This window comes from Pinus tabuliformis, chromosome 3_1 (genome assembly GCF_031772625.1).
Source record: "Pinus tabuliformis cultivar Carrire ecotype Pingquan chromosome 3_1, CPIR1, whole genome shotgun sequence".
In the NCBI taxonomy this organism is placed as follows: domain Eukaryota; kingdom Viridiplantae; phylum Streptophyta; class Pinopsida; order Pinales; family Pinaceae; genus Pinus; species Pinus tabuliformis.
The window spans coordinates 78,248,648-78,320,736 of record NC_142301.1 but is presented as its reverse complement, the minus strand read 5'-3'; positions in this window follow the sequence as shown (position 1 = coordinate 78,320,736).

The window sequence follows — 72,089 nt, the reverse complement described above, 5'->3', positions numbered from 1 at the left end:
ATAGTTTTACAATATTTTCATCCTAACTTATAGGCTCTCAGCCCCAAAAATGTTATGCAGGACCTCTGCTACCTAACAATCCCAGAATAATCTCACAGGGAAATTTTCATTTTCTATAGGACACCTCTCTACAAAACTCTACACCTTAGACTTGAGTTTCAATGAATGAGCAGGAGGAATACCTCCACAAATTGGAAACCTAACTAGTTTAACATTCTTCAGTTTAGAAAGTAATTCTTTTATAGGGTCAATCCGTTCTTCAATTAATGTGCTGCAAAAACTGGAGAGGTTACATATGGATTTCAATAATTTACAAGGAAACATCCCTATGGAAATTGAGCAACTAAAAATCTTAGGGCTCTTATCTCTCTCTAGAAATAATCTCTCCGGAAGAATCCCTGATTTTATGGCCAACCTCTAGCAGCTAAGATATTTATATCTTAACCATAACATGTTATCAAGAAATATACCTACAAATTTAGTGAAATGTGTGAACTTACTACTGCTAGATCTATCATACAACAAACTTACTGGGCACATACCTCCACAAGTTACAGGCCTTGCAAATTTAGCCTTCTATTTCAACTTGTCAAACAATTTATTACATGGTCATGTACCTTTAGAACTATGAAACTTCAATAAGCTTCAAGCTATAGATATTTTTGAAAATCAATTAACTGGCTACATTCCAAATGCACTTGGAAGTTGCCAAGAAGTAGAATATTTGAATCTTTCTTGCAACACACTTGAAGGTCCAATTCCACTATCCCTCAGTGAACTTCTAAGCCTTGAAGACCTAGATCTCTCTTCCAACAATTTTCCGGGTGGAATACCCATATTACTAGAAAATCTCACAATTCTCCATCACTTGAATTTTTCATTTAACAAGTTGTCAGGTGATGTCCCTAAAGAGGGAGTTTTCAAAAAGATTGGTGCCACGACATTTATGGGAAATATCGGTCTATGTGTGATGAGCCTCATAAATGGGTAATTATATGGGCTTATTTTACCTCCTAACCTAGTTAAATCAACCATTCTCTTAGCTTATTGTATGATTTTCTGATTATATTCATGCTTATAGAGTGAGTCGAGTTAGTTATGATGCCATGTGGTATAACATGTGTTTAATGCAGATTATTGATGAGTTTTGAGGTCAAAGTCAAGGATCCAGTGGACAAATGGCAGCAATAAATTGAAGTGGACAAAGGAGAGGACTTATAGGAGGGAATACCCCTCATTTATTACTCGTCACTTTGAATTCCCCTTCATTCATCTCGGAGTACAAGCAGCCAAATCATGCACTTGAAGGCAACCAAGCAAGTGAAGGATGACTGATGATTATCTCGAGTTTTGGAAGCCAAGCCTCCCTGATTTTAAGGACGTTGTTGGTAGCTTCATTTGTATAAGTAGAGAGGCCTAGGGCCTCACTACGGTCAGACTTTTGTGGGATTTTTGTTGCATTTTGGCTTATGTAAAATCTGCTCCAACTTTGAGCTTATTATTTTGACAGCTCCATGTAATCTTGTTATTGTGTTGGAAATAAAGATGGAATCCTTTTTGAGCTAGCACTGAGTTACCTCAGAGGGCTAAAGCTCTTAGGTTAGGGCCCAATCCAAGCAACCAAGCTCCTCTTTACTTGATCCAGGTGGATATTGGTCACCACCTGCCAAGTCCACCTGGACCCCCACCATTGTTTCTCTCAGCATTTTCAGTTTCCTTAATTGTAGCACAACTTACTAGTTTTAGCAGTTTTTCGGGTCCTGAACTTCTGGAGCCATTTTGAGGCCCTAAACGACATTTTTTGGGAAATCTAGGGGCAACATGGGTCCATGGACCGATGTTTCCCTTCCCAAAGTGGTAGTGCGCGGGTAGATCTTTCTAACGAGCTATTGTACGCGTCAAACAAAGATCATATGCCTAAGTTACGACCCCGGGAAGTTGATGTACCAATTTACCCAAACAGGGCCGACAGTTTGGCGTTTCATCTCCTAGGGTTAGGTTTTGGAATGTGAAGGGTTTTCCATTGTTTCTCAACAATAAATAGGCCTTCGAGCCTCATTGTAACTCAGTTCAGAGGCATGTAGCCACCACATCTCTTCTCAGAGATAAGCTACCATCGCCCTAGCTGGTTTATTTCCATTTCTGGTTGTAAGCATATTTCAGTATTTTCCGTTAATGAAATGAAGTATTATTTCCACTGCATCTTTGTGTATATGGTTATCTCTGTAATTTGTTGCGTTCCTGTTTAAATCCAGATAAGTGGTATCAAAGCGGTCTGCTTTTTCTCTGTTTTTCTTTGCATGTCCCCAACAACGTCGGGATATAAGGAGTTAGGGCTTGAACTGGTCGAACCTTTGCAAGACCAGCCTCACAAATCCTGACGGCCTCCCATGGCGGATGAGAAGAAAGACGAGGGGGTAGGAGATCCCATCAAAATCTTGCTCGAAGAAGCCCTCAAGCGACAACGAAATGCGACGATGGACAGCTTTGCCTAGATCCTTCAGCGGCTACCCAGAAGCGACGCATTGGCTTCCAGCAGCTACTCTGGAAATGCCACGCCCTTTAAGGTACAAGTTAATTTTGAAATACCCATATTTGAGGGTCAGATAGACGCAGATGTCGTAGATAAATGGTTAAATCTGCTAGAGGGTTATTTTTCTGTTCATGAATTTTCGAGTCGGGAAAAGATTGTTTTCGCTCTTCTCAAAGCAGTCCCCCACGTCAAGGACTGGTAGGAAACCTACTGCGAGCAGAAGGATGAAAGTACTGGCTCACTATTTTCAGCCGCACCCACCTAGAATTCATTCCGGGATGCCATCAAGGAGCAGTACTACCCTGTCGGAAGCTATGAGGATGAATACATAAAGTGGACCACGCTGCGGCAGGGAAGGGACCAAGACGTGCCGGAGTTCACCAATCTTTTCCATACCCTTCGCACAAAGTTGGGTATCAAGGATTCGGAGCAACATTTGATACTCAAATACCGTGGCTGCCTGCACAAGTACATCCTGGAAGAAATACAATTCCTGAACATCTCCTCGCTCGGCGCAGCATACCAATATGCCGTCAAGGTCGAGCAAAAGTTTAAACAAAAGAAGCGAGACTTTGGATCTACGAATCCAAAGAAGGGGAAAGGTGCCCCTAAACCACAGAACAAAGGACAAAGCCAAGGCGGGACAACCCAAGACAACCCGCCGAAGCTGCAAGCAAAGAACAACGCCGCGAAGCCGAAAAAGGACACTGGAAAATGGTGTGAGTTCCATAAGAGCTCCACTCAGAACACAAGTTAGTGTTGGGCCAAGCAGTCACTGGTGGTTGAGCTAAAGGTTTTAGAATCAGATGCATGTTCCGACTCTGAGTCAGAACCTGATAAGGGGAATGAAAAAGGGAAGCAGATCATTGATGTGGATCCCAACGCAACTGTTGCTACCGCCAAGATCCAGAAAAATGAACCCGAAGATCCAGAGGAGGAGGAGCGTCTCTTCCACTCCTAGATGTGGGTAAAGGGCTCCCCGATACAGTTCATTGTTGATAGCGGGAGTCAAAATAACCTCATTTCGGCAGAGGTCGTGAAGCGGTTGGGCTTACCGACCACAGCACATCCACAACCATACACCATTGGGTGGCTTCACCAAGGACGAGATCTTCGCGTGAGCCAGCAGTGTCGCCTTCCATACAACATCAAGCCCTTCACGGATGAGGTATTGTGTGACATTGCTCCCCTTGAAGTTTGTGATGTATTATTAGGACAGCCATACTTGTGGAAGCGACATGCTGTGTATGAATCAAGGCCCCATGATGTTATTATTACATTGGGAAATAAGTTGTACAGGATACTAGAGGTAGCACCACCTACCGCCATCTCTTTGATTACTGCAAAACAATGCAGTAAGATCATTTCCAAAACTAGGAAATTTGTTTTCCTGATGATACGCCCTCAAGGAAAGAAGAAGACGGTGGCCGCGGCCTCCAGACGGGGTCCCTCTGCACGACAACTACAGATGGACAAGGTTGTGGAGGAGTACGAGGACATCTTCACCTCCCCTGCAGGGGTTCCTCTGCACTGTCAGGTCAAGCACTCCATCGATCTGACCCCAGGTGCGCCGCTACCCAATGGACCAATTTATCGGCGCTCCGTTCTGGAGAACAATGAAATCAAGGGGAAGATTCAGGAGCTCCTATAGAAAGGTCACATCCGTCTGAGTTCATCACCTTGTGGGAGCCCGATCGTGTTGGTACAGAAGAAGGATGGGACGTGGAGACTCTGTATTGACTATCGGGCGCTGAACAAGATCACTGTCCGTAATAGGTACCCGATCCCACGGATTGATGACCTCCTGGACCAACTAAAGGGGGAAAAATATTTCAGCAAGATCGATCTGAAGTCAAGATATCACCAGGTACCAATCTAACCCTCTGATGTGTGGAAGACTGCCTTCAAATCCAAGGAGGGCCTTTTCGAATGGTTGGTTATGCCTTTCGGATTGATGAATGCTCCTGCAACCTTCATGAGGATAATGGATGACATCTTGCGGCCATTCACCAACTCCTTTGTAGTAGTATACTTGGATGACATTCTAATCTTCAGCCAGAGTTGGGAAGAGCACCTCTACCACATCCGACAGGTTCTCCAAACACTGCGGCAACACAAGCTATGTGCCAATTTGGAGAAATGCACTTTTGGCATGACCCAGGTTCAGTATCTGGGATACATCATTGATGAACAGGGGGTGCATGTCGATCCAGCCAAGATCCAAGTCATTCGGGATTGGCCATCTCCAACCACTCTAACAGAGCTCCAGAGCTTTCTAGGTCTTGCCAACTTCTACTGCAGGTTCGTGTTGGGGTTTTCTCATATTACTTGGTCCTTGATTCAAGTCACCAAGGGAGGGGCAAAAGCAAAATTCTTTTGGTCTGAATCTCAACAAAAGGCATTCATGGAGTTGAAGGATCGCCTCTGCACGGCACCAGTGCTCGCGTTACCAGATTTACAACAACCATTTGAGGTCGAGACAGATGCCTCTGACTATGCTATTGAGGCAGTCCTTACTCAACATGGACATCCAGTGGCATATCACAGTGAAACACTTTCAGACACAGTCCGGAAGTACCCCACTTATGATAAAGAGGTGTATTCCATTGTACAGGCCTGCTGACAATGGAAGCATTACATTTTTGGGAAGGAAACGTTCATCCACACAGACCACCGATCCCTCTAGTTCATACAAACCCAAGGGAAATTGCAGAATGATCGCCATCAGAAGTGGTCTACATACCTACAACAATTCCACTGGAATATCAAGTATAAGAAGGGCAACACCAATAATGTTGCAGATTGCCTCAGTCGACCACCGATCATGGCGTTAACCACAGTGCTCAACTCGTGTGGGCACGAGACTTCTGATTGGCCACTTCTCTACAAAAGCGACCCAGAATTCGGCCACACATACCAGACACTCTTGGAGGGTCGGCATGTTCCAGATTTTCACCTCCAGGATGCCCTGTTATGCCACCTGGGTCACCTTTGTGTTCCTTCAAGCAAGCATGCCAAGATGATTTGGGAAGCACACTACAGTCGGGCTGCTGGGCATTTCAGGGTCGAGAAAATAGTGGCAGTACTGCAAAATTATTTCTATTGGCCGAATCTTCGACAGGATGTTGGGAAGTACATCAGATCATGTACTGCCTGTGCCATTGCCAAACCGACCATTAAGAAGCACGGCCTCTATACCCCGTTGCCTACCCCTAGTCGACCTTGGGAATCCATCTCCATGGATTACATGTCAGGCCTTCCTTCCACTAAGCATGGAAATGACTGTGTTTTTGTGGTCATCGACAGGTTCTCGAAGATGGCCATTATGGCAGCCTGCAAGAAGAATATCACAGCAGAAGCCATTGCTAAACTCTTCTTTGAACGAGTGTGGGTGCACTTTGGGATCCCACAGTCTATCATCTCAGATCGGGACAGTTGGTTTCTCATCACATTTTGGTCCAGTCTCTGGTCAATGTTGGACACCAAACTCACGAAGTCCACAGCCTTCCATCCTCAAACTAATGGCCAGACAGAGGTTGTCAATAGGATGATTGCGCACATTCTGCACATGTATAACTCAAAGCATCCACGCACATGGGACGAGAGCCTCCCCTATGTTTAGCACAGCTACAACCGAGCTCTTCACAGCTCCACTGGCCATAGCCCTTTTCAAGTGGGTTTGGGATTCCAGCCACTATGCCCCATTGATGTGCCCATGCCACTTGCAGCTACTCACATAAATTCAGCTCATGTCCAGTCCGAAACAGATAAGGCCACCAGCTTCATTGAGCGCATCCAACATATTCGTCAGCAGGTCCATGACATTCTTGAGAAATCAAATGCCAAGTACAAGCAACGACATGATCAACATCGGGTGCCACACAAGTTTCAGGTGGGCAACAAAGTCTAGTTGCATTTTTGAAAGGAATGCCTTACTGGAGCCTATTGGAAATTGAGACCACTTCGATATGGTCCTTACACCATTACTAAGGCTATGGGAGACAATGCATTTGAGCTTAGCATTCCCCCATTCCTTGGCCTGCACCCAATGTTCAATGTGGACCGCCTTCGGCCATACTTTCCACCATTGCTAGACACATCTGACATTGCAGAACAACTCAAACCCACAGAATTAAATCTAGATTGCATGGAACAAGCTGCAAATGATCGGATCATGGACACACAGATCAAGAACACTCGCCAACAAAATATCCAACTGTATCGAGTTGTCAAAGCAGGCCAACTCCTTCAGCAGGGCAAGTGGCTCACAAGGGAACAAATTCAGCAAAAGTTTCCTCATCTCATGGAGGAACTCAACGCAATGGGGACCATTGCTTCCTAAGGGGGGAGGAATGATCCAGGTGGATATTGGTGGCCACCTGCCAAGTCCACCTGGACCCCCACCATTGTTTCTCTCAGCATTTTCAGTTTCCTTAATTGTAGCACAACTTACTATTTTTAGCAGTTTTTCGGGTCCTGAACTTCTGGAGCCGTTTTGAGGCCCTAAACGACATTTTTTGGGAAATCTGGGGGCAACATGGGTCCATGGATTGATTTTTCCCTTCCCAAAGTGGTAGTTCTTGGATAGATCTTTCTAACGAGCTATTGTACGCGTCAAACGGAGATCGTATGCCAAAGTTACGACCCCGAGAAGTTGATGTACCAATTTACCCAAACGGGGCCCACAGTTTGGTGTTTCATCTCCTAGGGTTAGGTTTTGGAATGTTAAGGGTTTTCCATTGTTTCTCAACAATAAATAGGCCTTCGATCCTCATTGTAAATCAGTTCAAAGGCATGTAGCCACCACATCTCTTCTCAGAGATAAGCTACCATCGCCCTAGCTAGTTTATTTCCATTTCTGGTTGTAAGCATATTTCAGTATTTTCCATTAATGAAATGAAGTATTATTTCCGCTGCATCTTTGTGTATATGGTTATCTCTGTAATTTGTTGTGTTCCTATTTAAATCCGGATCATTACTTGTATTTGTATGTTTTATTTCAGTTTGTAGATTAGGTTGTTGTTAGATGCATTTCTTTTATGGTTAAGAATAGGTTGCTTGTGATGATTCAATAGTTTGCTTCCATTTGTGCTTTCTATAGCAGGTTAACCAGTGATAAAGGAAAGATTCAGAAGGATGGCAATAGAGCCTTGGCCTCTCTTCCTCCTTTTGGGACTATGATTTGAGGCAAAGACCCTCTTGCTACCCCAAAAACACAGATTTTCCTCATTCATAGAACTTCTAGTGTCTCCAGCTTCTTAGTTGGTTAATAATCTAGTTTTGCTTTGCTTCAGAACTTCTTCATCACGCTCATTTCTTTATTTACAATAGACTTCTTTCATGTTTTCCTTTCTTGCAGCAGTTCTCAGCATTTCCTTTCATAGATCATAGTTTATTTTGATGCAAAATTCTGTTTTCCTAGATGCACTTATTCCATTGCTTGCTTAATCTCATTGGTTGACTGTTAGTTATTTATGGAGCAGATATCTTCTAGCAGCATATCGGCATATCAGCCATCCCATCCTCCATTTGATCCATTCCCTATAGGTCGCCCAAGTCTCCCTTTAATTCTACCTTAGTTTTCTGCATTTTCCATAGAACTTTTTCCTCTCTTCTTGAACCAACCCCGTCATCTTTCTCTCTCCTAATGATTATTGGTAGACCCTAGGTGACCTAACACCTCATTCCAACCTTCATCCACCTTTTCCACTCACTCTCACACCCTCAAAATAGTGAAAACTACTCTCGGCCTCCTGCTGTAGGCCTCTTGTAGAATGTTGTTTTTCCTCCTGTAGATTTCCTGTGTCCTCCTGTAGATTTTCCTGTAGACTTCCTTTTGAAGGCCAAGTGTGGGAAAAGCCTCCAGAAGGCCACCTGAGACCTCCTAGGACCCATCCACACCATTCTACATCCTCTCAAGTCCCAAAACCACCCTCCATTTCCACCTATTCCCTGCCACATTCACAAACAATAAATTACATACATGTCAAATTCACATAAAAATACATAAAAATCCAAAAATATGTTTTTTTCTTATTTACTTCCGGCAATAGCTTGGTTATATGTTGTTTACTTCCTTGAGTATGTAATGGCATTCTTTTCATGTTTTTCATAGTGCTTTCTACGAAAGTAGGATTAGTTGGTTAATTAGGATTTACTTGGTTTGCATTGCATTTCAGTGTTCCTTTCTACAAGTAGAATACCATCTGTACAGTAATCTCTCTTTTTCCTTTCATCACATATAGAGCTTCTTCTGGAATCCATAGAAGTTGCCTTGAGCTCCTAGTGATCTTTTGTTGGCTAACCAAGTGACAACCTGCAGTAAGAAATCGTATTCGTGCATACAGCATTGTCGCTTCCAAGTTTGTTACGAACTACCAGGTTGATAAGAGTAAAGTAGGCAGCCCAGTAGTTGTATCATTATTGCTGCAATACTGGTGCTCACTAATTTTTAGTGCCATTTCCGAGGAAGCGTCAGAGTATTTTGTGATTACTTCTTTCTTCTATTTCCTAATGCAACATTCTGCTAATAATTTATTTCAGCAAAAGTAGACTAGTCCTTTCTTTTCCTTCAGTTCTGCATTTCTTTGCTTTCGTCTTCAATTCTGCAAATTTCATTTCAGCAATTTCATTTCAGTTAGTTGCAAATTTTTTTTTCAATCAATTTCAGTTTTGTAGGTACTATCTCTGTGTTAATAATATAGAGTTCAGCCTAGAAAGAACCTTGAAAATCAACCCATCCCTATCCACTTCCTAGGAGAAGGAACTGTGTAGCTTGCTGAGAAAGCACTTAGATTCCTTCACCTGGAGTTATAAGGAGATGAAGGGAGTGCACCCGTCAGTATGTACTCATCATATATACGTCAAGGAGGGTTGCAAGCTAGTCAAGCAGCCTCAAAGGAGGATGAACCCCGCACTTAAAGATATTGTTAAGGAAGAACTACAGAAATTGCTTGATGCAAGATTCATCTATCCCATCTCTAACAGTGAATGGGTCTCTCCTTTGGTGCTAGTTCCAAAGAAAAATTGTAAGTGGAGAATCTGTGTTGACTATCGGGAATTGAGCAAAGCCACTAAAAAGGACCATTTCCCTTTACCTTTCATAGATCAAGTGTTAGGCGGTCTGGAAGGGAAAAAGTTTTTCTCTTTCCTAGATGGGTTTAGCGGTTACAATGAGATTCAAATTAGCCTGGAAGACCAAGATAAGACCACTTTCACTTGTTCTTGGGGTAACTTGCATACCGAGTCCTTCCTTTTGGTTCATGTAATGCTTCAGCCACTTTCCAAAGAGTAGTACTAAGTATATTTCTTTGCTTTCCTCTTCAATTCTGCAAATTTCATTTCAGCAAGTTCATTTCAGTTAGTTGCAATTTGTTTTTTTCAATCACTTTCAGTTTTGTAGGTACTATCTCTGTGTTAAGAATATAGAGTTCAACCCAGAAAGAACCTTGAAAATCAATCCATCCCTATCCACTTCCCAGGAGAAGGAACTGTGTAGCCTGCTGAGAAAGCACTTAGATGCCTTCACCTAGAGTTATAAGGAGATGAAGGGAGTGCACCCTTCAGTATGTACTCATCATATATACGTCAAGGAGGGTTGCAAGCTAGTCAAGCAGCCTCAAAGGAGGATGAACCCTGCACTTAAAGATATTGTTAAGGAAGAACTACAGAAATTGCTTGATGCAAGATTCATCTTTCCCATCTCTAACAGTGAATGGGTCTCTCCTTTGGTGATAGTTCCAAAGAAAAATGGTAAGTGGAAAATTTGTGTTGACTATCGGGAATTGAACAAAGCCACTAAAGAGGACCATTTCCCTTTACCTTTCATAGATCAAGTGTTAGGCGGTTTGGAAGGGAAAAAGTTTTTCTCTTTCCTAGATGGGTTTAGCGGTTACAATGAGATTCAAATTAGCCTGGAAGACCAAGATAAGACCACTTTCACTTGTCCTTGGGGTACCTTTGCATACTGAGTCCTTCCTTTTGGTTCATGTAATGCTTCAGCCACTTTCCAAAGAGTAGTACTGAGTATATTTTCTGAATTAGTTCATGATATAGGAGAGATATACATGGATGACTTTACTTCTTATGGCTCTGACTTTCAGGAAGCTTTATCTAACCTAGGAAAAGTTTTAGACAAGTGTATTGATATGAACCTGTCCCTCAGTCCGGAAAAATATGAATTTTTTATGACCAAAGGGACCATGCTAGGTCATGAAATATCTCAACAAGTACTACAGGTGGACCCCAACAAAATTACCATCATCCAAAGGGTCCCACCTCCTCAAAAAGTAAGAGATGTCAGAAGTTTCCTAGGCTTAGCTGGGTATTACCGGAGATTCATTAAATATTTCATCAAGCTAGCCTCTCCTTTGTTTAGTCTTTTAGGTAAATATGTCGAGTTCGTATGGTCGGAAAACTATCAAGAAGCTCTAGATACCTTGAAGAGCAAGCTCATGATTGCCCCAATTCTGAGAGGCCCAAACTAGGCCCTACCATTCGACATTCACACAGATGCCTCGAACAAAGAAATAGGAGCAGCCTTGGGACAAATTGATGAAACGTTACCTTATGCCATATACTTTATAAGCAAAAAATTGTCAAAGGAAAAGTTAAACTATACAGTTACCGAGAAGGAACTCCCAGCTGTCGTGCATTCGTTAAAAAAATTCAGACATTATATCATAGGCTATCAAACCTTTGTGCACATTGATCACGCTACAATTAGATATTTAATGAACAAACCGGATGTAAATGCTTGTATTATTAGATGGTTGCTTTTACTGCAGTAGTTTTATTTGACCATTCTTGATAAGACTAGTAAAGAAAATGTTGTTGCTGACTTTTTGTCTAGAGTAAATTTGCCTATAGGTGAAGAAGGAATGGTGGATGACCAAATGCTAGATGAACACCTATTTTCTATTTCATTACTCTCTCCATGGTTTGCGGATATAAAAAACTACTTGGTTTCAGCACAGTTCCCACCACACCTGTCCTCAAAAGAGAAGATCCAGATATTAAGGAAAAGCACCCCTTTCACCTAGATTGGGGGCAATCTCTTCAAACTTGGCCTAGATCAGATCTTGAGAAGATGTGTCAAGGAGGAGGAAGTCTTTGACATCCTCCTAACCTGTCATGACGGGCCTTGTGGAGGTCATTTTGTAGCAAAAATAACTTCCTTCAAGATACTGCAAGCAGGCTACTACTGGCCCACTCTTCATCAGGATGTGAGGAGATATACCAGCTAGTGTGATCGATGTCAGAGGATGGGGAAACCTACTCCAAAGGATGAGATTCCCATGCAACCTCAAGTGACCGTTGAGCCATTTGAGAAGTGGGGCATGGACTTGTGGGTCCTATTAGCCCTCCTTCAAAGCCAAAACAATACATCATTGTGTGCATTGATTACCTGACAAAGTGGGCAGAGACAAAAGCAATCAAAGCAGTGACAAAGGAAAAAGTAGCTGAATTTTTGAGAGAGAACATATTCTACAAGTTCAGGTATCGAAGAGAGTTGGTCACAAATCAAGGTAGTTAGTTTACTTCCAATTTTATTTAAGAACTGCTCACACATCATAGAATCAATCACAGGACTTCAACCCCTTACCATCCACAAGCCAATGGGTAGGTGGAGGTTACTAATAGAGCATTGGAAGGGAACCTAACAAAGGTAGTGAGCAGCAGCAGAAAAGACTAGGCGGATAGACTAGTTGAGGCCACTTGGGCCTACAACACAACATGGAAGACCACTACAGGGTTCACACCCTATGAGCTGGTCTATGGGAAGAAGGCTTTGCTGTCAATAGAATTTGAATTCAATACCTTGAGGATGGCAGCTCAGCTGGACCTAGACCTTAGCCATGCACAAAAAGAAAGATTACTTCAGCTCAATGGATTGGATGAACACAGAATGCAGGCCCTTCTCCATACAGAGGTAGTTCAGCTTCAGAGAAAGATATGGCATGAAAAAAATATCAAGGAGAAGCAATTCCAAGAGTGATATTGGCCACTACTCTATGATTCAAGATACAAAGATTTCAAGGGCAAGCTAAGGACAAGATGGCTGGGACCCTACATGGTGGAGAAACACAATGACAATGGTTCAGTTCTGATCAGAACCATTGATGATGAAGCCATCCCCATGCTTGTCAATGGACACTAGTTGAAAGTCTATAAGAATCCCCTCTCCAAGCGAGAGTTCATTGAAGATTTGAATAAGATAGTGATGGTAGTGGAGCATGTATTAGCCTCCACTTCACACACTCACTGAAGAAAAAGAAAAAATAAAAATATAAGGACTCAAGTGAAAACCTCCATGAGGCGTTTGAGTCCCATCATTGGGTTGAAAACCTCTTCTCAAGCGGCCCAGTGATGTCAAAAAAAAGAGAGAAAAATAATATCCTTGGGTGAAAACCTCCCTTCGAGGTTCCTAGGGTAGGGAATTAAGGTGAAAACCTCCCTGAGGCACCCTAGTTGTTTTCAAAAAAAAAAAGAGAGAGAAAAAGAGAAATGGATTTTCAATTGCATTGCAGGGTTGCAGGAGGATACAGAGAGTAGCAGAAGGTGCCAAGGGAGCCCTGAATACAACAACATCACATATCCTACCTTCCCACACCTTTCTCCATCATTTTTGGCATTTCTTTCACCTCACTGTACTTCTTTTTAAAAAACTGTGTTTTCTACAGGAGGCTCCTGTAGGAATTACAGAGAGCCAGAAATGAATATAAAAATCAGTTTGAGGGACAGGGAAGCTTCGTAAAAAAATTCTGTAAATCTCCCTGTGGTCTTCAAGCCTCCTTGCCATCAATTCCAGGCCTACATCACACCCCAAGCATCATTCTTCTTCCTGTCCAAGAAAAACACAGAAAAATAGTTCTTCAGGAAAAAAAGAAAAAAACAAGAAAATAAGAAAGGTAACAGCACCATCCACTTCACCTGAAGCCTTCCTATTACCTCCCCATCTCTATATACCTCTTTGGAATCATCCTCCCAGCTCCAAGCATAGAAATAAGCTGAAGTTTCAAGGGAGAAGCAGCTATAGGAACTCCTGTGGGAATTCCTGTAGCAGCTGATCCCATTAAAATCCAACATCATCAGCAAAAGGATGAAAACATGAAGGTTGAAGAAGACACCTGAAGATCAGATCCAACCAGAGAAGAACCTACAAAAGGCACAACCACACATCAGTAAGCAGACAGCATGCATCAGAAGAAACAAAGGCATGCAGCAGAGAGAGAGCCACAACAGCTCACAAAAAATGCATTCAGATCTTAGGTAAGTAACTAACCCGCTCCTCTATTTTTATTTGTGTAATTAGCAGGCATACAAAAGTGACATGATGGGTGAGGTTCAATGAGGGAAAGGTGGCCAGTTAACTTGGCCACCTTCATCTAGTTGACTCCACTCATCTGAAGATCTCACCCACATGTGCGCACTGTCAACTCAAGAAAGATGTCAAGGACAGGTAGTGGAGGAAGTGTGAACTCCGATGAAATCATGAGGGATGATTACGAGCAAAGGGCCATGATGAAAAGGTAGGTGGTGACAAACAGTCTGAATATGGCCAACTTACACTTGGCCAACTCACCCTCCATCACCAAAAAAATCCATAAAGGGTAATAAGTACTCCTCCCCGAGCACTCTCACCACCTTTTCCTTCATTCTCTCCTCGAAACTCCACTCCTGCAATCTCCTCGTGCCCCCATAGCCTTGTAACCATCGTTCTCCATTGATCTCTCCCATATTCCTTGTCTCGGCGTTTTCTACAGAACCACTTATAGGTTCTACAGGAACACCTATAGGAATTCTACAGGAGGGACAATAGTCTTCTACAGGAGGGCCAGTGAGTTGTTTTGAGGGGAGAAAACACAGGTTTTAGCAAAATTCTCAGACTGAGGAGGTAGGTTCTATGCATACCCCCACAGTGGTTTAAATTTGAGGAGGAAATAAAGCCTTTAGGTTGAGGAAATACATAAAAAAAATTCTGCTTATTTCTTAAAAAAAAAAAAGTCTCTTTGTTTCTCTATTTTTCTTCAAAAATTGTTGTCTCCATCTCCACATTTGATTTCCCAAAGAAGAATAAACAAAATGATAGGAGGTTTTATGAGGAAGGAGCCCACCAACTCCTCCAGGCTCCATGCACATCCGTAAGTAGTGGACATTTCCACAAGAGAAAATTGGATGAAATTTTTTGAGAAATTCCGAGGGTTTGATGAGGAAATTGCTCAAGAATTTGCCCACTCTTTGGTCCCTCACACCAAAACACATGCCACTGTCACCTTTAGAGGTCTTTCCATGGATATAACTCCTGAATTTATCAGTAGGTTCACTACCCTTCCTCTTGGGTTTCCCTGGAGTAAGGATGAGAAACCAATTGGCGAGGCTGCCAAGAAAAACTTCTTCCAAAACAATGAAACCACTGTAGAAGATAAAAATGGCATCAGAAGGTCTAGCATACCATATCCTTGGGATGAGGTTAGCTACCAAATAATCAAGTATATTTCCTGTGAGGGGAGGTACAACATTGTCTATGGTTACCACTTTAGAATCCTTCATGAATTAAGGTATGGGATGGACACTCCAGCAACTCAGAAGCTCAACATCCTCTAGTTTCTCCTACAGTCCCTCATTGACTCCAATACTAAAGTAAAAACAGGAAATCCAGAGCAGCTAGCTCACCATTGGTTAATAAAAATTTTAGTGGAAGAGGCCCTCCATACATTTATACTCCCTATAGCATGGGAAATCTTCCGAAACATGAAAGCTGAAGATGACATAAAGACCTTGACCTATGATATCAATCCTACTGGCACTGAGGAGGAAGAGAAGCAAGGGGGAGAAGGTGAAGCATCTGGTGATTTAGAAGAACAAGAAGGGAATAAGGAAGAAACACAGATAGAGGAGGAGAAAGTTGAAGAAACGGAGCAAATAGAGATAGAGAAAGAGACAGAAGGAGGAGAAAAATGGGCAGAAAAGACAGAAGTGTCCCTTGAGACTCTATAAAGAGAGGCAGCAACTGTTCTCACTACCCTCGGCACACCAATTAAGCTAAAACAGAAGAGGAAAAGGCAGACCTCAATGTATTTCAGGCTAGGAAGAGCACAAGGATCAAAACAGGGAATCCTCAGCCTTCTTCAAAAGTGCCAATTATAATTGAAGATTCACCCTCTGCCCAAGGAAAATAATCCCCTTCAAAGGGGAACTCCTAGATCTCCCACATGGAAAGAAAAGGTATAACTACAAGACCCAAAAATATTCCTACAAGAGGCACAAATAGTTCTATAGGAGACACTGTAAAAACTACAGGAGACCCAAAAGCTTGAGAAAAGTGTAGAAGGACAGCCAAAGGGAAAGGAGGAAGAAACAGAGCTACAAGAACTTGATCCCCAACCCAGTCTGGTCTCCTACTACAATCTTCTTGAGGAGGGAAGAATAATTCCACAAAAATTTGAAATTCCACTATTCTTTGAATTAGAGAAAGGGAGAATAAGAACACATATGTGGATGCAAATAGCCAAATCCAAGGGAGTTGAGGATATTGGCCATATGGAGAGAAAACTCAAAGAAATGGGCAGAGAGTTGAGTGCTATCAGACACAGAGAAGCAATTATAAGAAACCACCTTGAAACTGAAAATGAATTGCTAAGGAGGCAGCTGTAAGAGAAAGAAACCCAACTGGCATGCATGGCCAGTTGGTCCATGGAGGCATTGCAATGTAGGATACCAAGAAAATCATATGGCCTATATCTCAAGGACCAATGGTTGCAATTTCAAATAAATAATTTGGCACAAAGAGGCACAATGCCTTTCCAAGATTACAGGCAGCTTATGGACCTGTGTGACAAAAGCACATCAGAAGATAAGGCAAAGATGGCAGAATTCTACCTACATAATATGGCCCTCACAGACATGAACGTGTGGGACCCCAATGCCAGGTTAGGGGACCTGCAACTAATGGCCATGGCCTCATGGATGAACCATGAAGAGTTAAGGGCAATATAAATAAGAAGGTTGATGATAAAGGAGCATAATGAGCCATTAATGATCAAAGCTGAGCCATTAGACCCCATGGCACTCATCAACACACATAACCTACTTGCCAATAATCCTCGAATTGCCCCTAGATACATAAGTGATCAAGCACAAGCCATTGCACATTTTGAGGATATGGAAAGGTTACTTGGGGATGACTGTGTGCATGCATGTATGAGGAGATGGAACACCTTATCACACAGTCTGCTAATTAGGGAATATCATTCCCCAATGAGGATGAAGGAGGCATTAAGGAGAGTGCCAATGTACAAGCGCTCCATGAAGAGGCTAAAGGTCAATTGGATTGGCCTCAAATTAGGTCCCCCACTGTTGCTAGGCATGCTGGAAGGCAGAAGAGAAGAAGAGAAAGAGCAGTGGGAAGAAATAGAAAGGAAGGCAGGATTCTATGACAAGGAAGAGGAGACCACATCAGAGGCATGGGATGCTAGGGAGGCCACTAGGGCGATAAAAGTTGAGGAGATGGACTAAGTTTCTTAGAGGATGAGAAACACTTTCAATAAGGGGGTGATGATGAGCCTCATAAATGGGTAATTATATGGGCTTGTTTTACCTACTAACATAGTCAAACCAACCATTCTCTTAGCTTATTGTATGATTTTCTGATTATATTCATGCTTATAGAGTGAGTTGAGTTAGTTATGATGCCATGAGGTCTAACATGTGTTTAATGTAGATTATTGATGAGTTTTGAGGTCAAAGTCAAGGATCCAATGGACAAATGGCAGCAATAACTCAAAGTGGAAAAAGGAGAGGACTTATAGGAGGGAATCCCCCTCATTTATTACTCCTCACTTCGAATTCCCCTTAATTCAGCTCGGAGTGCAAGCAGCCAAGTCATACACTAGAAGGCAACCAAGCAAGTGAAGGATGACTAATGATTATCTCAAGTTTTGAGAGCTAAGCCTCCCTAATTTTAAGGAAGCTATTGGTAGCTTCATTTTTATAAGTAGAGAGACCTAGGGCCTCACTAGGGTTGGATTTTTGTTGTATTTTGGCTTATGTAAACTCTGCTCCAACTTCGAGCTTATTATTTTGACAGTTCCATGTAATCTTGTTATTGTGTTGGAAATAAAGATGGAATCCTTTTTGAGCTAGCACTGAGTTACATTAGAGGGCTAAAGCTCTTGGGTTAGGGCCCAATCCAAGCAGCCAAGCTCCTCTTTACTTGTATTTGTATGTTTTATTTTAGTTTGTAGATTAGGTTGCTGTTAGATGAATTTCTTTTATGGTTAAGAATAGGTTGCTTGTGATGATTCAGTAGTTTGGTTCCATTTGTGCTTTCTATAGCAGGTTAAGAAGTGATAATGGAAAGATTAAAAAGGCTAGAAACAGATCCTTGGCCTCTCTTCCTCCCTTTAGGACTATGATTTGAGGCAAAGACCCTCTTGCTGCCCCAAAAACATAGATTTTCCTCATTCATAGGACTTCTAGTGTTTGCAGCTTCTTAGTTGGTTAATAGTCTAGTTTTGCTTTGTTTCAGAACTTCTTCATCATGCTCATTTCTTTATTTACAACAATATTCTTTCATGCTTTCCTTTCTTGCAGCAGTTCTCAGCATTTCCTTTCATTGATCATAGTTTATTTTGATGCAAAACCCTGTTTTCCTAGCTGCACTTATTCCATTGCTTGCTTAATCTCATTGGTTGACAGTCAGTTATTTACGCAATAGATATCTTCTATTAGCATATCGACTTATCAACCATCCCAGCCTCCATCTTATCCATGCCATACAGGTTTCCCAAGTCTCCCTTCAATTCTTCCTTAGTTTTCTGCATTTTCCATAGAACTTCTTCCTCTCTTCTTGAGAAAACCCCATCATATTTCTCTCTCCTAATGATTCTTGGTAGACCCTAGGTGCCCTAACACCTCATTCCAACCTTCATCCACCTTTTCCACTCACTCTCACACCTTCAAAATAGTGAAAACTACTCTCGGCCTCCTCCTGTAGGCCTCTTGTAGAATGCTGTTTTTCCTCCTGTAGATTTCCTGTGTCCTCTTGTAGATTTTCCTGCAGGCTTCCTTTTGAGGGCTGAGTGTGGGAAAAGCATCCAGAAGTCCACTTGAGACCTCGTAGGACCCATCCACACCATCCCACATCCTCTCAAGTCCAAAAACCACCCTCCATCGCCACCTATTCGCTGCCACATTCACAAAAAATAAATTACATACATGTCAAATTCACATAAAAATACATAAAATTCCAAAAAGATGTTTTTTTTGCTCATTTACTTTTGGCAATAGCTTAGTTAGATGTTGTTTACTTCCTTGAGTATGTAATGGCATTCTTTTCATGTTTTTCATAGTGCTTTCTACAAAAGTAGGATTAATTGGTTAATTAGGATTTACTTGGTTTGCTTTGCATTTCAGTCTTCCTTTCTGCAAGTAGAATAGCATCTGTAGAGTAATATCTATTTTTCCTTTTATCACATATAGATATTCTTCTGGAATCCATAGAAGTTGGCTTGACCTCCTAGTGATCTTGCATCGACTGACCAAGTGACAACCGGCAGTAAGAACTTGTACTTGTGCATACAACACCGTCTGTTATAGACATTTTTGTGCCTTACAAATCCAAGCATGAAATGTCCATAAACCAAGGGCTCCTAAGTCCCTAAAAGTGTTTTTCTAACCCCTAAAGGAACAAGGTCAACAAATTACAGCTTCTCCCAGAAGTTCTCCACTAGAAACTACTCAGAATAAGTCAAAACAGGATCATTTCAGCTGCTCCACTAGCTAAGTGCGTTGCATAGCACCTAAATCCACTGGCTAGGTGCGTTGCAATGCACCTAAATGCACTATGAGGGTGTGTTGCGTGAGAAATGAAAAATGGCAGTGTCATTCCGCGAGGTGGAGATACAATGGAAGCTTCCAGAATCTTCTCCTATGACACTTGCCTCACTGAATTTGACCAAGGATGAGTAAGAGGTCTTCAGTCTCCAAGTGGAAGCAAGAACTGATAGAGAGAAGACACTAATCAAATCACAAGCTGACTCATCCTCCTTACACACATCTATATATGGATCCCTCATCCCAGAGATCCAGAGGCTGGAATTTTGCACATTGTAAGGAATTGTTGTTGGTTTTGAGACAAACATCAGAGAATTCGGTGATCTATGCTTTGTTAGAGGTGAAGAGGGGCTTCTTTGCTCGGAGGTTGATGCTGGGTCAGGAATCATCGGTTGTAACTCCTCATGGATCTTCTTGTTTATCAATAAAAACTATTTGAGTTTCTGCGGCATGCTTTTGTATCATTGATGCTTGTTACATTTGTATGGTTAACTTAAATCTGATCCTAAGTTGTTTATGAATATAGATCCATGTCTTTGTATAGTTTTCTTCTTCTGTGATCTTACAGGTACTTGGTGAAGCTGGGCAAGTAAGGGAGAAGGTAGCTGGAAGCTGTCAAAGAAGAGAGGGATTGAATCAAAGGATTAGCGCAAGACACAGGTTGGTTCTTTCTATTCCTCTCTATTTATAGTTCATAAAGGAAATACAAAAGTAGTTTTTCTCTGTTTGTTTCTAAGGCAGCTGTCACACCTTAGTGGGATAGAGCAGTTCTAAATAGACTCTTTTCTCGGTAACAAAATGGTGACTCCGCTGGGGATAATGTCTAATTAGTTTTTTTGTGTATCTCTTGTTGTTTGTTTCATAAACTTATAAGTAGCATTCGAACTGCATTTGCCATAACAAATGCAAAGTAGACATCTGCTGCTTCAATCCATTCACTGGATTTGTTTATGATTTGAACAGCTGATTCATAGACTATCTGATTGCCCTTGTGATAGCTCTTAGACCCTCCTTAGATCTACCCCTGATTGTGCATTACTAATTGCTTTTACTCGGCCGAAAACCAAAGACTAAACTGCAAACTGTGACCCAGAACCCGGATAGAATTCTCGTTTCTGGCCCAGCACAGGTACTGTGAAGAGATCCTGCATTTCAATGCACTTCCCGAAAGGGCAACCTGCGCTGCAATGCAGTTTCTCTGTGTTACAGGTGCGCTGATCAGCCTAGCCCTGTGCAGCTGAGGTTCTTGTGCTTCATACTTTCCAGTTTTGTCTCTGAGTTTTGTAGCCTGTGATCAGTATATGTCTGTTTAAAACCCCTTTTCCTTACTGATATTCCACCTCCTTTGTACAAAAGAACTGTAGATGTTTTTGTGCGTTTGTTGAGTCGTTTACAGTTTTCCATTGCAAAAGTAGAATAGTCGTACTGTCGTCCTTTGATTTAGATCTGTCGTAAGTGTCGATTTCGATCATAGGAGAAAGTTTGATTTCTGTTGATGGTAGATTATACTTTTACTATTGCCTTTGGTCTGAATTTGTGATTTTCTAGTGTCAAAAATGAGTATTCATTTCAAAATCGTAAAGTGTCGTAATCGTCTTTATCTTTTGATTTCGAAAAGAAGCTTGTTTGTGTTTGTCGCTTGAAAGCAAATTCAGATTTGTACATCAACTTTCTTTTTAGCATCAATACTAAGAAAGTGAAAAACAAATACATGCATGTGCATTTGCATATAGACAGTCTATTTGGCTTGATTTAGGAAAGTGCATTTACAGTGTGCTCTTTGCTCTTTGTGAAAAGATTGTGTCTTTCTTTTCCCCTAGTAGCTAGGATTTTCATTGCAGAGAAGAGATAAAAGTTTGTTTATCATCTTTAGATTGCATTTTAGGAATTACATCTACATCTCGTGGTGAACCCAAAAGGCAAACTTCATAAGCAAGATCAACTTAAAATAAATTCAATGAATCTAACAACGCTTTGGAACTTAACGCACAACATTTAGAGGTCTAGGCTAGAGACGTACTCCGACGTCGTAAAGCCTGGTAACTGTTGTCCTCACTGATGGTTGGGTGATTCCTCCACTTTGAGACAATAAGTTCCAGTACAGACTTGTGCTCCCACGTACTGTCGAGTATATTTTGGGAGACCCCTATAGGCTTAAATCCTTTATCCATAGGAAGTCGTGTCTGCCGCCCTATCGATCGCAATGCACTGAACACAACATTCGGGAAGATTGACTGCCATACCGTAAAAAGTATTCTGCAGTTTTGTGATTGATTTGGTACTCCCTCTACCTAGACCTCCAGAGCAGTCCCTTTCGTTCCTTTTCAGACTCCTTAACGGAAAAGGTCCATCTGAGCACTTGTCACTTCAAGCTCATTAAAAATCGAAGGAGACTAGAGTCATCTTTTTTTTTTTTCTCGACTCTTAAAAACTGAAAAAACAAGTTGTGTCAAAGCGCATAAAAATTTATTTTAAACAGAATATTCATTACCCCTTTCCTACGTTGATCTTGGGTTGAGAAAATGGAGTCTACCAACCAAGGAATTCCCCTTGGAGGAAATCCTAGTCCTTTCTCCTCTTGGGGAGATGTTGGTGTGCCCCATATGGCCACATTGTCGCTTCTGGGGCTGACGATTGGTTTGCCTGTATGGCTCTTCTCAACCTCTATCGTTCAGAACACCACTATTCCTGAACAATCGAATCAGCAATTAGACGAGTCCAGAGTTGCCCACCAACCTTCTACTTCCTCTAACTCTTCCTCTCCTCCTTCCTCTTCGCTTGATGGGGCTGGTAAAGCCAAAGGTCAAGTTCCTAAGGAGAAGAAGGAAAAGAAGAATAAAGAGAAGAAGAAGAAGGAGCCAAAGGCAAATGGGGGAAAACGAGTGTCGTCTAACGAAAATCCACACACTGCACCGACCAGGCCTAAATCGCCATGTGTCATTTGCAAAGGAGACCACTTTCACAGAGATTGTCCTTGCATCCCTCGGATATTAAGGGACTGGTCTCCTCGTTTGCACAATCCGGTGTCGTCAACCTCTGATGATCATGTTGAAAGCACACCATCAACTAGTGAAAGTGAAGCCCCAGGATAAAAAGGGAAATGTAGATTTCCTTGTAAACTGTGCGAAGGTGATCATGCCATCCACCGTTGTCCCTTCTTAGATGAAGCTAAAAGAGTTTTGGATGATCGTCCGGTTTCACCATTACGACTTCCTCCTGGATATAAAAAAATCTTGCCGAGTCCGTCATTAGTTGAAAATCCGGCTGGCCTGCTCAGGTGGTCGGTTGAAGCACCTATCATTGAAGATAAACCATCTGGATCCATACCAGACGAAAGTCGAAAGGTCGAGGCAGTAGTTGACCCGGTCTTGCCTTCAGAGGTTTTATCTTCAGATGATACAGTCACTGAAGAGAACAAGGATGACACCATCCAAATTCTCTTCATAAACACAGACTCTGACGAACATGGGGGCAATTTACCCGTTCCTTTACCGCAGGAAGGAAGTTCGTCAGAGCCGTACCCGGCCATCTATTCGGTCCCACCTCCAAGTAACCTAGTTGTCTCCTTCGACTGGAATCAACTAGGCAGACGCCGTTTACTAGCAAGCGTACCATTTCGAATTATTGTTCAAATATATAGAATGGTTATGGCTGGTACCATCATAGATGAGGGGGATTCTGTGAGTATCCTTTCCTCAACTGCTTGGAAAGTGCTTGGTTTGCCATCGCTTTTGCTTGAGATGAGAAATCTGATGGGCTTTGATAAAGGAACCAGTCGACCTTTAGGGATCCTTCTCGATGTGCCCATAACATTGAGAAGGAAAATAGTTCGCATGAACGTAATGGTAGTTCAAGGACCCCTGGATTACAATCTATTCCTTGGACGAGACTATATTTATTGCATGGGGGCAATTGTCTCCTCACTCTTTAGAGTAATATGTTTTCCGCACAAAGGAAGAGTGGTCAAGCTCGTGGACCAGCTTTCATTCCCCGGATCATACAGAGCAAATAGTCATATACCATCCCTGAATGGTCTTTTCATGCAAGAAATGTCTCAATCTCCAGTCCGTCCTCCCGATGAGAGCGAGTAATTTGAAGGGATATGACTGAAACCTAGGGGGCATGCATCCTGGTCTGCTTCGATAGGAAAACTTCAGGTATAGGGTAGGTTTCCGCGGGAGAATATGACTAGTCTGTACCCCCGTCCGTGGTTGGAAGAGGGGGTTATTCTAGAACAAGATTCTCTTGTCAAAGTTATGTCAGGGATGGTCTCACTATATCATCCGTTCACCTTTGTTTACTTCGGTAGAAATTGCCAAAGAAGTGTTTTGTTTGTGCCGCGAATAGAACAATCTTTGGGTAACCTGTAAGAGGTAGGCCTCTCTCGGTAAAACAAATGTTTTGGCGGATAGAAGTAGAGGTAACCTTGAAACTATGTTTTATACCTGGGGGCATGCAAACCTTTTGGAGTGCAAGCAAAGAGCGACTATTTATTTTTTAAATTTTTAGGACCTCTAACCCTTTAAACCCGTAGGATTGGTCGTTTCCTAGCTTGCATAAAGAAAGGATGTGGGGCAAAACTCTAAAAGTTGTCATTTTTATATGAGACATTCTTATCATATGACTGGATTAATCGAGCAGTGTTACCGCAAGGTTCAAGCTCGTTAAAAAATAAACCCGCACCGAGCAAATGTTTCCACCCGCGTTTAAGCTCGTTAAAAAATGAACTATTCCCCGGTAAATAACCACCGTGAATGTAGTACTTCAGCCATTAAAGCCTTGGTCGTGTTTGCACCGTCACCTCCACATTTTCATTGGCCGATCATTCACCTCCACTTGATTGTTTACCCATTTTGAGGAACAGCTGGGAAGAGTGATTTCACTAGCCATCCTTATGACACTGCCATGATTGAAAAATTCCAAACCTTACCTGGAATCAGCTGCTACCCATTTTATCACTCGTTCCTCAAAAGACGAGTCTTCTTTAAGCTCTTTTCAACTGACTCGTAAAAAATGAAAAGATTGCCGAGTCCTTGGCCTTCCAGCTCGTTAAAGGGACAGGAAGTGCTATCCCTCATCTATATTTTAATCTTTTTTGGACTTGAGGGATTATTGCACAAAAAGATCGAGCGCTTGTTTTGTTCGGCTCGTTAAAACTATCAAAAATTCATCCCTTCTGTATTGTTTTATACTTTTTCGGACTTAAGGGATTAGATGACGAAAAAGGAATTTTAGAGTTACCTTTACATACCTTTTCAGACTCTCTAAAAATGAAAAGGACCGAGTTATCTTTGTTGTTAAACTCGTTAAAAATATTAATAGTGACAAACTTGTCTTTAGACGAGAACGAGTTTCACTATCGCTAAGCTCATTAAAACATAGCGATGGGTTTGCCCGAAGGGAAAATTATAGAACAAGCATATGTTATCCTCCTCAAGCTTGACAAAATAAAGAGGTACTGGTCAGCAATGACTGGGGAAAAATTGGGAAGAAAACTCAAAGAATATTTATTGGTAGCAAGTCGCTCTTGAACATGACACTTCCACTCCGTGTCCGAGTTGGGTTGGGTTGTTTCATTCACCGGTCACATCGCCATGGTCACACCATACCATCCACATTTGGGGTTAATGCTACCAATCCATCACATCAGTGTCGTCGACATGTTCAAGAGAAGTCATCCAGAAAGGCCACCTGTGTCCCACCCACTACCATACATTATACTCCATTCTTTCATGACCGCCACCCTGAACTGTATATCATCAGATCGTTTTCACCTCCATCAAAATCATTTGCTCCATTCCATGTCATTGATTTGGGATTCATTAAGGCCCTCCTATGACAGATCACTTCTTGTCGACATCAGCTCATTATCCAAGAAGTTGGTCTAGGAACACCCCATTCAGTACTTTGAAGCTTGCATGCCTCAATGCCAAGTTTCTCACTTCCGGCGATAGGTTCACATCAATGACCTTCGACCGAAAGATTTTGCGTGGTGTTCGACACCAAGTCCTTTATTCACACCACGTGAATTGTACTGCAGTACCTTGAGGATCATTATCATTATCGGTGATTCCTCTCGCGCTTGTTAACAGTTTACATCATTGACTGGTAATCAAGCGATGTCTTTCCATGTTCGACTTCAAAACATTTCTCACATGGATCGACTTGTACTTCGAGTGAAGATCGGACGAGATTGAAGACCCCAGATCTAGTTTCATCCATCCGGGATGCGATATATATTCAGGGAAATAAAGACATTAAAATGTAGAGCATTGCAGCACATATAATCATCCTACCAAAAGGATGATGGCTCTATCAGAATCATCAGTCTACAATGAGACGATTGTCTGTCCTATGTACATGAAAATGAATTTATAAAGCTGAGCATGGGAATGCCCGCCTCAGCTAGATCATGAAAACAGTATGAAGATAACGTATTGTATTGTATCTTATTACAGGTCTCCTCCCAGCATTGAAAGAACTTCGGATCCTCATAATAAAGCATTTCACCTGATTAACGGCCTCATACTTTAGGGGGCAACTGTTATAGACATTTTTGTGCCTTACAACTCCAAGCATGAAATGTCCATAAACCAAGGGCTCCTAAGTCCCTAAAAGTGTTGTTCTAACCCCTAAAGGAACAAGGTCAACAAATTACAGCTTCTCCCAGAAGTTCACCAGAAACTGCTCAGAATAAGTCAAAACAGGATCATTTCAGCTGCTCCACTAGCTAAGTGCGTTGCACAGCACCTAAATCCACTAGCTAGGTGCGTTGCAACGCACCTAAATGCACTATGAGGGTGCGTTTGGCGAGAAATGACAAATGGCAGTGTCATTCCGCGAGGTGGAGAGACAATGGAAGCTTCCAGAATCTTCTCATATGACACTTGCCTCACTGAATTCGACCAAGGATGAGTAAGAGGCCTTCAGTCTCCAAGTGGAAGCAAGAACTGACAGAGAGAAGACACTAATCAAATCACAAGCTGACTCATCCTCACACACATCTATATATGGATCCCTCATCCCAGAGATCCAGAGGCTGGAATTTTGCACATTGTAAGGAATTGCTATTGGTTTTGAGACAAACATCAGAGAATTGGGTGATCTATGCTTTGTTGGAGGTGAAGAGGGGCTTCTTTGCTGGGAGGTTGATGTTGGGTCAGGAATCATCAGTTGTAACTCCTCCTGGATCTTATTGTTTATCAATAAAAACTATTTGAGTTTCTCCTCCATGCTTTTGTATCATTGATGCTTGTTACATTTGTATGGTTAACTTAAATATGATCCTAAGTTGTTTATGAATATAGATCCATGTCTTTGTATAGTTTTCTTCTTCTATGATCTTACAGGTACATGGTGAAGCTGGGCAAGTAAGGGAGCAGGTAGCTGGAAGCTGTCAAAGAAGAGAGGGATTGAATCAAAGGATTAGCGCAAGACACAGGTTGGTTCTTTCTATTCCTCTCTATTTATAGTTCATAAAGGAAATACAAAAGTAGTTTTTCTCTGTTTGTTTCTAAGGCAGCTGTCACACCTTAGTGGGATAGAGCAGTTCTAAATAGAAACTTTTCCCGGTAACACCGTCGCTTCCAATTTTTTTATGAACTACCGGGTTGATAAGGGTAAAGTAGGAAGCCCAGGAGTTGCAACATTATTGCTGCAATACTAGTGCTCACCAACGTGGACCTTGGGTAAATCTACCACCATGCTATGCTCATAAACATGAAAGTGTTCTAAATCTAAAAAGAGTTATCACACTTGTTTTTGTTGTCGCATTTGTTGTATTGTGTTTGTTTCTTGCAATCACGTGGAGAAAAAATTGCAAGAGACATATTGAGAGACAAAGTTGTCCATCATTAAATCTAGGGCATCAAAGAATCTCCTATGCAGAGCTCATCATCGCAATAGATGAATTTAGTGATGCCAACTTGTTAGGAGTTGATAGTTTTAGCAAAGTGTACAAAGGGGTTTTGAATGATGGCATAACGGTCATTGTCAAGATTCTCAATCTACAAAATGAAGGGGCTCAAAGGAGTTTTGATAGAGAGTGAAAATTTTTGGGTAAAGCTAGACACTGAAATTTGATTAAGGTCATAACTTGTTATTCAAATCTCGAAATCACAGCTTTGATATTTCCATTAATATCAATGGAAGCCTAGAAAAGTGGTTATATCCCGATGATGGAGAACAAAGTAGTTTGAATTTCACTCAAAGGTTGAATATAGAAATAGGCATTGCCCAAGGCATGACATATCTCCATCACCATTGTTTTGTGCAAGTGATTCATTGTGATTTGAAACCCAACAATGTGTTGTTGGGTGAAGATATGACTACATATCTAATAGAATTTGGCATTTCTACTATATGTTTTTCAAGTAATGAAGATGGAGCTCTCACTTCCATAAATGCACTCAAAGGATCTACAGGGTACATTCCTCCAGGTATTATTTAAACTATATACCATATTAAGCAATGTTATGATTTTCTTATGTTTTCTTAACATTTTGAATTAAAAAATTTAAGATGAGGATATATGAATGAAAAATATGGAGTAGGAGGACAGGTTTCAATAAATGGCGATGTATATAGCTATGGAATAGTGTTATTGGAAATTTTCACTAGAAAGAAGCCCACACATGGCATGTTTGTGGAAGGAATGAACTTGCAAAAATGGGTGGGTAATAGTTTTACAAACCGAGGACAAGAAGTAGTCGACACAGGTCTATTGAGGAGAACTAATAGATGCAATGAAGAAGATAAGGATCTCATTTGTCTCAGTTCACTAGTAAATGTGGGCTTACTTTGCACAAATGAATCTCCTCAAGGATGACATGCTATGATGGGCATTCTAGGCATGTTACAAAACATCAAAGACACCTTTTTGAGCACTACTGCCATTCCCAAATTCCAATCAAATCTAACACATTTGTTGGGTAGTACAAGTACTACTATGAACAACATTTGTGAGGGTCAAAGTTCTTCCACATCTTCGTCTATTGTAACAAAGTGGTACTTATGTAACTAAACTATGATGTAGTTTGAGTCTTATTTCCCTTTCCTTGTTTGTACATAAATATGTGGTTGATTGTATGCAAATGTGAACAATAAAGTTAAATCCATTCTCAATGGTGTTTTGGAAATGTCTTTATTATTCTGAAATTTCTTATTCTATCTCAAAAAAGGTTATATTCAATATCTTTTGCATGTATAACTGAATGCATCACACTCACTTGTATTAAACACATTAAAAGTTATGTATAACTGAATGCATCACACTCACCTTGTATTAAATACATTAAAAGTTTTGTATTTCTTTTAAATGATTAAAACATAGAAATATTCTTTAGTTTTGGAAATTATCGAAATTTTTTTCATAATTTCTAGTTGTTGATGAATATATTCATTGTTGATTTTTTTTCTTTTTTTCATTGAATATAACTAGTTTTCTTTACATTCATACCCATAAAACTAGAATGATTAGAAAAAAATCATAAGCACATACATACATTCATACTCTATTGAAGAGGTCATGTATCTTGCAACATATATTAGTAATAGAGTAAAAAGTTGAGTGTTATTATTAGACTATGAAACATGTGATACTTCTTTGCCCTGAAATGTGTGGAGTTATGCAACAACAAACTTAACTATACAAATTAAACATTCCTTCATTTTCCAACAATCTATTTTTATTCTAGATATACTATGATTTAGAGCCATGTTAGTGATATTGTGATTCAGAGCCCTGTTAGTTCTGATTAAACAGAGTCCTAAATTCTCAGACCCATGATTGGGAAGTCCTAAATTATTAGAGCCATGATCCACTCTTGAAAATTGTATTTGATATTGGATGTTAAAAATTGTATTTGCTATTGGATGTTAAAGTAGTGGAAGTTCTATTTTTAGAATTATCATTGCTATTGGATGTTAACGTAATGGAAGTTCTATTTTTATTTTTTAATGTCATTGAAATTTTCAACGAGTTTAAGGCATGTCGAGGATTGATGGTTTAAGGAATAGGTCAGTGAGCTTCCACATAAGAAGGGGAAAGTATGATTAAATATGAGAAGAATCCTACCAAGCTAAATGACGAGAAATTTAGCAGGAACATAAAATTATGGGGTAGAAGCAATAAAACCACACCTACAATGGCAGTTATAGCTAATAGATGCATTGAAGAAGATGGTGGGCATGGGTTTGTTTAGGATGACTAATAGATGCACTATATAAGATAAAGATATCAATTGTCTGAGTTCACTGATAAATGTGGGCTTGCTTTGCACAAATGAATCTCTTGAAGGACGATCTACTATGATGCGCATTCTAGGCATGTTGCAGAACATCAAAGACACTTTTTTGAGCACTACTTCCATTCCCAAATTCCAATCAAATCTAACACATTTGTTGGGTAGTACAAGTACTACTATGAACAACATTTGTGAAGGCCAAAGTTCTTCCACATCTTAGTCTATTGTAACAAAGTAGTAGTTATGTAACTAAACTATGATGTAATTTGAGTCTTATTTCCTTTTCCTTGTTTGTACATAAATATGTGGTTCATTGTATGCAAATGTGAAAAATAAAGTTAGATCCATTGCCAATGGTGTTTTGGAAATGTCTTTATTATTCTAAAATTTCTTATTCTATCTCAAAAAAACGTTATATTCAATATCCTTTGCATGTATAACTGAATGCATCACACTCACTTGTATTAAACACATTAAAAGTTATGTATAATTGAATGCATCACTCACCTTGTATTAAATATATTAAAAGTTTTGTATTTCTTTTAAATGATTAAAACATAGAAATATTTTTAGTTCTGGAAATTAATGAAGAAAATATCATAATTTCTAGTTAATGAATATAATTATTGTTGATTTTTTTTATTTTTTATTTTGTAATGAATATAACTAGTGTTATTTACATCCATACCTATGAAACTAGAATGATTAGAACAAAATCATAAGCACATACATACATTCATACTCTATTGAAGAGGTTGTGTATCTTGCAACATATATTAGTAATAGAGCAAAAAGTTGAGTGTTATTATTAGACTATGAACGTGTGATACTTCTTTTCTTGAAATGTGTGGAGTTATGCCACAACAAACTTAACTATACAAATTAAACATTCCTTCATTTTCCAACAATCTATTTTGATTCTAGAGATACTATGATTTAGAGCCATGTTAGTGATACTATGACTTAGAGCCATGTTAGTTAGTGATACTCTGATTCAAGGCTATGTTAGTTCTGATTAGATAGAGTTCTAAATTCTCAGACCCATGATTGGAAAGTCCTAAATTATTAGAGCCATGATCCATTCTTGAAAATTGTATTTGATATTGGATGTTAATGTAATGCAAGTTCTATTTTTATTTTGTTAAATTGTCATTGAAAATTTCAGTGAGTTTTAGGCATGCCGGGGATTGATTCAGAGCCATGTTAGTGATACTATGACTTACATCCATGTTAGTTAGTGATACTCTGATTCAGAGCTATGTTAGTTCTAATTAGACAGAGTTCTAAATTCTCAGACCGATGATTGGAAAGTGCTAAATTATTAGAGCCATGATCTATTCTTGAAAATTGTATTTGATATTGGATGTTAATATAATGGAAGCTCTATTTTTTTTGTTAAATTGTCATTGAAATTTTCAGTGAGTTTTAGGCATGCTGGGGATTCATGGTTTAAAGAATAGGTCAGTGAGCTTCCACATAATAAGGGGAAAGTATGTTTAAATATGAGAAGATTCCTACCAAGCTAAATGACGAGAAATTTAGTAGGAACACAAAATCATGTGGTAGAAGTCAATGTTACGATAAAACCACACCTACAATGGCAGTTATAGCTACAATTCGCCCAATTTTAAATGCAGTGTCCAACTCCATGGCAAGATTATTTTTGAGAGAAGTTCTTACTAGTTTAGCAACTTCAACCTTCCCTTTGCCTTCAAAATATCACAGGTGGATAGCATTTTGGGCTGATGTGGCGGAAAAGAGGTCCAATTCTTCTCTACACATCTCTCCTGAAAACTTATTTTATTTTTTTCTTTTGAAGCAGATGCTAATTTTGAGTTAGATATAATTAAGGAAGGAGAATGAAAAAATGGTGGTTGTGATTCTAATTTCTGCATGCAAATATAGTTGATGGACTACTTTGAGGAGCCAACAAATCTACTTAAAAAAAAGCACAAATGATCCAAGATGCCAATGATTTCAATTATTTGTTTTTTTATTATGTTGCATTTGACTAAATCAACTCTTATTTGAAGCCCCATGATGAATCTTTGCCCGGGTTAGTATTTTGAATAGTTTATTGGTTTAGGATGAACCAACTCAATTCATTTTGAGTTGGGTTTTCATTGCTAATGATTTATATGATGCTAATACTACAAATCGGATTTGATGTCAATCTATATCTAGGATTATGTTACGTATTCACTTCTATGATGCTAACACTACAAATCTGATTTGATGTCAATCTATATCATAAGGTTTTTTTTTTTTTTTTTTTCAGAAGAAAAAAACAGAAACATGTCTTCATTAGTAGTGAAGATTGTTTTACATCAACATACGTCTAGCGCAGGCCTTGCCCAAGCTGGATTGTAAAGTCCAAACACATAACCAAAATCTAACCAATGATATGTCATCAGAACATTACAATAATACTATCAAATAAATACTCACACTGATAGCAAAAAACATAACAAAACAGGGATAGATAGACAGAGTACAAAACATAACAAAACAAGGATAGACGGACAAAGTACACAAATTCTGGGTAAGAGAACGGGACATCTCTCATCAGATCTCAAAATAACCTTAGCCACAAATGATACCATCAACCACATATTCATAAACCATATGCCCATTTGAGAGAGCCACACCGCACCTCCATGTTTTGTTCCCAGTATACATGCTAAAATGACACATCAAGTATGGTAGATTTCAAGTGTCATATTCGTTGCATTCAATAGCATCCCAAATACTTAAACGACACATCAGGTATGTGTTGAAGCCTCGAAAATCGCTGCAACAACATGGGGGATGACCACCCGGTCCGGACCTTAAAGCAGCTCCTTTTCCGTTTGGAATGGTGGTTACGATTGGTTCAACTAGGTCCAGTTACCTTCTCTCAATCTCCATTGGCTTTAAAATATGACTTTCATTCACCAATGGAGAAGAAACATCATATCAACTCTCTTGTTGATCAGGCAAGAAAGTGATCCTTAAGCTGATTGGGCTCAGCCAAACCACTACTAAATTTTTCCTCTTTGGGAAGAGGACTTAAAAGAATGTAGAAATTAATCTAAATGCAAACTTATTCTAAGATGCAAGCGAAATGAACTATATTAATCCTATCTCAATTAGGCAAATATAGATCTAACCCAACCAAGAGCAAGATATTTAAAGTATTGGGATTTAAATATGTCTGGCTTATAATGAATATCAAGCTAATGAAGTAGTTCAATTAACTGACATTATGAATACCGTACACATCCTATTGAGACCTCTTAATTGAAATAATCAATCAACAACACTCAGGAAGAAGTCCTTAGAATGATTTTGATCATTTAATCAGTAACTTGAATTATTAAACAATAATATGTAGAAGTTCACAACATATCACTATTTATTAAACCAGTATTAAAAGACAGATTTATGAGTAAATAATTACTCAGAAATTAGAATTCAACCCATAAGAGCAAAGATAAATAATAACATAAAATAGAGACAAATTACCCATACCGACAAAAGTGTACAAATATGTAAGTAAATTGACACAATTATGTCATCATAAAAATGAAACCAACATTTAAACAATAGTATTCGAAATACCAATTTATTGAATCCATTTCACCAGCTCCGATCTCTAATATTCCTTTACAATGCCTGAGCTTCTGCTTTCAAAACTAGAGCTACAATAGTGCAAACTCTGTTCATTATACATAACTGATAATGTAAAAAAAAAACTTCAATAATCTCTAGATATGAGATTCCACTTCTCCCACCTACAACTCTAGATCCTTATTACAAAAGTGTTTCTAGAATTCCAGAACTATAGAGGAGAAAAGCCCTTATTACATTTTGCAATCTACTATTTATAATATTTGCAAAGGAATTCTTTACAAGAAAGTTTGTTGAAGAAGAGATTTTCTCAATCAATTTTCATCTGTTGAAAATTCTTCTTTAATTACTGGAGCATTCTCATTTATTGAGACCTTGTTCTCCTCATCTTTTTAACTTTTCTCCTGCAAAAACAAATCAAAACAAAATTAAAATGTAAAAATAAAATCAAAATGCCAAATCTGGAATTAAAACAAATCTAATCAAATTTAATTAAATAAATAATTGAAAGGAAATCCAAGCTTTCTATTGATTCCTGTGACGATTTAATTAGCCAAGGATATCATTGACGAATCGGTTTGCATTCAAAAGAGGCTTGGGCAAATGAAAATGCAGAAAATAAAGCTCAGGAAAATTAGTTTTATTCAAAATTCAGAGCTTGATCTTTTGCTCGATTTTAGACCCAACTAATAATCAAATATGTTAATGAAACCTCCTCAGAAATGTTCTCCATGATTTTATCTTTCCAATGAGCCATCCTAGGCCTTATTTGGCTAAGCAAAATTTAATCTATGAGTCTCCAAAGTTGACAAGTCAAAACTGCCAGAATTCTGAAAATTCTATTGCCTAGGCCAAGAATTCAGATTTTGTTAATTATATTCTAGTCCTAAGTTAGATTTTGATTATTTAATAATTAACTCTAAATTAATTATTAACTAACTAATAATTAATTTTAATTAATGCTCACTCAATTAAAAATTAATTAAATTACAATTAAGTTTAATTAATGCTAATCTAATATTAATCTAAAATATTTACAGATTAATTATTAACATAATTAAAAAAAAAACTAATTAAAAATATTCTCATATTATATTTATATTATAATTTAAATTATATCAAAATTATAATATAAATTATAATTATAATATAGTAATATTATAATGTAAATATAATATTTTAACAAACCATTAGAATCAATCCTTCCTTATTTATTCATCCACGTGAGTTTATGATGGAGGAGGGAAGTGAGTGGAGGGTGAGGTGAGCATGAGGTAGGATGAGGTGAGGTGGAGGGTGTTGTGACTTAAATTCCAAAACATACGTGGGGGAAGGACTTTGGTCTTGTTTGGTAATGAGCTTACATCGTATCACATGAAGGGACTCCGTTGGGGTTTTGAAAACTTGATTCTTTATGAATTTGCGAAGTGCGATTTTGTGATGGATGCGATCATGTTATATATTTTTTATTATATATTTTTTTGTTTTATTTTATATGGGGCCCAAGTTTAATGGGATTTGGTTAAGTTATAAAATGAATTTAAGTGGTGGTTTATTTAAAGTGTGATTTTTCTATTTAAACTACAACCACTCTTCCATTATGAAATTTTAAGTTTCATATTTCATTTTAAAGTAGGAAATTAGAATGAATTACTAAAATCTCAAAAATTGTGTTTTTAAATGCTTTATAATTTGGCTCAGTCATTTAGTAGAATCATCAGTGAAAAATGAAAAAATGTTAGTAATAAATGACTAAGAGCTAATATTTAAAAAAATGTATTTTAACTACGAGAATTAAAATAATGGTACATTTTAAACATTTTCTAACCTAGATGACACAATTGATCAAACTCCAAAAGAGTGTTATTTACAAACCGGTTCACCAAATGGAGCGAAACAAGTATCAATGGGAGGCTTATAAAAAATAAATTTTAACAAAGCAATAAAAAATGAAAGTCAAAAAAATGAAAAATTAACAAAATCATAAGATAATCAACTAAATAAAAATCCTAAAAGGCGTTTAGCCAAAAACTTTATGGAAAGGGTCCCCATTATTTGAATTAAACAAGTCAAAAATGGGGGTGTTGTGTTTTACCACAATAGTATGGTAGACTTCAAATCTCAAATTCTTTGCATCCAGTAGCATCCCAAATACTTAAAGCCAATGTATAGGGGACAGATTCTCACTCCAAATAACACTACAATATTTTGATTCTGTTCTGAGTCAACCTCATCTGTAATTATCTTTGATTTGTTGTTGCCTATGTGAAGACTGGAGGCTTTTCCAAATTGATCAAATACTTTGTCGAATGATGTCCATTCCTCTATGTTTTCCATCCCCGCATAGAGGACATCATGCACAAATAATATATGGGACATTGTGCAATTGTTGGCTATGTTGGCGTCATACAAGTAGAAGTGGTATCGTATCTAGCTTATGGTTTGAGTTCCAAGCACATTAGAAATGGAAACACTACAACAAAGCCAATCATAGGTAAATAAAAAAAAAGTCAATTTTATGTGAATTATAGAGTCAATCATAGGTAAATGTTATTGTGTTGGAAGATTTTTTTTTTGTTTAATATGTCATCTTTAGATATTTGAAAATATATAAAAAAATCATCCATATTATAGTGAATTGTAAGATCCCAAACAACAAAATAATTAATAGATCTATGACATTTCAGTGTTCTAATTGAAAAGCTAAGAAGCGAAACATAGAACACACGAGATCTTAAAAGAAAGGTGCAACCCTTATTTATATTATTATCTAAAAGTTTTACATGCTAGAATAATCAATCATGAGATCCCCTTGTCAGATGGCATGCACGACTGCTCAACAAGACTAAACTAAACACTGAAGCACAATCGTGGACCCTGAATGGATCCACTAGAGAATTACAAGCATGGGGTTTTTGCCCCTAGGATCAACTAGAACTGGCCTCGCCAAGTTCTCAATAAAACAAAAATGGATAGATGGACTCAGGATCATCCCTATGCCTATCTCCTACCCGCCCTTAAATAGGCTTGAGGGACTCTCTAGAAATATTATTTTATTATTTTCCCTTGAAAAATGAAGGAAAATAATCAATCATGAGATCCGCTTCTCAAATGGCATGCACGACTGCTCAACAAGGCTAAAGTAAACATTGAAGCACAATCGTGGACCATGAATGGATCCACCAGAGAATTACATGCGTGTGGCTTTTGTCCTTGGGATCAACCAGAACTGGCCTCGCCAAGCTCTCAATAAAACAAAAATGGATAGATGGACTCAGGGTGATCCCTATGCCTAGCTCCTACCCCCCCTTAAATAGGCTTGAGGGACTCTCTAGAAATATTATTTTATTATTTTCCCTTGAAAAATGAAGGAAAATACTATGGGCAGATCCCATGGGAAAATACCATGGTAAATACCATGAGTAGATTTTGTTAATTTTGACCACATCAAGAAAAGGGAATATTACAAATCCTCTGGCCCAAATATTGCTTTCCCTCAAGCAATCCAATTCTATCCACAGTAGCAACATTGGTACATTGATACCAGGATCCCATACAAACAAGTATGGTATCTCTTGCCTCTATGCTAAATGATCCTGAATGGATCCTCTGATCCCTGAATCCCAAACAATCCTTTGGCAAATTTTTCTCTCAATAGATTCACCTAGATCCAAATGCCACCCAAGTCCTGGGACCTCTGTGTTATGATACCATATCAACCCTCCATCACTGCCCATGCCTAAGGGTCCAAACTATAATATTCCTTTGGCTATGGGTATCCTCCTTGGAATCAACCCATCAATAGAGTTCCAACTCATCACCTCTTGCTAATCCATCCCATGGGAAGGATCTAATGCATGACTGCCCGCACATGGGATACGTATATTACTTTGATGTTTCGTCTTGCTCATCTCATATCGCTCCACTTGGTCACCCAACTTGATCCATTTGGAGAACTCTTCCCTTCTCTCCCAATGTATAATGGTGGGTTGGTAGTGCTGCAAGCTTTATCTATGTACTCTTGTAGAGGGTTTCTCCGAGACTCCCAACTATATTCCTCCTGCTGCCTTCTGAGGGACTTCAGACGTTCCTCTACACTAGACAACTTGGACGTTGACTCGAAACATACCCCTATGAGCTCCTCAATTGTTTTTTTCTCCTGTAAGATGGTGTCTTAGGTTGTCCATACTCTCTGCTTCAACATCTAAATAAGATATGTCTTGAAATGCATGATCCTTCCCTGAACGTTTCCTACTGGAAATTCTGGTGCTCTTCTGAATTCTCTGTATCTGTCTGTACCATATGTTGAACTATCATAGCTCCAGCTTGAACCTTTGACTGATTCTCCAAAATTGGCTCATCATGCATACTACATTTTTCATGTTGTCCCACATGATAATGTTGATTTATTACTACTGGCTCCTCACTTGATTCTTCTTAAATGTCTTCTCCTTGGTCTTTTCCACAAGTTGGGACAATATGTTGTCCACCCTCTCTGGTTGTCAAACATGGATGTACTGGTGGATTGTTATCTACACTTGATTTTCCATACTCTTTATGGATGTTCTTCTGGATATCTATGGATAGAGGACATCATCCAGAGGAATTACCTCCTTCCTCTCCCCATGCACTTTGTCATGCTGACTAATTATAACCGACTTGTCCTACAAGTTTCCTTGAAAAAAATTATGTTGTTGGTCACCATCTGTACTTGATGGCTCATATATTTCATAGGTTCTCTCCTGAAAATAGTCAACCTAACTATGGACGAATCCCTGTTATCGAGGAATCTAGTGTCCATTCGGAGCTGCTAGTCCCACTAAGATGGGTAGCTATCTTAGAAACAAACTAACTAAAGTCACTTGCATTTTCCTTTATGAGAAGTAGATGAGAAAGAAGCAGAGAGTACCAACCTCAGTTTTTCGCTTGGCTCCTTGCTTGTTTCCTCTCCCCTTTGACAGATCTTTGCTAATTCTCCCTTGCTTACCCCGCTTCAAAGAGCACCTGTAAAGTAAAAGCAACATAATACCATCAAAGCACCAAGATCTACAATCCTAAACAATATAGGACCAGATATATATTGACCACGCAAATGCATATATCAACTCAGACATATAAGAATGTGGGGGAAAACTCAAATAGCTTTATTGATAGCAAGAGCAGAAGAGAGGATTACAACCCATTGATCTGACCCAACGTCATCCTCCCAGCATGAAAGCCCTTCTTCACCTCATGAAAAGCTTTGATCACCCAACACTATGCTGTTCCACAAAGAAACCAACAACACTTCCTTACAAAATACAAGATTCCAGCCTCCGGATATCTGGGAGGAGGGATCCATATACAGATGTTTGTAGGTGGGTGAGTCAACTTCTGGGTTTTTTATTAGTGTCATTTCTCTTATAGTTCTCAATTCCACTCGGAGATTTCATGATCTCTTACTCATCCCTGGGCGAATTCCGAGAGGCAAGTGTCATAGGAGAAGTTTCTAGAATATTCAATGATCATCCACCTTGCAAACTGTCTCTGCCATTTGTCTACTCTCGCCCATTGCACTCCATAGAAGGGATTTTTAGTATGCATCACACCCACCATGTGAATCAGGTGAGATGCATCGCACTTTGACCGTGGAGTAGGTGAGATGGTCCAGTTTTGACCAGTTTTGAGCAGTTTTTCATGGAGAACTTCTGGGAGATGATGTAATCAGCTGACCTTGCTCCTTTAGGGTATGAAGCAACACTTTTAGGGACTTAGAAGCCCTTGGTTTATGGACATATGTGATTGGGGTTGCAGTGCCCAAATATGTCTATAACAGTTGCCCCCTAAACCATGAGGTTGTAAATCTTTTGATGTCGGGTGAAATTCTTTATCATGAGGATTCGAGGTTTTTCGAACTGGAAGGTGACCTATGATAAGATACAATACAATACATTATCTTCATAATATTTTCATGATCTAGCTGAGGCAGGCATTCCCATGCTCAGCTTTATAAATTCATTCTCATGTACATAGGATAGACAACCGTCTGTGTGGCAGACTGATGATTCTGGTAGAGCCATCATCCTTTGGCTTGGATGATTATCTGTGCAGCAATGATGTACATTTGATGTCTTTATTTTCCTGAATATATCGCAGCTCGGATGGATGAAACTAGATGCGAGGTCTTCAAACTCGTCCAATCTTCACCCGAAGTACAAGTCGATCCATGTGAAAAGATGTTCTGGAGTCGAACATGGAAAGACATCCCCTGATTACCAACCAATGATGAAAGCTGTTAACAGGTGCGAGAGGAATCACCAATAATGATAATGACCCTCAAGGTACGACTGTACAATTTACGTGGTGTGAAAAAGGGACTTGGCGTCAAACACCACGCAAAATCTTTTGATCGAAGGCCATTGATGTAAACTTGTTGTCGGAAGTGAGAAACTTACCATTGAGGCATGCAAGCTTCAAAGTACTGAAAGGGTTGTTCCTAAGTCGACTTCTTGGATAATGAGCTGATGTCAAAAAGAAGTGACCCATCATAGGAGGGTATTAATGAATCCCACATCTACGACATGGAATGGAGCAAATTATCTTGTGGAGGTGAAAACGATATGATGATACAAGGTTCAGGGTGGCAGTCATGAAAGAATGAAGCGTGAAGGTATTGCAGCAGATGAGACACAAGCTGGGTTGGTGAATTCTCTGAGTGACTTCTCTTGAACATATCAGCGACACTGAAATGGATTGGTAGCGTTAACCCCAAAAATGGATGGTGCGGTGGACCAATGGTAATATGACCAGTGAACGGAATAACCCAACCCGACTCAATCATGGTGATGGAGTGAAAGTGTCATGTTCAAGAGCGACTTGCTACCAATAAAGTTTCTTCAAGTTTTCTTCCCAATTTTTCCCCAATGATTGCTAACTAGTACCTCTTTATTTTTGTCAAGCTTGAGGAGGATAACATATGCTTATTCTATAATTTTCCCTTCGGGCAAACCTGTCGCTATGTTTTAACAAGACTAGCGACAGTGAAACTCATTCTTGTCTGCATCGACAAGTTTATCGCTATTGGTTTTAATGAGTTTAATGACAAAGATAACTCAGTCCTTTTTCAATTTTAGAGAGTTTGAAAAGGGACAGAAAGAAAACTCTAGGATTCCTTTTTTGTCATGTAATCCCTTAAGTCCGAAAAAGTGTAAAATAATACGAAAGGGATGACTTTTTGATAGTTTTAACGAGCCAAACATGACAAGCACTCGATCTTTCTATGTAATAATCCCTCAGGTCCAAAAAGATTAAAATCTAGAGGAGGGATAGCACTTTCGATCGTTTTAACGAGCTGGAGAGGCCAATTGCTTGACAATATTTTCATATTTTACAAGTCATATGAAAAGAGCTTAAAGGAGACTCGTTTTTTGAGGAACGAGTGATATTTTCGGGTAGCAGCTGGTTCCAGGTAAGGTTTGGAACTTTCCATCACGACAGTGTAAAGAAGATGGCTAACAGAATTACTCATCACAGTTGTTCCTCAAAAAGGGGTAAAAAATCAAATGGAGGTAGATGATTGGCTAAAACAGAGTGAGGTGATGCTAAGAACATGACCAAGGCTTAAAAGCTAATGATAATGCGATCACAATGGTTATTTACCAAAGGTGGGTTCATTTTTTGATGAGCTTAAACTCTGGTGAAACATATGCTCATTGCTAGGTTTATTTTTTAACGAGCTTGAACTTCACATAAAATTGCTTGTGCCAGTCGTATAATAAGGGTGTCTCATCGATAGGTTCATTTTTTAGGGAGCTTGCACCATTCGAAACTTTGCTCCAGATCCTTTCATTATGCAAGCTAGGAACGACCAACTACTATCCTAGGGGTTAAAGAACTACTAAGGTTAGGTAGGATAGCTTCTCGATGGGAAACATATCCTTTACCTTGCCGGTGCCATTTGGCCCTTGCAAAGGTGAATGGTTGATCAAACCAATCACCTAACCTAAGCAGTCGAAGTTAGCAGAAACTATGGGGTTAGAGTTACGTTGGTCGCTTTTCACTTGCATGCAAAAAGGTTTGCATGCCCCTAGGTATAACGAAGTAGAGTTTCCAGGTTACCCTTCAATTTGTAGACAAAACCTTTGCTCTGTCGGGAAAGGCATAACTTCTGACAGACAAAGTAGAGTTTCCAGGTTACCCTTCAATTTGCAGACAAAACACTTGCTCTGTCGAGAAAGGCATACCTTCTGACGGAGGTATCTTATTCCAATCTAATCCCATTTTCCTAAATGGACGGGTGTGTTAGACTAGTCATATTCCTGTTGAAGCAGACCAGGGCCCATGCCCCTGGGTTTCAGTCATAATCACCAAATCACTCGCACTCATCAGGTGGACGGACTGGAGATTGATGAGACATTCCTTGTGCAAAAAGACCAGTTAGAGATGGCATTTGACTATTAGCTATGTGTGAGCCAGGGAATGAAAGCTGGTCTATGAGCTGGACCACTCTGCCTTCATGCGAAAAACACATTACTCAAAAGAGTGAGGAAACAATAGCTCCCATGCTATAAATGTAGTCACGCCCAAGGAGTAGATTGTAATCTAAAGGTCCTTGGACTACCATTACATTTCGATGAACGATTTTCCTTCTCAAAGTTATAGGCAAACTTGGAAGGATCCCTAACAGTCGACTGGTTCCTTTGTCGAAGCTTGTCAAATTTTGCATCTTAGGCAGAAGCGATGGCGAACCAAGCACTTTCCAAGAAGTTGAGGAAAGGATACTCACATAAGCCCCTTCATCTATGATGGTACCGACCATGACCATTCTGTAAGCTTGTACAATGATTCAGAATGGTACATTAGATGGTAGACGGGGTCTGCCTAGTAGATTCCAGTCGAAGGAAACGACTAGGTTGCTTGGAGGTGGGACTGAATAAACGGCCGGATACATCTCTGAAAAACTTCCTTCCTATGGTAAAGGAATGGGTAGATTGCCCCCATGTTCATTGGAGTCTGTGTTTACGAAGACAATTTGAATGGTGTTGTTCTCATTCTCTTTGGTGACTGTATCATCTAAAGGTGGACCTTCTGAAGACAAGACTGGGTCGACTGCTGTCTCGACCTGTTGACTTTGGTCCGGGGTGGAATCAGAGGGTTTATCTTCAATGATAGAAGCTTTGACCGACCACAAAGGTGTTTCAGTCAGATTTTCAACTAGCGATGGACTTGGCAAGAGTTTCTTGTATCCAGGAGGAAGCCGTAGCGGTGAAGTAGGATGGTTATCCAAGACTCTTTTAGCTTCGTCTAGGAAGGGACAACAGTGGATGGCATGATCGCCTTCGCTCAACCTATAAGGAAATTTATATCTTCCTTTTTTTCCATTGACTTTGTTTTCACTAGTTTATGGTGTACTCTCAACATGATTGTCGGAGGTTGAGGACACCGGATTGTGCAAGCGACGAGACCAGTCCCTTAAGATCCGAGGGATGTAAGGACAATCTCGATGATAGTGATCCCCTTTGCTAATGACGCATGGAGATTTAGGTTTGGATGATGCAGTGTACAGATTTTCACTAGACGATGTATGGTTTCCCCTTTTTGTCGTTGGCTCCTTCTTCTTCTTCTCCTTCCTTTTCTTCTTCTTCTCAATTACTTGGTTTTTAGTTTTACTAGCTTCACCAAGTGAAGAGGAAGAAGGAGAGGGAGAAACAAACGAAGTAGAAGGTTGGGGGGTAACTCTAGTATCATCTAGTTGCTGATTTTATTGCTCAAGAATCACGTTGCTTTGAATGATAAAGGTTGAGAAGAGCCATACTGGCAGGCCAATTGTCAGTCCTGGAAGGGACAATGTGGTCATATAAGGTGTACCAACATCCCCACAAGAGGAGAAAGGATTAGGATTTCCCCCGAGGGGAAATCCTTGGTTGGTGGACTCCATTTTCTCAACCTAAGATCAACGAGGGAACAATGACGTTATTCTGATTAAAATAAATTTTATGACGCTTTGACACAACTTGCTTTTTCAATTTTTAAGAGTCGAGAAAAAGCTAGATATGACTCTAGTCGCCTTCGATTTTTAATGAGCCTGAAGTGACAAGTGCTCAGATGGACCTTTTCCTTTAAGGAGTTTGAAAAGGAACGAAAGAGACTACTCTGGAAATCTAGAGAGAGGGATTACCAAACCAATCGCAAAACTACATAATACTTTTTACGGTATGGTAGTCAATCTTCTTGAATGCCGTGTTCAGTGCATTGCGATCGATAGGGCGGCAAACATGGCTTCCTAAGGATAAAGGATATATCCCATTGTGGTCTCCCAATATATACTGGACGGTACATGGGAGCACAAGTCCGTACTGGCACTTGTCATCTCAAAGAGGAGGAATCACCCAACCTACGATGAAAGCGATAGTTACCAGGCTTTACGACATCGAAATACATCTCTAGCCTAGACTTCTAAATGTTGTGCGTTAGGTTCCAAAGCGTTTTTATGTTCATTGAATTTATTTTACAGTTGATCTTTCTTAAGAAGTTTTCCTTTAAGGTTCACTGCACGATGTAGATATACAATTCCTAAAAATTCAATCTAAGATGATAAATAGTCGTTTACTATTATTTTTGCAATGAAAATCCTAGCTACTAAAGAAACAGAAGCAATATTCTTTCAACATAGAGCAAAGAGCACACACTAGATGCACTATCCTAAATCAAAATAAAGAAGCAGTCTAAATGCAAATGCACATGCATGTATTTGTTTTCCTCTTTCTTAATGTGTAGATGACAAAAAGAATGTTAATTACAAATCTGAATTATCTTTTCTCTCAAAGTGACAGTACTAACAATTTTCTCTTCAAAATACGAAAGGAAGACAAAGGCGACTCTTTGCGATTTAAAATTCAAAAAATGAAAGGAAGACTAAGACGACACTTTGCGATTTCGAATTCAAAAAAAGAAAGGAAGATACTTCGCGATTTAGAATTCAAAAAATGAAAGGAAGGCTAAGATGACACTTTGTGATTTCGAATTTAAAAAATGAAAGGAAGACTAAGACGACACTTTCAACTTCAATTTGAAAACTGCTTTCAACACTTGAAATACTTATCAATTCAAATAAAATACAAGAGTAATAGTGTAATCGACCATCAAAAGAGTAGGATTCTTTTCTTTGACTGAAAACGACACTTGTGACACTTCCAAATCAAAAGACGACAGTTCGATTAAGCTACTTTTTTGTAAATGAGAACTGTAAATGGCGAAAAATACATAAAAGCATTCACAATTCTTTGTATAATGGAGGCTGGAATCTTGTATTTTGTAAGGAAGTGTTGTTGGTTTCTTTGTGGTACATCATAATGTTGGGTGATCTAAGCTTTTCATGAGGTGAAGAAGGGCTTTCATGCTGGGAGGATGACGTTGTGTTAGATCAATGGGTTGTAATCCTCTCTTCTACTCTTTCTATCAATAAAGCTATTTGAGTTTTCCTCCACATTCTTGTATGTCTGAGTTGATATATGCATTTCTGTGGTCAATATATATTTGGGCCTATATTGTTTATGATTGTAGATCTCTGTGCTTTGATGGTATTATGCTGCTTTGACTTTACAGGTGCTCTTTGAAGCGTGACAAGTAAGGAAGGAGAGGCAAAGATCTATCAGAGGGAAGAGGAAACAAGCAAGGAGCCAAGCGAAAGACTGAGGTTGGTACTCTCTGCTTCTCTCTCATCTACTTCTCATAAAGGAGAACATAAGTAACTTTAGTATGTTTGTTTCTAAGATAGCTACCCGTCTTAGTGGGACTAGCAGCTTTGAATGGACACTAGATTTTCTGATAACAAAATGGCGACTCCACTGGGGAGCGAGTAGCTTGTTTTCTTGTTTATATTTGTTTTCTTTATAAACTACAGACGAAGCCTAAATTCAAGCTAGCTAGCCTTCGAACTTCTTTTGCTATGCAACTGCAAAGTAGATCAATGTTGCTTCAGTCCATCTCCAGGTTTTGTTTATAAACTGAATAATTGATTTGCAAACATCGTAATTTCCCTAGTGGTGGCTCAAGTAACCTCATTAGATCAGCCCCTATGCTTTGTATTTACTAACTATCATTAGCTCAGCCTAAATCCCAGAACTAAGCTGCAAACTGTGACCAAAAACCAAGTTAAAGTCTCGTCCTTGGATCATTGCACTATCTCCTCTTGGTAGATTGGATGCATTGCACCTCCCATGTGCAGTAGGTGAGATGCATCCCTGTTTCCCTGTGTTACAGGTGTGATGATCAGATAAGACTGTTTCTGCCTCGAGATTTTGGTTTTTTCTTCACTCCCTTCAACTTTATTCAGGAGTTTTACTGTCTGTGATCAATATAACACTATTGAAACTCCCTTCCTTTGCATTATTCAGCCTCCATTGTACAAAGAATTCTAAGAAAATTTATGTATTTTTCACCATTTACAGTTCTCCTTTACAAAGAAGTAGCTTAATCGAACTATCATCTTTTGATTTGGAAGTGTTGCAAGTGTCATTTTCAGTCAAAGAAAAGAATCCTACTCTTTTGATGGTCGATTACACTGTTACTCTTGTATTTGATTTGAATTGATAAGTATTTCAAGTGTCGAAAGCAGTTTTCAAATTGAAGTTGAAAGTGTCATCTTAGTCTTCCTTTCATTTTTTAAATTCGAAATCGCAAAGTGTCGTCTTAGCCTTCCTTTCATTTTTTGAATTCAAAATCGCAAAGTAGTCTTCCTTTCATTTTTTTGAATTCGAAATTGCAAAGTGTTGTCTTAGTCTTCCTTTCATTTTTTGAATTTGAAATCGCAAAGAGTCGCCTTCGTCTTCCTTTCATATTTTGAAGAGAAAATTGTTAGTATTGTCGCTTTGAGAGAAAAAATAATTTAGATTTGTACTTAGCATTCTTTTTGTCATTCACACGTTAAGAAAGTGGAAAACAAATACATGCATGTGCATTTTCATTTAGACTGCTTGTTGATTTTGATTTAGGACAATGCATCTAGTGTGTGCTCTCTGCTCTGTGTTGAAAGGATCTTGCTTCTCTTTCTTTAGTAGCTAGGATTTTCATTGCAAAAAGAAGAGTAAACGACTATTTATCATCTTAGATTGCATTTTTAGGAATTGTATATCTACATCATGTGGTGAACCTTAAAGGAAAACTTCTTAAGAAAGATCAACTATAAAATCAATTCAATGAACATAAAAACGCTTTGGAACCTAATGCACAACATTTAGAAGTCTAGGCTAGAGACATATTTCGGTGTCATAAAGCCTGGTAACTATCGGTTTCATCGTATGTTGGGTGATTCCTCCTCTTTGAGACGACAAGTGCCAGTACAGACTTGTGCTCCCACGTATCATCGAGTATATATTGGGAGACCACAATAGGCTATATCCTTTATCCTTAGGAAGCCGTGTATGTCGCCCTATTGATCGCAATGCACTAAACACAGTGATGAGCCCCAAATTTTGGTAACGTTTTGGGCTCATTTGGCCTACTTACCTTGCTCAACCCTTCATTTCTTCATCACTTATGCATCATTTCTTAGTATATTCATGTTATTTGTAGGAAGGAGGGTGGTCACTATGCCTAGGTAGCTAATGCACGTTTATTTCAGGTTTTTTGACATTAAATGGAGCAGAACCACGCAAATGGAGACAAGGAGACAGCCAAGGTAGCATTGCGGTTTTATAGGAAGGCTGTCCACAGCCTTGAATGATCTTCCTCGTGATCTCCACCCCAACTCCGAGCTCCAACAACTATCACCACCGAGCTAGAAGGCAGCCAAACGAAGCATTGAAGGAACAGCAGTTTACTTTTAGTTTGGCCAGCCAAGCTCCACTAATTTAGGAGGCCAGCTTGGCCCTCATGATGTATAAATATTGAGGCCGTAGCCTTTGATAGGAGCTTTTTGAACTTTTGAACCTTTGTTGCAAATTCTGAGTACGAGCTACAGCTCGGTGTTGCTCTTTGTAAGCCATTTTTGGCATGTTGTTAGACTTTTGACTATGATCTTTTAATAAAAGGCAGGCAGATTTGAGTTAAATTCTGAGTTCTTAGAGGAGCTATAGCTCTCAGGTTTGGGCCCAACCTGAGAGCAATAGGCCTCCTTTCTTTGTATTGTACTTGTCTTTCCTTTCAGCATTTCATTTCCTTTCCTTTACATGCATTTGGAAAACACAGTTTGCTGATTCGAGTTTCTTGATGTGATTAAGTAGGTTAGTTTTATGGATGAAGTGTTCTCAGTAGTTTAGATTAGAGTAGGAGGATTAGAATTCATCAGAGTTCCAAGAAAAGGTTGATTGTACACTCACTTCCACCTCTGTTTAGAGATTGGGAGTGTAGACTGTGCCAACCACCAAAAACACTGTTGTATATGTTCATGCAAGCTTTAACGCAATCATTTCAGTTGTAGAACCGTCCATGCATTCCGATCTTGAGCAATACTTCTTTGTTCCAGCACCATGCACGATTTCTCTCTAAAATTTACATTGTTGTTCGTTGGTTTAATAACACAGTTAGAATAGGTTGATGAATTCTCGGTTTTGTGCAAGACAGAGGTGATTTGTTTCATTTACACTGCGCAGCACCACTCTATTATTTTCTTCTTCTTCTCAACCGTGCCTAAGCCACCTACTCATCCTCTGTTCAGCTCATTTGCCTTCCAACCCTTCTACTTTCCACGTAGCTCCATCTTTTTGACCTTTCATTGCTTCCACCCTTCTATCAACCAACCAGCTTTACGCACCCCCTCTCCATCTCATCTCTCTGCCCATAAGCCATCACAAGCTCCCCTCTCATCCTACCTATCCACCCATACAGCTCATTCACACCTCCATCACTCAAAACTCCGATTGCAGAACATCCTGTAGAAGTTAGCAGACTTCCTGTAGAAATCCTGAACTTCCTGTAGAATCCCCTGCAGACATCCTGTAGAAGCTTGCAAACACGGCTGCCATGCATCTGAACATTGTGAACTTCTCTGGGGTGATGTGAGGGATCCCTTAGATCCTCTTAGAATCCTCCTGACCCTTTCCAAGCCTTCCTCCCCCCTGATTTACCCCTGCACAGTCACAAGCCAGTAAGAAGCACAGTCACAATAACTCCAACCACTTGAGCAAAAATACAAAAACATGTTCTTTTCAGTTGAAAGTAGTTCAGACACATGCATATCATCTCAATAGAAGTAATGACATCACCTTTAGAAGTTGCATTCCCACCATTGCACCAGAAGGATTAAGCTAGGTAGAATTAGGGTTTACTAGGGTTTCCATGTTCTGTTGGCTTTCAGTTTATTCTTGCAAAGTAGGTTAGTTTCCTTTGAGATAGCTTTCGTTCATCACTTAAAAAGCTTCTTCTGAGAACATATAGAAGTTGGCTTGAGCCCTAGCGGACTTGTGCCAGCTGACCAAGTGACAGCTGCGACAAGAGCTAGTACTTGTGCATACAGCACCGTCGCTTCCAAGTTTGTTACGAACTACCGGGTTGATAAAACTAGAGAAGGAAGCTCCAGGAGTTGTAGCATTATTGCTACAATACTGGAGCCCACCACACAGCATTCAGGAAGATTGACTGCCGCACCATAAAAAGTATTCTACAGTTTTGCGATTGGTTTGGTAATCCCTCTGTCTAGATTTCCAGAGTAGTCTCTTTCGTTCCTTTTCAGACTCCTTAAATGAAAAGGTCCATCTGAGCACTTGTGACTTCAGGCTCATTAAAAATCAAAGGTGACTAGAGTCATCTTTAGCTTTTTCTCAACTCTTAAAAATTGAAAAATCAAGTTGTGTCAAAGTGTCATAAAATTTATTTTAATTGGAATAATGTCACTATTCCCTCATTGATCTTAGGTTGAGAAAATGGAGTCCACCAACCAAGGATTTCCCCTCGGGGGAAATCCTAGTCCTTTATCATCTTGGGGAGATGTCAGTGCACCTCATATGGGCACATTGTCCCTTCCAGGACTAATGATTGGCCTGCCAGTATGGCTCTTCTCGAACTCTATCATTCAAAGCACCATGATTCCTGAGCAATCAAATCAGCAACCGAATAATACTAAAGTTACCCCCCAACCTTCTACTTCGTTTGTTTCTCCCTCTCCTCCTTCCTCTTCACTTGGTAAAGTTGGTAAAACTAAAAACCAAGTAACTGAGAAGAAGAAGAAAGGGAAGGAGAAGAAGAAGAAGGAGCCAATGACCAAAAGGGGAAACCATACATCGTCTAGCGAAAATCCACACACTGCACTGTCCAGAACTAAATCTCCATGTGTCATTTGCAAAGGGGACCACTATCATCGAGATTGTCCTTGCATCCCATGGATCTTAAGGGACTGGTCTCCCCACTTGCACAATCTGGTGTCCTCAACCTAGGACGATCTGGAGAGGCCAATTTCTTGGCAATCTTTTCATATTTTACGAGTCAGATGAAAAGAGCTTAAATAAGACTCGTTTTTCAAGGAACGAGTGATATTTTCTGGTAGCAGCTGGTTCCAGGTAAGGTTTGGAACTTTCCAATCACGACAGTGCAAAGAAGATGGCTAATAGAATCACTCGTCACAACTGTTCCTCAAAAGGGGTAAACAGTCAAATGGAGGCGTATGATCTGCTAAAACAGAGTGGAGGTCATGGTAAGAACACGGCCAAGGCTCAAAAGATGATGATACTTGCACTTGCATAGAAAATGCAGTTCGAAGGCTAGCTAGCTTAACTTTAGGCTCTGTCTGTAGTTTATAAAGCAAACAAATAAAGATAAGCAAACAAGCTATTCGCTCCCCAGCGGAGTTGCCATTTTGTTATCGGGAAATCTAGTGTCCATTCGGAGTTTCTAGTCCCACTAAGACGGGTAGCTATCTTAGAAAAAAACTAACTAAAGTCACTTGTGTTTTCCTTTATGAGAAGTAGATGCGAGAGAAGTAGAGAGTACCAACCTCAATTTTTCGCTTGGCTCCTTGCTTGTTTCCTCTCCCCTTTGACAGATCTTTACCACTTCTCCCTTGCTTACCCCGCTTCAAAGAGCACCTGTAAAGTCAAAGTAGCATAATACCATCAAAGCACCAAGATCTACAATCATAAACAATATAGGACCAGATATATATTGACCACACAAATGCATATATCAACTCAGACATACAAGAATGTGGAGGAAAACTCAAATAGATTTATTGATAGAAAGAGTAGAAGAGAGGATTAAAACCCATTGATCTGACCCAGCATCATCCTCCTAGCATGAAAGCCCTTCTTCACCTCATGAAAAGCTTAGATCACCCAACACTATGATGTTCCACAAAGAAACCAACATCACTTCCTTACAAAATACAAGATTCTAGCCTCTGGATCTCTGGGATGAGGGATCCATATATAGATGTTTGCAGGTGGGTGAGTCAGCTTTTGGGTTTTTGATTAGTGTCATTTCTCTGATCGTTCTCAATTCCACTTGGAGATTTCATGATCTCTTACTCATCCCTGGGCAAATTCAGAGAAGCAAGTGTCACAGGAGAAGTTTCTGGAAGATTCCATGATCATCCACCTTGCAAACTATCTTTTCCATTTGTCTACTCTCGCCCATTGCACCCCAAAGAAGGGATTTTTAGTATGCGTCACACCCCTCATGTGCATTAGGTGAGATGCATCACACTTTGACCATGGAGTAGGTGAGATGGTCCAGTTTTGACCAGTTCTGAGCAGTTTTCCATGGAGAACTTTTGGGAGATGATGTAATTAGCTGACCTTGCTCCTTTAGGGTATGAAACAACACTTTTAGGGACTTATAAGCCGTCAGTTTATGGACATATGTGATTGGGGTTTCAGTGCCCAAATATGTCTATAACAATCCCCATGATCTGAAGGACTGGTGAACCCAACTATGGATGAATCCCTATGATATGAAGAAGTCTCTAACTATTCTACCCTTGTTGCCTCCTTATCACCTAGACATGAATGGTTAAGGACCCACGGTCCCTTTCAGATAAACCATAGTCCTTTCCTCCTTAGTTCATTCTTGCTGTATATTTTGTCCTTGCTTCCTTCATCAATCCTTCTTAACTCCTTCCCAGTCAACATCCTTCTAACCAATTTTATTTCTTGCCTTACCAACTTATTGACTATATCATAGGCAGTTGGTGATACGTTTGGTTCCTTCTTCTAGATGGTCGACAATGGTGGTTGTGATTCTAATTTATGCATGCACAAATAGTTGATGGACTACTTTGAGGATCGAGCAATTCTACCAAAAAAAGGAGGTTGGAAGGAACAAGATATCAATGTCATGATTCCCATTTCATCCTCTCCTTCGTTAGGCACTAAATATATATTGATGGTAAATAAATTATAGGCAACTTTCTATTGAAAGAAGATTTGATGTCAAATTATTTGAGAAAAGTAGGATGAAGTTCTCAGATTTGATGTCAAACTGTCTAAGAAAAGAAAGATGAATTTCTCAAGAGATTGCAGAGATTTTCGACATTGATTATCCCACCAAGAAAATCTCGCTAGAACTTGTTGAGCACATTGCTCAATCATAATAAGAAGAACAATATTATTCTTACAGTGTTCATCCATCTTTCAGAGAGGTTGTGCATGTGTATACCTTTAATTTCAATATTTCTTGAAACAGATGGTCAAAGTTCATTGAAGAAATACAGAACATGTCTCTGATTTCTTCATTATAAAAAATAGTGGTGAAGTTCATTGCTTTTCTTTAGGGATTGAAGAAAAGACAAGCACAAATGATCCCATATGCCAATGATTTCAATTATTTGTTTTTTTGGTATTTTGTATTTGACTAAATCAACTCTTATTCAAAGCCTCATTATGAATCTTTGCCCGAGTTAGCAGTGTGAATAGTTTGTTGGTTCAGGATGAACCAATTCAATTCATTTTGAGTTGGATTTTCATTGCTAATGATCTCTATGATGCTAATAGTACAAATTTGATTTGATGTCAATCTATATCATAGTGTTATGTTACGCATTGACTTCTATGATGCTAATACTTTAAATCTGATTTGATGTCAATCTATCTCATAAGGTTCTCTTACGTATATTGGATATGTTGTTGTTATACAAGTAATCCAAAAACATTAGAAATGGAAACACTACAACAAAGCCAACCATAGGTAAATAAAAAAGTCAATTATAATTATAGAGTCAATCATAGGTATGTGTTAAGGTTTTTTTAATATGTCACCCTTAGGTATTTGAAGAATATAAAAAAAATCATCCATATTATAGTGAATATAATGAAATTTATATTTATTCAATGTTTTCAGATATTCCAAAGTTTATAGTCTATCTTGCCTCCCTCCTAATTCAGTAATATGATGTTGGGAATCAAGACAAGCTGATTTTGAGGTAGACCAAGCAAAGATTCTATTATCACTTGTTTATCATAGTCCTAGTGATCAAAATTAAGCCTTTTGCAATGAATCAAGTATGGCTTAGCTCTTAGTTTGCCTAATATGGTTTTTCTTTGTATCCCTTTCCCTAGATTGGGGATGAATGCTTGGTGTTAGTAGTCTTGTGTAGGTGGTGATTCAAGAAGACTATTCATCTTATATATCTATATATAGCTATAGAGGGGGAGAAAGTTTCTTAAGAAGGGAGATCAAGCGATGGGTTTAGGCAGTGGAGAGAGGTTGTGGTGGGGTGGTGGAAGCTGTAGCCAGTGGAAAGGAAAAAAATAAGTCACAACAACTCATTTGGAGTCAATGCAATATCCATTGCAATATACACACTTTGAGGACTTAGGCTAATGTAAACTTTTAAAAGAAAAATATACGTTGGGAATAGTGAAGGCCATAATAAGACATTTATTTTCTTTCCCAATAAAAAATTATTTATAAAAATTAAATCATTTTAAATACAATTAAAAAAAACTTTAGTTCACGAAATCTGGGTAATCACATGCGAAACAGGGAGGGGTTGTTATCACATGCGACCTCTACATGAAGTCTTGATGGGAATAGTTAGGTGACAACCATTCCTTGAACTCACCATAAACCACATTCATTGCATCCAATCGAAGGAGGTCCAGATGAGGACAAGGCCATTAAGATTAGAGCGTGACATGCATTCCACCATTACTGTGGATTCTGACATTCACTCCAACATTCATTCTTTCGTCCTCTCTACTCTGCAGGTGGATGGTCGATGGGGGTTGGGAGTAGCAATCAAACTTAGGTTGTTTCAGGTTTGTGGAAGAGATTTCATAGGTCTATTCATCTTGGTGAGGGAACATGGTTGAGCTAGATGTGGGGGAAAAGGTCATGGGTGCCAACCTCTCTCTCCCCTCCATGGTCAAGGAAAAGAATAGTTTGATGACGACATGCGTGTTCATATCCACCACATTTTTTCCATGGACGTTGAGAAGAGACGAAATATAGGGAATGGCCACTGGTTCTTACGTAATTTTCTTTGCAGACAACTCTCTCATTAGGAACAAGCCTGGGAGAGATCCGAAGGAAGATTTTTTTTGAACTCAATGCCTTTCTAGTTCACATAAAAATGACCTTAACAAACATGTCTAGAGAAATGGAATTTCCCTTTCCCCTCCTCCTCCTCCTCCCCCTCCTCTAGTTTTGTCTAATTCGAACACATGGATTGAAGCAGTGGAATCCTCCCATCAAGGGAAAAGAATCCTAGTCTGGCTCACACAGAACCTCAAGCCAATAAAAGTATGGTGGCTGACAGTCACATCTCACCTTAACCAGTCGGGAAAGTGATGAACTTATCTAGCGAATCCAGTGTTGAGGGAAAAAACAAAGGGGAGCACTCACAAAGTAAAGTAAAATCATACACTGGGGAGCATTCATCGAATCAGAGTGTTCCCCTTGGATTCCTAAAGGATACCGTTGTCCTTTGAGATAACCAAAGGTCAATTGGTTATGCCAAAGCATCTGTAATGTTTTGTTGATTTTGATTTAGTTAGAGGACTAATGTATGAAACATATTATAACAGTAATGCTCAACCTTTTGAATAATACTAGCAAGTAAACAAAGGGCTGCTATTTAATTCCCACAGTGATTCAAATTTTGTTGATGTTAAGTAGAAGATGTAAGAAAATATGATTACTTTAGTTTCAGACAGAAGATTAAATAATCATAAGCTAGAAAACCCTCAATCAATGTTTGAAGATTAAACAAAATATACTTAAGATTATAAAGATACTGAGATTTTAATGATTTAGAGGGAGATACTTAAACAAATAGTTCAATAACCCATTCTCTTTTAATGATTATAACTTCAGAAAGGAATTAAGAATAACTAAAACTCAGTTACACTTACCAAACAACCTTTATAAAACTTAAACATATGCAGAATACATAATGAAAGATTCACCGGAAAAACATACAAGAGAAACAAAACTATGTGAAACAAAATTTAGAGTCCTCTGCTTTATCATTAATGATCCAAAAAAGCTGTGTACATGGAATGCTTACAAAATGCTTATGAAAGGGTGCAACCCTTAATAACTCGTAGAAGAGAGTTATTTATACTAGTTTAGATAGTGACAAAATATCCCAAGCTGATTACAAAAATAGCCTAAAATAAAATAGGAAAAGAAAATTATTGAATGATGTGTCCCTATTAGGGAGGGAGTTGTTGATGACCGTTCCTTCCAAAACTGATGTGCTATCTTCTTGTTGGGGTGAAAAGTTAATCAATTGTTTCACATAATTGATCCCACCTCTCTTCACTTGGTATCTCCAGATTTTCCATTCTTCTAAATATCTCATCAACTTCGATATATATTTCAAAATTGGGTTTAGTGAGGAAAAGATGTCCGACTTCATATTTGATTGTGAGCTCAAGGCTCGAAGCTTCCATAAACTCTTTGCTAGAAATCTATTTTTTTATCCCTTCAAATTGATTGCTATCTACTGTAATAGTATATAACTTTTCACAGTAATCCTCCAATTTGACTAACTAATCAATTGATGACATTAACCCTGGTAAACATTTCTTATTCAACATACTGAATTTAGAATGAAACCTTCACACTACAATGTTCAAAGCTTCACATTTTGTTTTCAACTGAGTCAGTAGATTCTTCTTCATTAGGACTTTCTTAATTTCTAAAATAGTAGCTGTCCTATCTGGAATATTTATTTCTTGTAACTGTTACTTATTCTTTGAGTTTAATAATTTGATCATTCCTGCTGCCACTTTGAGTTTTGTCTTCAATGCTTCCCTCTTATTATCCATCTTTGTCCTGCATCTGGCAATCAACTCTTGTTGCTCAAAAATTATTTGAATGGATGGCCATACTTTTGTTATGGAGTGGCTGATATCTAACCGGATATCCTCTTTGGCTTGGGCCAAAGTTTCTGCCATTAGAGTCTTACTCTCTAATTGCTTAACCTTGATTTCTAACCTATGTGATTTTTGCATTTATTCTACATACAAGGTGTCATTTTTTACCTTCTGTGACTCCAGGGTTCAAAAATTTTGGAGTAACTTTTCATTCTATTGTTTTTGTGCCTATAACTCCTATGATAACCTTGTTTCAACTATTGCTGATGAAGAAGCAATTTCAGTTGAATATGAGCTTTGCTCTGTACTTGCTATGGGAATTGTTGTTGCTAGGGTCACAGCAAGTTGTGTTGCCTCTTTTTCCTTGAGCAGTTGTTCTATTTGCTCTTCCATATTCTTGATCTATATGTTTTTCTCAATAATGAGCTTCAACATGTCCTCCCTATGTTGTTCATTTTCTACCATCTCTCTAGTTTGTGGATCCTTAGTTGAAGGTAGTTTCAACTATTTCTTCAAGGCCGTTATCTCTGTATTCTTTTTCTTGAGTATTTCTTCAATTGCTTTACAGTCTTGAGGATCATATCCAATTTTAACAATAATATATTCTAAATATTTTATTTTGTTATCTTTAGCCAAAGATGACAGTTTTTCAATCTTAAGCTGTGACTGCACATTTGACAAGGTAGTTCTGAGCTTAGAAAGAGTCATGGCAATTGTAGTCATGGTTGAAAATAACATTTCACTTAATTGCCTATGAAAATCCATTTGAAATAGCATATATCTGGTTTACATCAAATGAAAATATGGTCTTCTTGTAATTTTCTCTGGATTTGGGAAATGGAATCTGAGCCTACAAAAACGCCATTTGCATCCTTATTATTTCACTGTCAAAGGTAGAGAAAAGTTTGCGCTGAGAGGTGGATGTCTGTTTCCAAAATTGACTATACATTTGTGACTTGAGATTCTCATTCTTTTGTTTAATTTCCAGAAATCTTGAGGAGATATCAATATCTTCTGCTGATATGATCTCAGTTGACTGAATAATCTCCATAGGTTCAGTTGAAGAAGTAGAAGGAGGTTTTGGATTAGTGGTCCCTGCTGATGAAATATCTTCTAAATCTCCAATATCAATTATTTCAGGTGGTTTTCTCCCTAATGACATTGACAATCCGGTGTTCAATTTCTTTTGCACTATAGGATACTCTTTAACTGATTATGTCGCTGACTGAGTTTCCTCTCTGGCTCTTTTGTGTTGAGTACTCTGAGTGACTGAAGTATTTACCTGTGGAGTGGTTATAACCTGTTCATCTGATTGTAAGAGAGTTCCTTCAGACCACTGCTCCTGGTTCATGAACTTCTCCAATTCTGGCCTAGGAGTATGATTGTAAGGTGTTGCCTTCAATTGAACTCTTAGGGCTGAAATGATCCCAAAAGGATCATAAGACCAGGTGAAGCTTGGTTGGAGGTTCATATTCTTCAACAATTCGTATTCCTTTGTGCCTACAGACTTAGTGTTACAGATGAATGTCCATACCTTGGCTTTGGGTTTGAACTGTGACTTTTTCTTACCTGAGAAAAAATGGAGTTCATCCATATGTATCATCTGCCTGATGTATTCCAGTGAGAATATCCTCATTGGCACATACTTTGGTATTTATTGTGGAGCTAAATCACTGCCATATATCCTGATTTTAGTGTAGTTCTGGTAGAGATACCAGTCACCAGTCTTGGTCTGTTCAGATAGGTGTAAAGTTTTCTTAATTTCTTCTCTAATTCTAGGCTCTGCCTCGCTATTAAGTAATTGAAGAACTAGATGTACAAAAGAATCTATAAACTGAGAGAATGGAAACTTTGATGATGATGCTCTGACTAACTCTGTCCAGTGAATCACTGATTGATTCACTCCTTGCTCATCTTGCTTGTTAAGCTGAATGTGCAATGAATCTCCCTGTTGAAACAAAATCAAATGAATTATGTCTGAGCTATATCTGAACACTCCTTGTGTGATAAAATTCATAAATTGTTCATGTATATTATCAAAAAAGAACTGGCTATAATTATACATGAAGGAAAGTTGATATTCCTTACTGAAAATGGAAAATAATCTGTTAGAGCCTAGATTTACCTCAGGCTGAAAAGGTAGGATCCAAGGCCAACATCAAACCACGCTCAGCTTGGTAGCTAGCCCTACCAAGTCAGGAGAGGGCTCTCTCCAGGTCAATCTCAGCGAATTATGATCACTAAGGGCTTGAGATCGACTGATATAGCTACTAATCTTAGGCTAGGTATAGGTACAAAGGAGTTTGATTGAATAAAATGATGATTTTGTGGGCTCTAAGGGAAAGGCAGATCTTGGGTGCAGGGAATGAGGCTCAGTCTTGCAGGGGTCTCAATGGGGCAAGGTAGGAAACTGTATTTGGCACTCTAAATCAAGTGAGATGGATGGATCAAATAGAGGAGGAGTTGAAGAGGGCAAGGGAAGCCCTGGATCCTCTCCAAGCAGTTGAAAACATCAAGAAACTAAAGCAAACTTCAAGTAGAGCACTGCAATTTCAATGTATTCTACTTACACTCTTGTTTGTTTTAGCTGAGAAGAAATAAAAGAGAAATGATACACATAACACATGAATAAATTCACAAAGACATAAGAAAGCACTGTGCCAGAACAAATGCCACAAGGATCCCAAAGAGCATTGCAAACCCTGGTCTCAATTCCTTAGCCAAAATACTGATATGAGTGTACAATGAAGCTCCTTACTTTCTCAAGAGTCCAACCGTGCTAATGACTAAAAAAACACATAATATAGAAAAAGAATAGTTCATCCTTGCCTCTAGGGGTCGATCTCAAATGTTTAGGAGCTAATTCAACTGATTCTAAACTAGGAACTAGAAATCAGGCAATGAAACAACATGCCTCTAGAAACAAGTGAACTGATTCATTCAGTTTCAAACAACCTTTTAACTGATGAATCCACCCAAAAAAGTGAAAATTTGACATATTTACATCATGATCCATCAATATACATCAAATTACATCACTAATTTTCCATTAAGGAAGTGAAAAATTCAAACTAGCCAAAATTGGGCGAAAAACATAGCAATACTTGGTAAAACTGACAATTTTTCCTCTATGTGCCGCGCCTGTTTGAACCCACTTTTGGAGGCCTTTCCGATGTCCAAATTAGCTCCAAGTGTGCTTGTTGGAAAGGCCTGCCTGTGTAATTTCGAACTCAAGTGGAATTTTTCAATTTGGCCTCCATTTTCCCTATCACAAATCAAATCTCCCAAGGCTGCTTCCTGTGTGTCAAAATAGGGGTAGTAAGGCCATTTTTTGAGTGTTTTTGACCTTTTTGAGGGCTCAAAACCTGCCCAAATTTCTTGGCCATAAGTAGGAAAACACAATTTTCCATGAAAAGCCCAAAAATGCTGAGTTTTTGTGATTTTGATCGTCCTAGAAAAAGCGAGTGCCACGTGGCGCGGCGCATAGGGCAGAATTTCCTCTTTTTGGTGCCAAAATTTTCCAAAATGAAAAAAATGCCCCAATTTTTTTGAAATTTGGGCTCAGCCTTCTCTATCAAGAGCTATGTTGGGCCAAGGAGGCCTCGGCCAATATCTAAAGTCGATCATGGTCCTTTTGCCTCTTTGATGCCTTCCTCAGTTTTGCCTTTAAACTCTTGATTCGCGTCTTGCATACTTTGTTCCTCGCCATGTAATGAAAAGCCATGTGTCTCAACAAGTTTTTCTCCTTGTTGGCCTTCTCCAACAATCTTTCTAAGTGGATTTTGGCTTTCTCAAGCCAAGACTCCCGATTGGCATTGATCTCTTGCTCGAGTGAAGTGAACTCCACCCTCCTCCTTTGGGCAGCTTGGCGATTCTCCCGAATGTTTTGTAACTCCATGATTGCTTGCTGATCTTCAAGCTGCTTATTCCTTTGCTCCAAGTACTTTATAATCCACTTAGCCCTCTCCAAGTTGAGGGACAAGGCCTTGATGTCCGCCTGCTACTCTTGGATGATTTCCTTGAGATTTTCACTTTGCGGGCCCACATCTGTATCATCACCCTCAATGAGGATGAAATCAGTCTCTCGCTCACCTGAAGGCCCCTCATCCTGCATTGGCCTCTTGCCTTTGTCCTGAACCTATGGTGTTGATGTCGGAAGCGAGACCCCTTCCACCCCAAGTGGAGATAATACTCGCTTTGCTGTTGTGAACAACTGCCTAGTGCCCTTCTAATAAGTGATTAACACCGACATACTGACGGCCTGTGTCTCATGACCCTCATGCTGATAAGAAGGTCCACCTATCTCATGCAAAACCTCTGAAGGTCCCTGAGGATCTCTAAAAAACTCACGAGAGATGAAGTCCTCCCAAGTGATGCCTTGTAAGCCAAGCTGATGAATGACTAAAATTTTGATGCGAGAAAAATGGTAAATACTGTTGAACTGCTGCTGAGGAGTCTTGTGCTACACTAGAGTGGTCATCTTTTCAATATTTTGGCACATGAACTAAGGGATGTTCATCATCCGTACCTGGGTAAAACACATCAGTAGCCTAATATGATAAGCATATAAACAGGAGAATCGACCCTCATAGCTAAAATACTTCATGATCAGTTTCATTAAAGGAGCATATTCATCTTTGAGGTACTTAAAAGGAAACACTCTCTTGAGCTGTCTCAAAAAGCTGGGCTTGATGTATGGTTCATAATGCTGCCGGTCAATTTTCTGCCTCTTGTTCCATTATTCTCCAATGCTGGGAATACCGATATCTAGTGAAATGGATTCTGGTGTTAATGTGAAAGTGACACCAGCTAGAGTAGCTTGACCATCATGTAAATGCATCACGAATAAGCGGGCCAACTCATGGTGAAACTAAATGCTAGCAACCTTCTCACAAAACTCATAGGAGGACTGGTGCTGAAAACAAAAGATGGCAAGAGGGTAGGCCTGTAATTCAGCAAGGGTGGTTGGTTCTTCTCTAATATGTTTGCCACCTCTATGAGGCCTCCTGGGTGCATGTACCTCTGTAGGTGAGTCACTGTGGGTCTCCTCTTCATAATCATATGAAGGATCAGATGCCATCTCTGCTGGTGATTGAACTGTCTTGATGAAAAATAGGTGATTTTGTGATGTGTTTTGACTTTTGCCACCAAGGGAAATAGTGATATGAGGGACTGTGGAGGGGGAAAATAGTGAGGGATTTCGGGACTGTTGGAGTAGGGTTTATTTAAGGTAACAGGGAATTAGGGAGTATTTTGGGGGTTTTATTATGGGACTAGGGTTTGGGAATTTGCATGTGGGATTTTGGGAAATGGGATTGGGGATAGGGGATGAGTGAATTTGAGGAATAGGGAAATCAAGGCACAAATGGAGTAAGGGAGTGGTGAGGGAATAAAAGGATGGACTTGGTAGCAAAACCACAGTTTCAAACCCTTGTCAGCAGTTTGTTTTGAGAAATGTCAAAAGATAGGGTTTGATTTCTTTAAACAATCACCATAAGGAAACAACCATCAAAAAAGCACCAAATTTGGATGAAAAACAATGAAAATAGCTCAACCTACTTGTAAAAGAGAAGACCCACGCGTTTTGAGTGATTTGGAGCAAGCTTTGGCAGTTTTCGGGCTTGTCGACTGTATGCGCTGCGCAGCAAACCCAATGCGCCGCCCCTAAGGTATGCACTGCGCCTATGCAAAATTGAACTGGAGATTGAAGCCCAGTGTGCCACGCCAGTTATGTGCACCGCGCCACCTGCCTAGTGCACCGCGCCCAGTGACTTGGAGCGATTTTCACCAAATTTTCTCACTTGCTCACCACAACAACTTTGCCTTGCTTCCACTTTGTCTTGGAGTGCAAATAAACTTTTCAAATTGAAGGAATGACTTATACATGGAGCTTTTAATTTTTGGCTCATAAAACCCACTTTCATAATGTTTAGAATTTGACTTTATTTTTAAACTCTGTTTTTTGAACTTTTTCACTTCATTTGAGCTTGTGATGAACTAAATGACCTGTGCTTTGCTTGTTTTGCAGGGGGTTGGATCTACTGGGGCTAGGGAAAGTGACCAGGGTTGCACGGGAAGTAATTTACATATGGGGGAAATTAAATTACATAAATTTGTACCATAAAAGCGAAATACTCTATTTTTCCTCAAAACAGAGTTTTGAGGAAAGACACATTTCTGAGCACTTGATGATAAAACTTATTGATGTTGGAACCTCCTCATGTGCCTACTGGTGGTTATTGGACACCTTGAAACACTTTTTGATGAAACCCTAATGAAACCCTAGACCTAATGACAGTGAAACCCTAAAAAGACTTTTGCAACCTTAAAGACAAAAAGAATATTGTATATGCTTTTTTAATGAACAAACATGAACCAGCAAGTAAATGACATGAGGGAAACTGTAGGAAAACCACTACCGTCAGATGATCCATGCACCTAATGGGATGCAGATGACTGGGGCGGGACACCTAATATGAAATGCAACAAGAGGATTTGATCTCTAACGGAGGGATGAAGATACCGACACTAACAGAATCCAAGGATGGATTCATCAAGAAGTTGATCATTTTCATAGCCTAAGAGGTATGAAAACAGGGATATGATATGTCTAGTGGCTTTCGGGAACATGGACGATGAATAAGGTGGGTTTCTCTTGGGTAATTCAGTATCTTCTGGCAAAAAGAGTTCAAAAATAAGGGCTCTCTGTGGGAAGGTGAGTTTATTATAAAGGTCCATGAAAGTTGCTGGTGAGAAATAGTTGAGGGAGTCAGATGAAGGTATCATCAACATTTGGTTTATACTCTGAGTAGTAATGGTGATCAATATGTTTCCATCCTGAGTCATCACTATTCTCTACAGAGGATCATACCTAGCTTGACACCATGTGATCAAATAAGGGAAATGATGAGTTTTGGGAAAGGAGAACAGGGGAAAAAGTGTCTCCCAGAAATGAATGGGGTCTTCCTTATCTGTGTATTTATTCTTTAGCCACAGATGCAATTCATGGAAATCAAATTTGCATTCACAGTCTGTGACATTGACTAGGGAGTCTACAAGGGGAATATGGTCCAAGTCGATCAAGGCTATAGATGGATTCTCTTCTTCAACAGTTTTTTGTATTTTAGTTTTCAGGGGCATCTTGCTACAGGGGAGGAAATAGAAAAACTGATTCAACTAAAGGATGAATAACATGAAAAATATAAACAGGGTGACTAGAGCTCTTCGCGAAATGGATCAAAGCAGAATAGTAAAAGGTAGAGCTATGGGCTATTTATAAGTATAATTTGGATTAATTTACTGTTTAAAACTTAACCATAGGCAATTTATTATAAAGAAGTGAGTTTAATTGTGCAACGAGAGGGTAAAACTATTAAATGAGGTTAGCAATGGGATGGGAGCGTATGTCGCAATGACTTTATTACATGGCAGCTTGTCAGTGGATGAGGGATAACGGGCGAGTAATGGATTTATGATGTGGCAGCTTCCGTATGGAGAAGGGGGTAACAGGTGGATGATATGGCGTGGGGGCACAGTCAACCATTGGAAGTTTGGCAACTGTCGGTGGGATTTCAGGGGGTTGGGTGAGTCGGTTTATGGTTGTAGGCTTTAGGGGCCCGAAATGCTATAGGAGTAAAACATAGCAAAAATAAGTGGCCATTGAAACAGCTTTTCGGACCCCTCCCCCCCCTTGCGTTAACAGGAAACGACTAAAGGGGGTCCAAAATGATACCTCCGCTGTTGATCTAGGCGGTGTTGATCGTGTCCGTTGAAAAGTGTCGGCCGCTTATTTGCCACCAATTTATCATTTTGTCTTTTTGCGACTTTATAGAATTAAGCACCTTTTATTTTTATAAACCTTATTATAAAAGGAAATTAAACTTCAAAATGAAAGCTTAACTTTTGTAATCAAGCTAAACATACTTTTAATGGCGCATTTAAACTTGCTCCCTAGAATTTATTTGATTTTCAACTAAAGCAATGTTTTTGTTCTTTTGTTTGCTTGCATAACATTTTATTTGGTTTTGCCTTCCTTTTTTGGGGCAATCTAACCTATCATTTTTTCTGATATGGACATGATATAAAATATTCCTAGCATTTTTTTTTTCTTTTTGTCCATATCCTAACTTAACATTTTAACATATGCTATTTTTTTATTTTTCTAATATGTTAACTTATCAAAACCAAAATTGTTACAACATTGGCTCTAGCTAGGGACTGCTCCCCCCTATGGGATATAGAGAACAAGCAAATCCAAGTGCCTTCTTGTCAAGCTATGGAGTCTTTTCTGAAACAGATACTCACTTGAAATTTTTAAAAATAAATCACTCTTCGAGTATTTAAAGATGATGCATGACCAAATGAAGAACTTGTACTGAATGTAATGTTTAAGGTATTTCCTGTTGACTGGAAATGAGGAATAGTCTCCTTACAAGTTATGTAGAATGAATGTATTGTTCCCTTTGACTTCTGCAATGATGAATGGACCAAACCAAAGGTTGTCAAATTTTGCATGCTTTCCTTTATCTTTTCTCATAGTATGCCATCTAAGCACTAGGTCACCTTTCTTGAGATTTCTTTCTCTAGCCTTTTTCCAAACAATTCCTTCATTTTATTCTAATATTTCTTTAGCTTATACTAAATTTCATCTCTGTCTTCATTTACTTCAATAATTTGATTAATCCTTCTTGAGAAATCATCCTTTTCTTCATAGGATTCTTGGAGTAATTTCATAACAAGTAAAGCTAATTGAGTAGGAAAAACTACTTCCTTACCATAAAATAATTGGAAAGGAGACTTGCCTGTTGATCGCTTAGGAGAAACTCTATTTTCCCAAATGGCATGAATAAGATGGTTGTCCAAACTCTTTTTATGGTCTTCAAGAGTCTTTTTAATGACCTTAACTAAGGTCTTGTTGGAGGACTCTACTAGCCCATTACCCTATGGATATTATGGTGTAGAATGGTGTAAAAGGATTGAATATTTTGGCAGAATTCAATCATTTTAAGACTGCTAAAAGCTACTGCTTTATCTCTAATGATCTGTTGAGGACATCCAAGTCTTGATAGGATTTTTTTCTTCAAGAAACTTAATTACAATAGTTTCGGTTGCATTTTTCATAGGTATGGCTTCTACCCATTTGGTAAAGTAGTCTGTAGCAACTAAATTCCATTTTTATTGATTTCTTGATTGTGGATGAATTTCTCCTAGAAAGTGTAATCCCCATTGTAGGAAAGGAGAATTAAATGATACTGGTACCAATGGAAGTGCTGAAAACTTCTATTTTCCTGCAAACAATTGGCATGGTTTGCAACTCCTTACTCTTGCTCCAACCTCTTTGAAAAGTGTGGGCCAATAGAAACCTGTTTTTAAAATTTTGTAGGTTGTTTCTCTCGAGGCATAATGTCCACCACAAAACCCTGCATGAAACTGATCTATAATACCTTTTGTTTCATTCTCAGTTAAACACAGAAGAAGGATATTAAGAGGGTCCTTCTAATACAAATTAGCATTGATAATGTAGTATTTTATGGATTTAAGCTTCAAAGCTTTGCACCGCTTCAAATCAAGATCAGGTGGACATTGAAAATCCCTAAGAAACTACACAATATCAGAATACCAATCAGAGAGTAGATACTTCTGATATATATGAACAAGAATGTCTTGGTGTGGAGGAGGTTCTTGTGGATTCTCTCCTTCTCTAAGAGGAGGAGGTTCTTGTGATTTCTCACCTGATATTGAGGAAATCAAATTTATCCCCAATACTTTACAGTTCGATTCAACTACCAATTTGGCCAAGCCTTGGCCTTTTACTAGCTTTGTGATTTTAATTTCAAGGTCAAATTCAAGAATCTTTGCAATCCATCTCCCTCTTCTCCCATCAGTCTCAAGCTGGGTCAAAACAGTTTTAATAGCATGATTGGGAACATAGTCTGTAATGTGGGAATGTAAGACATAAGTTCTAAAGGATTTAAGAGCTTGGATCAAGGCATAAGCTTTCTTTTCAATAATATCATACCTAAGTTTAGCATCTCTCATGACTTTGGACAAGAAAGCTATAGGATGTTCGTCAGAGTCTTCATTCTTTTGTAATAGGACAACAACAAGAGTGGTTTCTGAAGAAAAAGAGAAAATACTGAAAAGTTTAACATAATAAGGGCTAGAAAGAGTTGGGGATTCTAAAATGGCTTTCTTAATTTGATCAAATGTAAATCTAGAAGGGATAGTCCATTTAACTTCATGATCCTTTTTAAGCATATCAGTGATATCTTTGACAATCTCAACATAGTTTGGGATAAATCTTCTAAGAAAAATATTTCTTTCTAGAAACACTTGGATTTCCTTTTTGTTCCTAGGCAATGTGAAATTTTGAATTGTAGATACTCGCTTGGGATCAATCACTACCCGTTTCCCTGAGATGATATGGCCCCATAATTTTCCCTCTTTGATAGAAAAGAGTGAATTCTTAGGGTTCATCGATATTCCAAATTTCCTGCACCTGTCAAAAACCTTCATCGACTGCTTTAGATGTTTCTGATCAGAATTAGAAAAAACTGTAAGATCATCAAGATAAATAACAACAAATTTATTTACCTGCCCAACAAAAGCTATATCCATAGCTCTTTGGAATGTTTCTCCTGCATTTGATAAGCCAAAAGGCATCCTAGCATACATGAATGTACCCCAGGGTGTAGTAAAGGCTGTCTTTTCTCTATCTGCTTGATCTACCATAATTTGATTATAACCAAAAAATCCATCAAGCATGGAAAGTTTGTTTGCTCTTGAAACCTTTTGAAGTAGCTGGTACATCTTTGGTAATGGATAGTTGTCCTTTAATGATGCTTTGTTTAAGTTTCTGAAGTCTACACAAAGTCTAATCTCCACATTATTTTTTTGAACATGAAATATATTGGCAATCCAATTGGAATATCTTAAAGGAAGAATTACTTGAGAATCTAACATTTTCTTGAGCTCTTTTTCTATAGTAGATAAGAAGTGGGTTAACCCTCCTAAGTTTTTGCTGATGGGGTTTTGCTTCAGATTTTAATGGAATGTTATTTTCAATTAGAGTAGTATCATAGGTTTTCAAATCTGCATAGGACCAAGCAAAAACATCTTTATATTTTCTGAGCAGCTTAAGATATTCAATTTTAACTTCAAGGGTTAAAAAGGCACAAATTTTTATATTCTTAACTTCTTCATTAGCTCCAAAATTAGCTTCCTCAATGTCATCTTGTGGAGAAATGGATTGTGAATTTCTGGGGACATCATTATGATCAAATAGTTTATCCAAAGGGATAAGACCTTTGGGAATAAAGTTGTTAGACAACTGTATGATGTCATGATCAACGATTTTGGGATTTAGGTTTGAATTATCATTTTCCTTGGAGGTTTCATTTGCATCCATCTTATCCTCATCAATTTGTAGAATAGAAAATTGATCTACAAGTTGGAGAAAAGATTTTGTTTGTTCATCATCTTCAAATATTTTCCAACGCTTGAGATTGTCTGGAGTGGATGGCCTATATTTGACTTGGATTTGGTACTACAACTATGTTTGATCCGAGATCTTAAATGATCTTGCAGAAATAGCTAAGGAGTCTGGATGAATAATTTCGTTTCTAGGAACATAAGTTATGTTAAAAGCATTAAATATATTTTCAATTGAATCCCAAACTTCATTTCTATAAGACCTAAGTATGGGATGCTTTGTTTGGTAAAGATTCCTAACCTATCTCACAATAAGTTCAGAATTAGTGAAAACACTTAAATTCTGTACCTTTAAGCTTCTAGCTAACTCTAATCCTAGAAGGAAATCTTCATATTCTGCTATATTGTCGGTAACTTCAAAATCAAGCTTACATGATTGAGTGATATTTTCATTTTCTAGTGAAATTAAAACTACCCCAGCCCTAGCTCCATCTTTTGTGTAGGAACCATCAAAGAAATGTTTCCTTACATCATCTTGAACAAGCTTAGGGTTTTCAATTATATCTTCAATTTTAACCTGAGAATCTTGTGTTGTATTTGAGGATAACTGAAAACAACTAAAGTCTTGATCAATTGCATAAATGGGATGGTTTCTTGGTTGGCTTGTTTTACATACAATATGTACAAATCTAACTTCTCTATACAACCTAAGTTGTTCTCCTCCATAAACAGGAATAGTAGCATAAGACATGTCCATTTGAAGGGTCCCTCCTAACTTGGCACAACAGGATCTAGAAATAAGTATCCCAAATTTTGGAGGAATATCAGTCACAACAATGTCTAACACTATTCTTTTTACTGGTATCTGGGAAAGGGTAACAAATAAGTCTTTTATCAGTCCAAGGCAGGGCACCCTTATAGAATCGAAAGTGTAAAGGTCATGATAAGACCTGGTGATTGTTGAACCTCAGAATTACCCTCTCCTTGACAGTGTTTCTCACTTCTTTCCCTTGCTTTTCCATAAGATTACGGATCCCAATCAATGATAAATGATAGGTTTTGTCTTAAGGAAGGCATTAAATGATTGACATGTTATGCTTTTTATGTTTTTTCTATTTCAATAATTTTTTGCAAATTAGCTACAGAACGTAGCCTATTCTGCAGCTCACTGTGTATTCCATAGCTACCTCCATGGTCTGGCAAGTTCCACATGTCAAATGAAGAATCCAGCCACATGGGCATCTCTAGAATCGTCTCCACATGGATTCTATCCTATTCACTTAACCTAAATCAACAAGAAATCAAGCTCAAGATCGTAATCAAAGGTGGAGTCAAACATATGATATTCGGAAGCAATAAGACTCTTTGTCTGCTCTTTCATGGTTAATCAATAAATCTAACAGTTCTGTTGCAAGCATTAACTTGGATTAACCACCTGTGTTAACAGTTCTGTTGCTAACATCTCACTCAAATTTAAGTCACATGTAGCTGATTAGATGTTTACACAGTTTTGTTGTAATACGTATGAGCCACCTGTAGCTAGCTTTCCTCAAAGACAGTTATGGTTATTTCCTTTTAAATACTGGTTGTACAGAACCGAGGGGGGTTCAAAGAATTTTATGTATTAAGTTCAAACTTTCATCTCTGTATTTTGATCTTTGTTCTTTTATATAATATAAATCATGTGTTGACCAATGATCGTTTAAGAGAGAATTTTTAATTAGTTAGCAGCTCAACCCAGTCAGTTGTAGAGGGACCCTGCACTAAAGGAATTTTTCTTTCCATTCATTTTATGTTTAGTTTTAATTCATTATTTTCTTTTAGCAGTATTTCTAACTTAGGTTTAGTTATTTTAGTTTTGATCAATAGCATAATGTTAAAAATCAATTGTGTAGTCTTGTTCTTCCATCACATTTCATGAAAGTAAACGATTTTGTTTCTAAATAGAGTAAGGTTGAAGTAATGAGAATGCATTGTTGTCTAGCTTACTCATTGTTTTGTTATTCATTTTCTTTTACAAATTTGTCAATCCACCACGTTAATGAATGTTTTTTATCACCATTTCAAGTTGATACTCATCCTAAACTAAATTGTTAAACATTCACTTCACACAATGGTTGAAATCAATCAGTTATCTTCTGCATGTTTCATTTAGTTCTCTAGATCATAAAGTACAGAAAGTTGCTTGTATCCCATCTCAAGAAGGTTATCTTTCAAAATTGAAGGTTAGAGTAACTAGAAGTACTTCAGTTGATTTCATTCTTTGTAGTTATTTCAACATGCATTACAACTTCACCCTTAATTCTAAGAAATAGATTCATGACTTAAGATTAATGACGAGATAGGATGGATGCTCTATTCTTTTTCCTTTCTTTAAATTAGATTTTGACTAGCTTCAAGTCTTGGTTCGCCTTTAGGAAGTTTAGATTCACTTAATTTTCTCACAGTTTAGATTGCATCATTAGGAATCAAAGAATAGAAACCCCCAAAACAATATAAAAATACAAAACAACGAAGTAAGAAGGGTTAACTAAGCACATATAGTGCACTACACTTTATCAGCTTACAAACCTTGGTTGATAATTTATGCAACCAATTTAGGACACTAAATTGACTAAACATTTTGGCACCGCTGCTGGGGAAGTGTAAATTAGGTAACCTTATCTCTTACATTCAAAAATAAAATAAAATTGATATGCGTAGAGAAAGAAACTCTAGGGGTAGATTTATAGCTAGAGGCAGGAGTTCCATTCCTACAACACCACCTACTCCACCAAGTCTAAGAAGAGATACACCTCCATCTCAAGCTCATACTCCTAGTCATAGAACTCCTAAATTTCTAAGGTCAAAAATTCAATCAAGAGGATCTCCTACTTCATCTACTGAGACAGTCCTAGAGGAGGAAAATCTTGGATCTCCAACAGAAGGAGTAGCCTTTTTCACCTCCACAGGGGAGCATATTTTAGTTGAAGAATTAAGAATACCTAGTGAGGAAGAAGAATTAGAACCTACCTCCCATATACCATTAATAGAGGAACCAGAGGAAGAGAAATTAACCTTGCAAGTTGAATCTTATACTGACTCTGAAGAAACTATAATGGCAGAAGAAGGAGAGGATGGAGAATTCACACTGTTTGGAGGAGGAGGAGGTAGAGGAAGAGGTAGAGGAAATAATGGAGAAGGCAGAGGAAATAATGGAGGAGGTAGAGGAAATAGGGAAATTGATAATTATTTTGGATTCCCTATAGTTGATGAAGAAACAAATGCCACAATGAAAAATATCTCACCTTCTGTCCTCCCAAATTTCCATGGGTTAAAAAGTGAAGATCCTGAAACATTTTTATTTGAATTTGAAGTCTTGTGCAGAACCTATGATTATTTAGAAGACTCTCAAAAACTTAAGTTGTTTCCTTCAACGTTGAAAGGAGTTTCTTTGAAGTGGTTCATGGGGTTGGTCACTCAGTCCATTAGAACATGGAATGCCATGAAGAAAGTGTTTCTAGACATGTATTTGGATTATTTCATGCCTACCAATCATAAGGATGAAGTGTTAAAAATGATGCAAAGAGAGGATGAAAATTTAGAGGATTTAATTGAGAGGTTCAACTATAACTTGAAAAGAGCAAAGATGGATAACTTATATGAAGATATCTTAAAAGATCTTCTATTAAAATACATTAGAGATGAGTGGATAGATATCCTTAACATGATGAGAAAGGGAGCTATCTCTCAACTCCCATTAAGTGACATAGGAGAATTATGTGTTCATATCTCAAGAGGAAAATCCAAAAACTGGGAAAGGTCCAAGAGATCCTTCTCATGTTAGAGTGAATAAATCTGCAACTGGATCAGTGAGTAGGGAAGAAATTGGGAATATGCTTGATGAATTCAAAACATATATTCTAGGGAGCCTTAGTGAGAAAATAGACACCCTTAAGTTACAAGACAAGCAGAAAACCGAGGTTGATGCCTTAGCTATTTTCTGTCCCAATTGCTGAAAAAACACGGTTTAAGAGAATGCCCTTTGGATGCAAAAATCATAGAAACTTGGGTGATTTGTTAAGAAAACCATGAGACCAATGGTTGTCCTTCAATTCCAGGTCTTAAGGATGTTTTTCAAGAAGAAAAAATTCCAAATTCAGCAAGATCTCTTTGCTTTGTCTCTAGAAGACCTTAGCAGGGGCCACAAAATCAGGGATTTAACAATCAAATGTATCTTTAGCCCCCACCAAATTGGAATTCTTGGTAGCAACCTTAGCCTCAATCTCAATCTCAATCTCAACCTTGGGCTCAAGGAATACAAAATTCTTATGGAATATTTTCTCAATATTATCAATATCCTCCATCATATCAGAATTATCCTCCCCCCACAAATTCTACAACAAAATCAACAACCACAACTTCAGAATTAGAATCCTCAACTTTCACTACCATTCCCACAACAAAACCAGCAACCTCAACTTCAAAACCAAAATTCTCAACTCTTACTACCATTTTAGCAGAGACCAAATTAGCTACCTACCAAACCATTACCAAACCCCAACAATAAAAATCCTTAGAATACTTACATGGTGTAAGGACAACAATTTCCAACTTATATGACACTCCTCTAGATCTCAATGATGTTCAACTAAGATCTGGTAGGATATTAGAAAAGGAAAAGCCTTCTGTAGTTATTCAGGAACAAGACAATTCTGAGGAATATTCTCTACAACCCAATAAATGTTTTGAAGGAACATCTCTCCAAAACCAAAATACTGAAAATGAAAGACAGAAAAAATCAATGAACTCAACTCCTATCATTGAGCAACTAGTATCTACTTCTGCACCTCCTTTTCCTGAAAGATTACAAGTTGATAGAGGGGTAGAAAATTAGATTATGTTGCATAATTATGATTTTCTAGATGAATTGAAAAATGTTTGTATCAAAATCCCTTTGTTACAAGCCATTAAGGAGATTCCAATTCTAGCTAAAACAATAAAGGAGTTGAGCATAAAGAAACCAGGAAGAAAAACAAAAGAAACAAAAAGAATTCACCTGGTAGGAAAAATAGCAGACATAATGATGGGAAGAATTGCCATACAAAAATATGTAGATCCAGGAAGTCCAATTATGAAAACACATATCAATGGAGTTGAAATTCCGAATACATTGATTGATTTAAGAGAAGCTATAAACATCATGAGCAAAGAAACCATGGAACAGTT